Raw genomic sequence first — 63,284 nt, forward strand, 5'->3', positions numbered from 1 at the left:
TGAATGGTAAGGGACCCCCTAGATTGGCAATTACAGATGGCCGCTACAAAGACAGCACCTTCCAGCCAACAGGTAAGTTTTATTTTTATTAATATTACTAGTCATAAGGGGCCTAAAGGGGTAAAATGGGAACTGGGATTTTGGCAAATTACTTGTATCATTGGGAACATGTGATTTGGGTCACTGGGACTGGGAATGGGAATCACAGACAGAAAGACGTTAGAACTGGGAGTCACTGGGATTTTGAAAACTGGGAAAACAGTAGGCGGGAAAATGGGATTTGGGCTGGTAAAATGGGATTTATACCTTTTACCCCCCCCCCCCCCCAATGTCTACTAAATTAATCTCTATGAAGAAATTGTTACAATGTAGTTTGATTGGTAACCCTTAATCTAGACCCCTTCAAACGTGCTCTTTGTGTTTCTCAATCAATCTCTTCCCCATCCCAATCCCCCAAAAAGAATGTCTCCTTAAGGTAAAGAAGAATATACCCTTTATCATAAAAATCTTACCTTTGCTTCAATGAATGACTAATGACAAAGGACAGCAAGAGAAAAAACTCATATTAGCTTTCCAAATTTACTAACAGCACAAACGTTTATAAGCAGGATAATGTTTATTTATTATTTATTTCTAAGATTGTAAACATATACACTGTATAAGCCATTGCTTTATCACTTGTAAAAAGACCCTTGAGTCATGACCTGAGAGACTTAAAATTAATATTAAAAGTATTTTTAACATTTTTATCATTTCCTTTTAGTTTCTCTTAGTGGAAGAGAGCAGCTGCTGCGTAGCTTTGGAAAGACTCCTGAACCAGAATCTGTTGGGGCCAGCACCACTCCAGATGATAACAAACTAAACAAGGTCAGATTATCAAACTGTTTGCATGCAAGACATTCTCCAAGACATACCGTACATGTAACTGCAAATTCTGCTGTCGATAATAAAACAGTTTAAGCATTACTCCAGTGTCTGACCCAATCGTAGGGACAGGAGAAGCCAAATGGTCTATCCGTTCTGACACATACAGGTGTAGCCCCATTTGTTGTTAATGCTTGTCTTTCACAATTGGAGAGAGGCACTGTAGAGTAAAATTTACATATATGACCGGACCCTGGCAAGGGCTCCAATCACCCAGCCATGTTGATTCAGAATCCAATGAATTAACCATTAGAACATTGTTCCTTGCACATGCCTTCTTGTACATGTAGCCGTGTTTTGTTGATACACTCTTATGAACATGGGGCTAGCTAAACATCATATTTGGTGTCTTTGGTATGGTAAAATATATGTTTGTGTACTGTTTACAATATTTATGTAGGAAAGCTGAAAAGAAAGATTTCATTTCCCATTTTTAGCTACCTTTCATGAATCATTGGAAAATTGACTTTGTTTGGTGTCAGCTTCTAATTTTATTCTGATATTCTCGAGAATAGGCGACATGTAGTTTCTCCTTGAAACGTTTTCACACAGTCTTACAGATAGGTGGTGAGAAGAAATATAATCATCAACAAGGGATTATTGTCTTGATGTAAAATCTAATTCTTATAAGCAATATTAAGGGAATGTTCTGCAGTCAATAAGGAGAATTACCATTTTGATCAACATGTTGAGTTAAGTGTTTTTGTTTGTTTTCCTGCAGGCTGACTCTTGCAATCCTAGTGAGAGTAAGAAGAAACGTAATCGCAAGAGAAAGGCATCAAACACTCCTGAGCCTCCCCCTGACAGTCCATCCAGTGCCGACTCACCCAGCCCTGCTAGTTTTGTTAGTCGAACTGCTGGCTTACTCTTCTTCAGTGCTCGTGGACTCTTCAGCGGTCTTCATAATTCTTGGAAACCAAAGAAGCCCTCGACAGTGCATAGTGACCCTGGTCTCTCTAGAAGATCTGAAGAGAACCACATCACCGATGCTCCAACAAGACTAAAGCAGCCAGTTATGACTAGAGCTAAGAGCCTTGATTCAGTTCCAGAGGAAACGACTTCACAGAGACTTGCTCCTCCACCACCCCCACCCCCTCTCCCACCGGAGTTTGGGGTCGTGTTCAAGCGCCCACCGGATTGCTATTATTCTAAAAAGGGCAGTGTTCGGACCATTACACCGGGCCCCATGAAATATGGAAAATATGGGGTCTTAGATACTCAGCTGGCATAACTTGGGCCCCTCGGAGACCACATCCATTCCCCACCCCGTTCCACTGAAAGTTTCAGTGGGAGAGGCGAGGAATGCGGTTGGTTTTCGAGGGAGATTTATTGGAGAGAAATTCATCAAACATACGAATGACCTGAAGAGTGTGTTTTGTGCTTTTGTGTATTTTTTAAAGGAATAGAAAACATTTTCCTTTGGGGGTGTTAATTGTTTCTGGGGGTATTGAGAAATATTTTGAGTTCTCCCAAACTTTCAACATTGATTATAAAACCTTTAAGAGCCACAGAAAAATGTTTTCTTTTTCCTTAAAAAAAATAGTCAATAGAAACTCTTCTTTGTTTCTATTTAAACTACGAGTTTCGGGGAATAGCTATCGCATACAGAAAAGGGTCGAGTAGTTTAATTATTTAAGTAGAGATTTAAGTTGTTGAGCTAAACAAATTACGTTGCGTTATTTATTATTATTTTTTTTTTTTTGGCATTCAGTAGACGATTCACAGCACACCCAGGCTAATTTCTACCTATGATTTTTAGAAATACGGCTTTATAAGCCAATCAGAGCTCGCATCTTTGAGGGTGCTTTTTAAATACCTTAAACTCTGAAGTGCAAGTCGTTGAACATTGTGTTATTTAAACACGAATCAACAGAGTGAAGGGGGGTGAATGATAGATTCATGAGTTTGAAATTGTTTTGGACCAAAACTCGCCAATATGCATGTATCGAGAGTCTAGGATTGTTCGAATAGGATAGGCACTCGACTACAAGAACTCATAATTTTGTTGTACAGCATAGATTTTAACCTGGTTATAGAATGTTTACAGTAAACAAACATCAGCTACCTTGACAGTTGATGAGAGAAGGCTGGGACTGTACTAAAAATGTTTATGCAAAGGGGGGGGGGGGAGTGAGAAATAAATTGCAACGATCAGTTGCAATTTCAAAAGGAATTTGTACAGTTTTATATCAAAGATTTATTCCACACTGGTCAGCGCATTGTATTTGTCTACATAGTTATACTAAAGATTGCCTTTAGTTTAATATACCAAATTAAATGTAACCAGCATTGGTTATAAAAGATTCCATGTATATTACAAATAGATATGTTAAAAATTCTTGTAAGGAAAGTAATTTATGTGAATATCGGTTTCTGTATCAAAACATATTTGTATAGTTTTGCACAAATAATAAGGAAATTCTATTGTTGGTATAGTGTAGTATAAAAAAATATATTTTGTCATATAATAAGTTGGTATACATAGTGATACTAAATTATAAAGAATTAAAACAAAGGTATACAAATATAAAGTTTATGGTTTTCTTTTGAAACTTATCAAAATTCTCGAATTCGGGCGTCATCTTAATTTCTTTCCGTCACTTGTTTCGTTGCTTCTTGTCGGGCCCAGGTTGGGGAAGTACTTCATATAACATGACACAGTGATCCTCGTCCCTTCCAGGGGTTAAACTACATGGTTTGGTATCGCTTATAGGGTATTGAACAGGAAAAAAGTATGGAAGGAACTTGAAAACGAGTTCAAGCCACGCTCACATTACGAGATTTTCTTACCTTTTTAAAGGTTCAGTTTCACAAAACACCGACCGTCGACCCCGTCAGGTCATTTTTAAATGGGAGTTCCTCGCGAAGGGGGCGGGGGTGGGGATATACAGCCCTACAGCTACGAGAGAAGATTTGACGGTAAGTTATCAGAGAAATTCTAAGAAAGTATATCGCAGACTGCACCTCATCGAAGTGGCTTTGAATGTTTGGGAACTATCGCTGACAAAGATAAATAATCAACGAAGTGCGAAAGCCCGCGTACACCGTGGTGGGGAGGGGGTATTTTTCGCACGGGCCATCTGGTCTTGCATACGTAAGCTCGCGTGCCGAGTTCTTTAATACGTCACAACATTGCCAAAAAAGTCGTGCATCCTCAAGCTGTTTTAACAATGTTATGACGAAAATAGTCTTTCAATAAGAAGACATACACAAAAGTGACGACAATTCGTGGATGTTTTCCTTTCTTTACAAAACAAACCATAATTAAAGTCAAGGCCGAGCACATTCGCTTTACAGCTCTCAGCCCATCCAGTTTGTAATAAAATTTTGTAATACATTTTGTAATAATTTTGTAATAAAATTAATAAAATTTAGCTAATGGACTCGTGAGACATATATCAATAATTTTAAAAAATAAAATACATTTTACTCAACCTGTGTATATTTTCGAAAACGCATGGAAGGTTTTTATTTATCCGGTTGCGTGTGCCCTGTGCGTCACTCTACTTTATTTTAATTATTTTAATTTTATACCCTTACAGCGCTATTGTCGAAATTTCTTCATAGCATCCGTATTGGGAAACATAACCAAGTCGCAGTTCATTCTGTATTCTTTTTTCTTGCGATCTTTACGATAGCTGCGTTATATTTTTCCATGCTATCGTTAAGAAAACTTTGATCGCGGGAATCGTAGCAAATTGTAACGATTATTTTTCAACTGATAAGGCAGCCAAATTTTAAACTGACCACAACAAATCCATCCAGAATCTTCTGCCAATCTTAAATCAAGTGGCATCAGAAAAATTATCGACTGGAAAAGCTCGTTTCTGTTCTGTTTTGTTGGTGGCGATTTGATAAAGTTCCATACGTATTTAAAAAACTTCACCGCCAATCAAAAAAATAGGTCCGCATTTCGTGCGTACTTAAGGCTATTTCCACAGACATCCTTACATAATCATTGAGTGGTATAACTGGATTAAGATCCGGTTCAATATTCGTGAACTTCGATATGAATTTCGAGAGACGCTTTAGTCCATTATTACAGAATCGTGGATTTTAAAAAATAACCATGATCCCTGCTTCCACAGACTGAGAGATTTAAAAAATTAAAAAGCCTCAAACAATCACGTCTTGTTTTCTTGACCCCGATCTTCCCATGCCTGTTGTCTTATCGGCTTATGTCTAAGATAACGACAATATTTGAGCTGTTCCATTAAGTTTACTGACGAATCAACAACTGGCGCTGTTCTGGAACGGCCGTACTTGTTGTGAAAGTTATCGGTGCAGCCATCTCTTATCGGTGGAAGGATCATGGATTGTATAGTCCGCTTCTCGGGTCGTAAATGCCGAAGCTTTCTTGAAAGTTCGTCGGGCGAGGTAGGCGCGCTTTTGACCGCTCGCAAACCACCCTCTTCATTGTCCCAAAAAGGCTCGCTTTGTCTCCGTTTCCACAGCATTTCAAAGTACTCCTGCGAGTTTAAAGGTGGCTTTTTAAGAAATTCTTTGACTTTTCGTGTCAGTTGTTTATCCTGGTTGTGATACAGCGAAGGGATGTAGCGTCGTTTTAAGTTTGGTAACGACGAACTGTTGACATGACGCGTCGACTCCGCGCTTCTCGCCGACGAATGAGCTGAGGAAAGACCGTCGTCTCCGTGTCGAACACTGTAGGTTTGACTGGATTTTCTTCTGTTCTGTAACCCTGTATAATCCATGATAACTCCAAACAAAAACGCAGAACTAGTTCTTGGTTTTTAAGTCCTTAAACGACAATCATGCCGACAAAAAAGTGAACGTACAACGTACTTTTCATAAAACAAGTCAAATAAGTAAAGCTACCAGCTGAAAATTTCAGACTCCGCCGTATCGAATAAACTTTATAATCGTCTTGTAAACCACTAAACAACCAAAACTCATGAATAAATAAGGCAATTGCTAACTTTGGTTGCTAACAGTTTTAGCCGTAGGGAACTTCTTAGACAGGTGAATTACCGACCAATGGTCTCAGCAGGGAGTCGTTCAGTATTATTTGCCACAAACTATCAAATTCTACACCGAAATAAAAGTACAAAAAGATCTATCGAGCTTCCCACTGTTAAGTCATAAGTCTGAAGTTTTCAACTTAGTGAATGTTTCTGTTTAGTAATCGCGCTGTTTTGAGTAACCTGCCCACACATCGCCGGATAATTAGAAAGACTTAACCAACGAGGACGAGTGTTTATATTCAACAACTTCCAAAACAGTCATTTCAGATGCAAGAATATTGAGATGCAAGCTAACTGTGCCGAGGTCGCATGTGAAAGAGAAAAAAACAGCAACGACTATTGCTGATGATGAAGATTTCGATTTTATAGCCCCTCGTTTTCAGTGACAATTGCAACTGTTTTAATTCTGTTTATTTAACAACCATGCGTACGTCCGATCCACTATTCCATTTCCCCTAAAGGTTAACGGGTTTACAAATAAAAATTAAGTCTCTATGGCGCTAATGCAAGTGTATTGTGCTATAAAAAATTCAGTCTAAACTTCCGTGGCAATATATTCAAATTATTCTTTAAAACGAGCGTTAACGTAACGATGTCGTAAACACCCTTTCATGTACGCGGACACTTTCGATTTCAAATGTATTTAATAGTTCAGATTTCCGCAAAAGTCGGGAGATTGTAAAGGGAGTCTGTTTATTTATGATCCTTCAAAGTAAAAGTATTACGCTTTTTAAAAATAGTCGCCAAAATTAGGGAGTGTAATTGTTTCGATATCTTTTACTACACTTTTCTTTTTTAAGTGCTTGTCACAGTAGTCACAATACACCCACAAGTACCCACCGGCAAAATAAAAGTACCTTTCGCGATATAAATACAGTATGCAGATTGCTTCAATTTATCAACAAGCCAACAATGTCAGTGATCAGGGAAACGCTTCAGAAAAATATTTTATAATCATTCAATGGTATCGATGATGTAACGACTAAACAGATTTTTAGAGCCTGGGTAATAAACAAGAATGAGCGATAAGAGGATCGGGATTAGAATCAGACGTGTGTTTTATGTGAATCTCATCATCGACTATGATGAGTGCGGCGTTAAACGAGCTTAGAGCACGCGAAAGCTAACATCATCTGTCTGTCACTAAGTTACATTAGAGCTCGACCGCGGTCAAACGACAGAAATTTGAAAAACAAAAAAAAAAATGCTTCAAAGATAAGGTTTAACTTTCCAATGTTCGATACTTTACCAGTGTTCTGATGACTTACTTAATATTTTAGAGCTTTATTAAAAAAAGTTCTACATGTTTGAAAACAGAGAAATGTGAACTTGTTGGCGCCATTTGTCAAAGCATTTGGTTCGGATGAGGAGTTTTTTTTAAAAGAGTAGAAGTACTCGTTTATCTGAGGGAATGGGAATATATTTACACTCTGCAACTATCCTTGCTCATACTTTCCACTTCACTATGAACGAAATTATCCGAAATACAAAGAAAAACTGCCTAAGAAGTTTGACCGCGATGAACATTTGAGCACACGGAAGTCGATGGGAGCGCAGGATAGTCAGGTTCTTACGACTTATAAAGAGTAAGTCAGTACATATATACATGTATGTCGGTACTAAACAACTAATTAAAGTTTTATATTTTGGCAGTTGGCACTGAAGTCAATTAACGTTTTCTTTCCAAGTAGGAAAGTGGTCTCCTGCAGTTTTAAACGATAGTTGAGTTTAGTTTTGACAAATTAAAAAAATTAGTATCTAAATTTTCTTGTAATTTCCCGTTACAAGGAATAATGTGTATGTTAATTTAAACATAAAAGGAAATTAAATGAAAGAGTAGCTCAAGTTTGTTCGGAGCTGTCTGTACTATTGATGGCGGTCCCTGTGTTTACATATCTTCGTAATCTACTGAAGGTTGTGTCTAAATTTTGTTCCACCCGGCGCAAATTATTCTCTAACATTTCCTGCTGTTTCCGCGCGAACCCCTGAAAATTTACTTCTTCCTCCGTTTCTCTTGAATGAAATACTTCATAAAGCGAGGACCAGCTAGAAGCTCGTAGTAAAGAAGAACGCTCTCCAAATACCTGAGGCGAGCTTCTGTCAAAAATTTCCTTTCTGATTTTGTGACTTGTGTTTGCTCGCTTGCTGTCAAGTTCTTCATATGGGCTATTCAAGTCACTGAGGCTTGTGCTCCGACGCGGTTGAAAATCGTTAACAGTCAAGTGTTCTTCATTGTTTGAACGCATATCGAGGACGCTCGAATGTCGAATGCTTGGTGAAATACCATTTCTCCTCCGTTCGTCGGCTTTTTTCTTTATTTCGGTCGTTTTCCGATGATATTCCGAAGAAGCTGACGCGGAACACGCGGTATATCTTTCGGGTTCCGCATTATCGATAACAATAGAGATATTCATCCCGTCCGTTTTCGTTCCTTCCTCATAATTTTCCGTTGTGTTTTCAGTAAATTGTCGTTCTCTCCTTGGTGAAACAAGAGTCTTATTTCTCACTGCAAATCCCGGGGATTCACGACGTTCAAGTTTATTAACTTTGGCATAGTTATTGTCAATGGTTGCTAAGTTGCTTGTTAACCTCTCGGGACCCACTTTCTCGCACGCGACTGCATTCTCATCCTTTAGTGTTATGCGATAATCGCTCAAATTCGGTCGCTTTTCTTGGGCAAATAAAAAATGTTTATCTCTGCTACTCAATGCTTCTTTATCGTCTGTGATCGCAAATGCTGCAGAGGAATATTTTAACCGTTGCAATTGCAGAATCTTTTTCTTTTGAGCTCGAAGATTTGCTTCCCGCTCAATAGGCAATTCTGTTGTCATCGTGGCCAAGTTTGCTTCGTTGTTGAGCGTGAACAGCGCGAAGCCCGTCAGGACTGGGTAAACATGAAAGTTCTATAACTTCTCACAGCTTAATTGTTAATTTTTTTCCATCTGACAGGTCTGTGGCTCACTTGTCAAGTCTTCTATGGAAATAAGTGACGGCATAACGCCTCCATCTACCTCATACCTGCGTCAGTGCAAATATGTCATGCTGATATACAGAACTTATTTCATAGCCCACAACCTCTAGATTGTTCTATTCTTGAAAAATGATGGACGTCAAAACCAGATAAGTAATTATAAAGAAAATGTATTTCTTTTATCATGCAGTAATAACATATTCAGACTGATATTACACCTGAACCAGTTTATACGGCAGTAAAACACGGAATTCCAGTTTGTTAGTAGCAGAAGAATTATTGACATATACAAATGCATAAGTTAGAGCCCTACAATGAAACAAGGATCTTCAGTGTTGAGGCGAATTGTGAAAATTATTAACAGTGTTCTGTTAAATTTTTAATATGTTTCGGTGAAATATAGTTTGTAACACATTTTAAATTTGAATTTTAAAATAGAGATAAGCCGCTGCTTCTACGTTGTCATGGAAACGCCGTAAGTATTACGCCAAAACAATTCTAGTAAAAACGTAGCTAAATACATATTTACAGTTTCTTGATTTGAAAACGGTATTTCGTTGTTTGGTCGATAGTCTGCCGAGAAATTTATCAAATTCAGCAAGACATATATTTTTTTGACATTTCATTTTTTATTGTTTCAATTAATATTTTTCGCTTTTGTGACACAATTAGAAGGCAATGTAAACTTTAATAACATAACTGAAAGATATGTTTTCACTTTTCAGTCACTATATTTGAATGACGTTCAAAACGAATTCAACGTAAGCTTTTATCTTTAATGAGAACTGATAAATGTATACATACTGTCTCATTAAAGTATCGAAAGAAAACGCAACTATCAAATCCATCGGCGTAGTGCTTCAAAGACTACTAAAAGTCATTTTGTTGTAGAGTGTTTTCATGGCAGCCATGTTGGAGGAGTCATTCACTAAAAGATATTTCACTAAAATGATTTCTTTTTTTCATTTTATTGTTTTACTTCTCCAATATGGAGGCCCCATTAGGGATACGGGATATTTGGGGAAAAATTATAGGGATACAGGATATTTCAGGGGAAAATAATAGGGATACGGATACTCGGACCCCCCCCCCCCCCAATGAGGCCTCAATATGGCCGCATGGCCATGAATACACTCTAAAAAATGCCCTTCTTTTATTTTCTGTGAGCAACATAATTCACGTTATCGAGTTGTCTGAGTATAGTTAAATTATTTCGTGACCGTAAAATTACGAACTTACCTACTTTTCAGAAGTTTGTTTTCTTTGTTTACGCCACTATGATCGAACTATGACATTTCCGCAAAATGTAAAACATTTCGGACTTGACGGCGTCTACCACTATTTTCCCGCCAAAATGCACTGGTTTGTGTCGCGCGTGTCGTCCAAATTCGCACCATTTGTGTGTGCAGCGCTTACCGGCTCGAATGAAACAGAATAATGTTGTTTATAGGGACCTTCATATCGGAGAACGAGTACGAGATTTTTAGTACGAGAAAGACTTTTCAAACCTAGTGCTCATGCTTTCGATTTCGTTACATTTCACACCAGGCCTTGCACCAATAGTCTCCTACTCGTAGACAACTAACAAAAATTCTCTTCGAGATTTGTTCCGCTTAAAACAAGAACGTCAGATAGCTGAAACAAAGATCTTAAATTGGGTAAGTTTTGTAGCATTTATTAGTTAAGGTAATAACTGAGATTAAAGGAAGACAGAAATCGATGATTAAGGTGTTCGTAGCACCTTTGTCTTGGTGGTGTTGATGCAAAGAGCAGTGTACCTTGAGACCTGATGGAGGCGACTGCACTTCTCTTGGAGATCTTTTTGCCGGCTTGAGACAAGAGCTATGTCGTCAGCATAGTCAAGATCATCAAGGACTGCAGTAAACTTCCATCTCGGACCTCTTCTTGCGTTGTTGGTGTTCTTCATTATCCAGTCAATGATGATGTTGAAAAAAACAGACATTACACAGCCCTGCTTGACACCTGCCTCTACAGGAAACCAGTCTGATGTCTGTCCGCGTTCAACTACACAGCAGGTGCTTCCATCATAAAGCTCACATATGATGTTAACGAAGTTGTCAGGAATGCCATAATGCTTAAGGATGTTCAAAAGCCTGTGCCTTCTTGCGCTATCGAAGGCCTTCTTGAAGTCGATGAAACCGATGTACAAGGGTGTCTGCCATTCAGCGCTCTGTTCTAGGGTGTTGCTAAGGATAAAGATTTGTTCGGTTGTTCCTCTGCCTCTTCGGTAGGCAGCCTGTTCTTGCCGTAATCTCTTCTCCACACCTTCCTGCAACCTAGCCAGGGGCATTCGGCAGAAGACCTTGTAAGGTACTGATAGTAAGGATATCCCACGGTAATTATCGCAGACAGATGGATCAGCTTTCTTGGGCACTTTGGCAAGAAGAGATCTTTTCCAGTAAGATGGAGTCTGGTTGCAGATGTTCAGAAGCTGGTACATGGCGACTGCCGGGCTGGCTTTCACCATTTCTGCGCTGATGTTGTCCACGCCAGGCGCTTTATCATTCTTTAGTCGGGATATGTCTCGTCTCATTTCTTCAATTGTGAAGGGGCTCGTATCCATCTCTATAGGTTCTTCGCAGATGTCGAGCTGGCAACCTTCAGGAACTCCAGTTTCTTCGCACGCCACACTCAAGACTTCATAGAAATGTTCTTTCCATCTTTCAAGCACTTCTTCCTCTGTGGAGATGACTGTACTATCTTTAGCCCGTACCCCAGTGCTTGGCTTCCTAAGGCACCCGCTTAGAAGTTTGGTCTTCATGTGGAGCTCTTTCAGGTTATTCTGGTGCGCTGCCCTTTCCGCTTCTTCTGCGATTCTTTCCAGGGTCCTCCGTTTGTCTGCTCTTGCTTTTTTCTTCACCTCTTTCCTCTGGTAATTTTGCTGATTTTTCTCCTTCATTCGTTTCGAGCGGCAGCCTAAGAGGCTGTGTTTCAGAACACGTCTTTCTTCGATGCAGTTCCAGGTAGCAGCGGTAAGCCAATCCTTCCTCGTCCCTGCTCTTTGCCCAAGAGTTTGGATTGCCGTGCTGCGGTAGATGTCTCGGTACTCTGTCCATACATCGTCTAAGCTCAGGTCTTCACTGGCCAAAGCCTCAAAACGGTTCTTCAGAGCTATGCTAAAGTTCCGCTTTTGTAAGGGGTCTTTTAACTTTTCAGTGTCATAGATGGTCCTTGACATCTGTTTTTTCCTATTTCTTGCAGTTTTAAGCGTACCTTGCATCGGACGAGGCGATGGTCACTCGCTTCATCTGCTCCTCTTTGTACTTTGACGTCGAGCAAGGAACTCCTGAATCTTCTCCTGATTGCTATGTGGCCAATCTGATTCTGGCCGTGACCATTTGGGGATGTCCATGTGTACTTGTGGATGTCTTTGTGCTGAAAACAGGTGCCACCTATGACAAGACTATTTTCGGTGCAGAGAGATGCAAATCTTAGGCCATTATCATTCATGATGCCAAGTCCTTCATTACCCAGGGTGCCTTCCCAGCCAGTGTTGTCAGATCCTACCTTGGCGTTTGCGTCTCCGAGAAGAATCAGTAGGTCATGGAGTGGTGTAGCATCGATCTCTCTCTGCAGCTTCTCGTAGAAAGCGTCCTGTCCTCATCACTAGCCTCATTGGTAGGGCTGTAGATCTGGATAACTGTCATCTTGACATACTTGGAGTAGAACCTCGCGCTGATAATCCTGTCTGAGATGGGGTTTCATTTCATCATGCATTTCCTTGTCTCGTCTTTCATTGCTAGGGCGACACCACTGTGGTGTCCTTCCTCACGTCCAGAGTAGATGATTGTCTCACCAGTCGTTGTCCTCACTTCTCCAAAACCTATCCATCTTACCTCACTGAGGCCGAGAATTTTTAGTTTGTACCTTCTCATTTCCTTCATTACCGTCGCTGGCGATATGTGACCGCCGATGGATTCAAGCCAGATCCTGACAAGATAAAGGCAATTATTGACATGCCGGAACCTCAAAGCAAACAAGATTTACAACGCGTACTTGTTATGGTCAACTATCTATCGCAATATATTCCAAACATGTCGGAGATCATGTCCCCTCTTCGTGCACTGCTGAAAAAGAAGACGCAATGGGTGTGGTGCGACGAACACAGATCCGCGATAGATAAGCTGATACACGCGCTCACGAACAGCCCTGTTCTACAATATTTCAACCCCGACAAGCTTTCACTATCCAACCGATGCCTCACAAAGTGGAATTGACAGTTGTCTCCTCCAAGAAGGACACCCCGTCATTTACGCATCGAGATCGCTAACAACCGCTGAACAGAACTACGCTCAAATAGAGAAAGAACTGTTGGCGATCGTATTCGCGTACGAACAGAGGGAAATGACATTGTTTTTCAAAGTGAACTCAAACTACTTGAGGCGATAATGACCAAGCCACTACCTCAGGCACCTCCACGAATTCAGCGATTGTTAATCAGGCTGCAATTCGCAAAGATCCAATCTGACAGTACGTTTTGTACCCAGAAAGCTAATGTTTATTGCATGGACACACTGTCAAGAGCATATTTGAATGAAACTGATGACCTTTTTTTTTTGTCTAGCTCGTGACACAATTATCATATCTCAGCTCAGCCTGATCTCAGCTGATATCTCTCCCAAGTCTTTTGCTTTTATTTTCAAAAAGGGAGATGTGTAATAATAATACTAATACCGATAATAATACCGATATCCGATATATATTTGAAGCTATTTGATTGACATGTAATTTCATACTCTACGATAATTGAATATAATAACCGAGTTCCTGTATGACTACGCCCAGATTAATAAATACCTTGAGTTACCTTCTTCAGTTGTTTCCACAAACCAGTTTATTACACGCCACATTCGCAATGAAGGGCTTTCTAACAGCGATCGCCGCGGCCCTGTTCATTCCGACGGTGTTTGCCCGGGTGTTGGGTAAGTTGAAAAGTTATTTTCGAAGTGCATGCTCTGATGCCTATTATATACCACTCTTGGATAAATGGCGTTTAACATGCAGTTCGCTGGAACTTTGGCTCCCTCTCGGCGATACACTCGCTTTTGGCGTGGGAATTTCACGATGGAAGATTTGCACGAAGGTTTCGAATGCGTAGCGTAAAAAGGAATCTAGTGCGTTTGGCTAATTGAAAAGACGGTTGGTTTGATTCTGTGGGGCGCAACTTTATTATGTCTAACTGCGGCTGTATTTACACCTCGCTTAGATAATTGCATTCGTCGTTCCTAACACGGGGGAATCTGGACTGAATCTGAGGACAGGAGTCTACTACACTGCAAAACAGTCGTTTTTCTCTGAAGTCTTTGAAAAAAGCGCTTATCGAAGGCGCGAAGCGCTGATCGTCTCATTGGCCCCAGACCTCTCGTTCAAAGACCAAGCGTTCGCAAAAGATACCACTGTTTTGCAGTCTAGGAGTCTACCGGACGTTGCTTCGGCAGTTCATGAAAATGAGGTTAACCTTTCATTGATGAACGATCTCCCGGTGGAATTTTTCCGCAGAATTGAATTTCGCAAATATGTGGCCATACAAAGTTGGCTGCGCTTCTCTAAAGTTGTTCAGTTTGCTAGCAGGGATTTGCGTAACGAGCAGCTTACACGATCGCACAGCTGTCTAGTTTCACCTTGTAACATTCAACTTCGTCCTTTTGTTTGTCTCTTGCAGCCTCCACGTGTTATAGCGGATACTGCCAGAATGGAGGGACGTGTTCGGATTTTCGGGGAAATGCACATTGCAGGTATTTGTATTAAATCAGTCAAGTTGTCTCGCTAGAAGACAGCGCTTTCCTTTTTAGCTGTGATTGTGTTCGGCACGTTAATTCTTGCCTGCATGGTTTCCGCGCTAGTTGACAGAGCGATGTTTGTTTGGGAAGACAGAAATGCATGTCTCGTAATCTCTTCAGTCGAAAGCTTATTTTCTTTTGACGGGTACTTTTTGCTTTTATTTGGCCTTAATTTTTTTGTCTAGCCGAAGCGTAAGCCTTGCGCGCTCAACTTCCAAAGAAGAGCACGGCATTTAGATTGGTAAATAATGGCACCCAAAAACCACAACTATGTGTGTATGCCACAGACTTAATTACAGTACTCGTCTTTATGAAGAAAGTTAGTTTTTCTACCATCAATTCCTTAAAAAAATCACAATTTTGAGAAAAAGCTTATTTTCTGTGGCGTGAAACTAACAGAAGTTGTAGATTTCCTCAGCGGAATCAAAATTATCGTTTCTCCCAACGGCAATGACACATGTTTGTGGGTATTCTTAAACAGTAGTCACTCGCAGCAAACAACATGAATTATTAAGAAAGCTTAGCAGATGTTTTTGTTCAACATAAAATATTGTCCTCAATAAACCCGCTTAAAGTGTACTAAACAAGATAGTTTATTGGAAATTGGTGTTGAAAAGTTTCATCGGATGTATGTGACAGACTGTGTTCGTTTTGGAAGGGGCACAAATTTATACAAATTTGCTCACTGCTCACAGCGTCGACACGTTTTCTAAACTGGTTTGGCCTAATTAGTAAGGCTTTTATGTCGATGAACTCTTCAGGCTTTAATTTAACAGCTACAAGCTAGTTGCAACCTGCAAAACAAAAAGCGATCCAAGAAGCACGTACGATCAACTAATTTCCGAATTCGTTGGACGAGATTTGTGTTGATGGAGATGACACAGTATTTGCGCATTGAGCAAGGTATTTTAAATGTGCGGAAATAGACAAATCCTAAAAAGATTTATAATTGTGGCATAAAATGGTCTCCGTGGGGATTAGGTCTGGAATAAAGTGCTAAAGATTAGTGAGCTCAAAATAGTTGGCTTTGCACGAATCCCTTCTTACGTTTCCACAGTCGTATATATATTAAAAAAACAGCAGTTCTTTGGACGACAAAAAAATTGTGGACACACGACCGACGAACGTATCAAGTTTGAAACACGAGGAAAACTTTTTGTAAAAGGATATTAGGAATTCGAAACTGAATAAAAAGTAAAGAAGAAATCCGAAACTGGTTTCCTCTTTTCCTTAACGCTATTTTGGCCATCATTCGTCACTCTTTAATTCGTCTCAGTTGTCAATTAATTCTTTTTTGCCAAAACGAAGTTCTGCCATTTTTTGGTTAATAATCTTTATTTACATTGCTTGTTTCATTCCAGGACTGTTTGATATGGTTAAAGAATGAAGAAAAGACAGTTCTCGAGAATGGCTTGTATGTTCTTTGTGGTTACGTCAGTATCCGACTATGCCGTCGGGGTCCGTCAGTTTTTTCATCGGAGTAACTGCTGACCGCCACGTTGTCAGAACTCTTCTTAAGTCGAAGAAGAAGAAGAAGGGCTGAGCCCGAACCATATGTAACATTGAACTTTTTTCGAAAGGCACTTAGTACCCATTTAGTAAGAACTTTTGTTTTTATTTTTTGTACTCTTACAAGTGCCACGCAGCACACGAATTTTTTTTTCTTTTATCACGTTGTCAGAAGGTATACGACATTGCAGGTTCGTTTTCCCAGGTTGGGGCCTTTACTCACGCATGATTGACCAAACAAAGAAAATGGCGTCTGTTGTAGCTATAGGGTAGGCCATTTCAAGGCAATGTTTTTTCTCCATTAACGATTAAAAGACATCTTTTGAAGTCTAAAATCGAAGGAAATGAATCTGAAGAATCCTCATCGGCAAAAAAAGTGGACATTGAGGTCTTAAAGTCTTTGTTTCCGAGTCGTTAGTCAAGGAGGGAATTCACAAGACACACAGCACGAAATTTAACCCAAACTATGAACTTGATATGGAGTTTTTAGGACTTGCACGCAAAGCTTAATGCAGTAATTGCACTAGACACTAGAAAAAAGAAAATGTTAAAAAACGGGGGTTGTGGAGTCGAACCCGGACTTACACGCATCACGGGCAACAATTCTAACTACTAGGCCACCAGTCGACTTGATTGTCAAGATTGTTTTCCCCATTAAAATACAAAGAGCTGTTTACAGTAAACAGGTTTACTAGAGTGGATTGTAGCTTAACCGAAATGAAGACCAACCAAACGTATTTTGTAACGTTTTTTGACATATTTTCAATCAGTGTTTTTGGCCCGCCAACTCGCTACATTGAACTTCAAAACTTTCTGACAACTAAGTTACACAGCTGCAGTGAACCTGCTTACTATCTTTTTTATATTTAACATGTAGGAATTTTACAAACAAAAAATTCTACCAAGTTTATAAAAATCGGATCTTTGCCAGTATGTCAGCTTCAAATCCATTTGTTGATTTTCATTTTCAGTTGTCCCTCAAATTTCACTGGGTCCACGTGTGAAACTAACGTCGACGAGTGTCAAGTGTTGTCAAATCCATGCAAAAATGGAGCAACTTGTACAGACTATTATGGTGGCTACTTTTGCCGCTGTATTGATGGTTGGGAAGGATTTGATTGCTCCATCAACAAGGATGATTGTGTTACTTCCGATGGGAGTCCCCCATGTTTAAGTGGTGGCACCTGTGTTGACATAGTGAGAAAATATGATTGCATCTGTCCTCCAGGAAAAACAGGTATGTAACAAGATCTAAATGTGGCTTGTATGCATGTGCTGACCTTCTCAATGCTCATCCAAGACAAGGGACTCTTCAGATACCTTTCTGCCTTGACATGTTCATTGAACATTCCACTTTAAGTCCCAATTTACGTAGTCGTGTGATTTGGGTTGTGAACGGTGAATGCGATGCTCAACTAATTTACCAAAGCAGAAAGGTCTCTGGTGAGTTCCTTGGCTGGGAAGAAACTGGTGTCAGACTAAGCACAGTAGATAATCTTTTCACTTTTAAGTACATATTGTCTTGCAACTTGTATTGGCAACCAAACTGTTCTAACAGGCACCCCTACGTGTGTAGGTAATTACAAAAGTGTGGTCACCAAAATCATAGTTAGCATTTCTAATATGGTGCACCAATATCACTATTGTACACTGCATGTCTATTGATTACCAAGTTTTGGAGCATAAACAACAAAGCGGTAATAAGGTGACAGCTACTTTTTCAACTTTAAGCTTTACAAGCTCTAAGTCTCATTTGTGTTACATTGTCAAACTGCATCATTCTTTTTTTCTTATGCAGGTCCTAAGTGCCAGTATATTGATGAATGTTACTTCAACCCTTGCCATGGATCTGCGATATGTTTGACAGATCGCTTTGGGCAATATAGCTGTCTCTGCCCAAGAGGATGGACGGGGAAAAATTGCAGTATTGACATTGATGACTGCATTGGCGACATCTATTCGCCATGTTACCATGGCGGCACGTGCGTCAACACACCTGGATCGTTTGTTTGTCAGTGTAGGCCTGGTTACACAGGTAATTATCATTTAAGGCTCTATATCGTTTACAGTCAACTCTCTCTTAACGGACACCTCCATAAGACGGACACTTGGTGATGGTCCCTGCCGTTTTTTAGTCATTTTACTGTAACCAAACTCCCTATAAGACGGACACCTCTCTAAGACGAACAACGGACACTTTAAAATCATTAACGGACACTTGAGAAGTGTTTTTTTATCATGGTTTATTAGTGAAAATACTTCCAAACTTCGCAAAGTTAGTCAGTGCCCTAAGGATACGTGTATACCAAGCTTACTAACCACAAACAGTGACGCTTTAACGGATTACTTCTTTGCTTACGTATATGGACAATAAAGAGGTCGTACTCTACTTATAGTATTACAGTTTGTAGGAGCTCTCAATTTTATATTATTTTTGCTTTAAAAAGCAAATACGGTCCCTTTATTATTTTAGTCTTGTTGCAGTTAGCAAAAGTTTGTTGTATTGTGCAAAGGTTTAGCTTTATTATCTCAGAATTACTGGTGTCATGTTACCTCGACTCTTTACAGAGCAGACACCTCTCTAAGACGGACAGCTGCGGCCAGTCCCCAAGGTGTCCGTCTTAGAGAGAGTTGACTGTATATGTGAAAGGGATAACCCAGACATTTTAAGCTCTTCAATCTTGACAATCAGATCAGAAAAATTCTAGCAGTTAATAACCATTTTTTTCTTGTCCATTGCTTTTCCAGGTGACAGATGCGTGTTCTCTATAAATGAGTGTCAGTCCAATCCATGCAAGAACAATGCTCAATGCTTGGATTATGTCAATGAGTTTAAATGCATTTGCAAAGCTGGCTGGACAGGCCAATTATGCGAGAAAGAAATTAATGAATGTGACAGCAAGCCTTGTCAACATGGCGGACAATGCAATAATGAACGGAACAATTACAGATGTACCTGTAAGGTTGGCTTCAGTGGGACCAACTGCGAGATTAATATTGACGACTGTGCAAACCCGAATCCATGTAAGAACGGAGCGACTTGCACTGATGGCATTGCCTCTTACACTTGCTCTTGTGCCAGCGGCTTCACTGGCAGAAATGGCGAGGTGAACATCGATGACTGTTAGTCGTAAAAGCTACAGACCTTTTACATGATTGTCATGTTTTTTATTAACCGGCTGGGGGTCTGGTGCCCCCCGGTTGATAATCTACCTTCGGTTTTTTTAGGTTTTTTTGTCGGTAGGGCATTGAAGGTCACGCATGTTGATTGGCTTAAAACAGGTCATCTTTCATCACCCACTTGAAATTGCCTCAGTGGAGGAAGGAGAATGGGACAGAGGAAATGTTTTAAATTACTTGCCACTTGAGGGATTTAAATTACGTGCGTTATACGCGTTTTCCGTGTGTTTAACTCAACAATCATCGCTTAGACCACAGAGCAAAATAGAATTGCTGCTCAGTTAGAAATGACCAGTACGACATATAATTGTTAGCTAAAATACTGGTTAAACATTAACCACCCGGTTTCGAGCTACTAAGTAGCTTTTTGTTTCCATTTTAATTATAATTCTGTCTGTCTCTTTCTTAGTTCAAGAGCTTAATTTAATTTTTTATTTATTTTTTTTTCGCCGGGTTCTCCGAAATTCATCTCATGAAATTTTAAACTATTATAACTAAATCGCTTTTAGGTATAGCAGCACATGCAGGAGACACTAGTTTCTGCCAACAGGAGAAAATGGGGTTATACATGTACAGTATTTCTCAATTTGAAAACAGATTTCCAGGGAAATCCATTTGAACTCTGTTCCTCAGATTTGTCGTATGATTACAAAACGTTCTTAAAATCAATCAGGATTTTAAGTGGCAGCCGGAGTGGCAGTTCACCTTATCTATAAGCTTTTCTTCAATAGTTTACTAATGGCTTGCTTTACACGCCAAACATTGAGATAACTTCCAAGGTAATTAGGTTCTTTTGATTCCACGCTACCCCCTTAAGTGATTTTTTCAAATAGAAAACATTGTCAGCACTGAAATAAGTGGAGGACATCTCCCCTTAATTTATAGAACATTTTTGTTTTAAAAAAATTGATCTATTAATTTCCTGTGAAATCACTGCTATCATAAAGGAATTCCAATATTCAACGTAAAAAAATATCGAGTTGATTTGATATTGAAGGCAATAACGTTGATCCATCACCATTCTCACTTTCTGACGTTTGTGAGGTACTACAGCTCGAAAAAAATCGAACTATCATATTAGCATTTTTGAGTTATTTTTTCAAAAATAGCCCTTTAGCCGGCGTGATGGGCCGTGTAGTCAGTCAGTCAGTCAGTCAGTCAGTGAAGTATGTTTGTTTGTCACACCAGTCAGGTTTCAGGTACTATCAAAACCAATCAAATTGTAGTTTATACAGGGGAAGCAACCTGACACAGTTGTAGTGAGCGATTTCGTTCGAAGATTTTAGATTTGTATGAGGTGGAATTGGTGAGTTGTGAATTAACCCTGGATTAAAAACGTGGTTTTTTCCTCATTAAAAACGTGTTTTTTCAACGCTCACCTGCTTACAACGCACACGCCGTCAGCAAAAGGCCCAACACAGAATTGTTTTTCGTGTAATTCGAGCTTTCGTTTTCGGCAGGCTAGCTTTCCTGACCGTAGTAAAAATTACTAAAGCATTTTCACAAAGCAGATTTATATAAATAAGTCTTTTGTGCGTCTTGCTCAATTCACTAATTCAGAAGTGGCGTTTGTGTTTAAAACATCTCGTTCAAACATTTAATGAACCGTTATAGGTATTAAAGTGTATATGACATGAAAAATATTTTCTGCTTATTTGAAAGGCCTTTCGAAATACAGAAGAATGGCGTTTTTCTTTTTGAAATATCTTTTTTCGTTTCAGAGATATTGACGTTTTTGTATTATGCAAATTAAAGTATCATGTTACAAAAGTGAGGAAAAACAATAGTATCATGTTACAGTGTTTGGCAAAAAGCCAAAAGAAAACTGTAACAAACAAAAGTATCACGTTACGGTTGTTAAAAAGCTAGCAACAAAATAAGCGCTTTAACAGAATAAGAACGTGCCATTTCGTGACATTTTGATAACTAAATTAGTTCTTGTTTTTCAACTAATGATGAAAATTTACGTATTGAATAAAACAATTCTGACGTATCAAAATGCAGGTAAAAATTCTTTTGTTTGCAAGCACATTTTGTGTAAAAAAGTGACTTCGTGGGCCGCCATACACAAATAGCTCAACCCATGACATAAACCATCCCAACAGGACAATCACCCAGTCTCACCCCAAGCCACCCCATTAATTGAGAAAATAACTCTTGCACGCTTAGCGTGCCTATGTTTGACTCATCAGCCACACTCCAGCATAGACTTGCCCTAAGTCGCTCGTTTCGTGTCGAAAGAGTTACTTGAGTAAGATCGCTTTGAAATCGCGCGCGTGTGACCTCGCGGAATTTATTTGTCCGTGCGTAATGCACGAAGCACACAGAATGACACACTAAATTGAGGAATGGCTCGGAACGTTCCACGATCCACCGCAATTGTGTTTTTCAAGGCAGCGCGCGCCCTTCGTTTCCGTATCCAGCGGTTTCCTGCGAATCTAACGTGCGACTTGGAGCAAGTCTTACTCCAGCACTACCGGCCCGGGTTTTCAGTTTTTTCAGTTTCCTTTTTATCATCGCGTGTTCTCAATTGCGGTAATCGAACATTACCCATTGTACTCTTATCTCCCAAACGCTCTCGTGCAGGTGGTCTAAAGGCCTTAAAAGGACCAAGGAGGCTCGGAGGAGCTAGTCTGTGTGGATCTGATGAAGATAACGGTATCTGAAGATGTCCTGATTTCGTCGGCTCTATCTTAGGAAGCTTTAACATCTCTGTATCTTTACATTCATCTTCTACTTTTGATAAAACTATTTCTGGCACTTCAAACCTATCCCTTTCTTCAAAACTACCAATGGTGTGGCGCCTTATCACCGGCGAAGGACTGCTGTGATATTTTTCCTCCACGAGTGGTGGTAAAACGGACAAGGCACAAAGCGATGATTTCCTCTCCTTTCGCCGTTGATTTTTCAACCTTGCATATGACTGAGGGATCGGCTTGCTCTCGGTCGCGCTGTTTGTTGTTTTATTCTGTTGTGATTTACCGTTCATATGCCCAGCAGGTGACGAAGAACGTGAACCCAAACTTTGCATGATATTACTTTCATCTTCGTCGCTCCCGTTGCTTTCGACAGCGCATCCCAGGCGCAGTTTCTGGCGCAGTGGCATAGCAGCATTGCTAGAGAACTCTCGGCAGCGTTCTTCCCAAGCTGTTAGTTTATGCAGCTGAAACAATTCTCGATCGTGAAGTTCCGCAAAGTTTTCAAAAGTTTCCAGCTTTTCCTCCTTGTTATTAAAGAGTCGTCTCGCGACGCCATTGTTTTCACACTGAGCACGAGGCACTTCTGATTCTACATGACCATTCCGTCGCTGATTCCCTCTAGATGTCTCCCCCTTTGCTTCATTTCCATTGTCATACGAGAGGTCATCGCACATTTTTAGAAAAATCGCATTTGTTAGAAACAAATATTGAACTGATATCACCAAACTATAACATTAGCTGATTATCAACTTGGAAGCTAAACTAATTCATTATCATCATCGCCTCGTCCGGTCTTTTAAGAGGTCTTTTGAGAATTCATACCACGGTCAAGATGACGTAGATTGTGGTTGAAGTAAATAAGATGCAGTATTTTCCAGCGATAATACTGGTGCATGCTATATCCGGCATTTAGAAGCGAACTCCAATCGTTCCTGAACGTGATAAGATTAGAAGTGCTTTGCTTTTCGTAATCAAGTGCATTGGTTTGCTTAAACTCCTATCAGCTTATTTTATTGTGTTTATTATCTTCTTGGTCTAAAAACTAGACGTATCATGCATAGACCACGCCAAAATAAACATAATGTTGATACCAAAACAACGAATTTGCTTATATACTACACTGCCGCAATAATAGTAATTTTTGTTGTAAACAATGTTTCGTTTAATGTCAATTATCATGCCGAAACCATTTTTGTTTTTCAATTATTTTGTCGGTTAAAACTCAAGGGGAAGTTATAAGAAAGGAAAATTCATATTCAATTCTTAATTATTTATTATGTCTGGTCGTGGGCATAATCGTGAAAATTCATCTTTTATGATTCACTGATTTTCTCCGACAACGTGGCCAAAAAAATGAACTGGTGTTGGGAATAATTTTTTTTTAAAGAACAATGCGTCGTTTTAATGCGTGGCTAGCTGTTCGACATCCTGTATCAGGATTGAAGACATTCCAAAATGAGACCTTGCTGCAACGATTTATCTCCCTTGCTGACAGGATGGTTTCTTTCTTATCGGTAAAGGGAATAGTTGCTGCTTACTTCTTAGCCGCTCATGAGTGCTTTTTTGCGCCGTTAAACGGTTAAAAATCAAAGTTCCAACCCAACCTTTCTTGGTCTTTTTTATAACAAGAACATGTGAACAGGGCATGACAAGGCCATTTTATCCCATAAGCCTCTTGATCAAGACCCAAATTCTTAATTCTCACAGGTATAGTAATACTTACAGAAAAAGCCGAAAAACAATAACGAGAATTTTGAAGTTCAACTTGCGATTGATGTTTTCGTAGATCACGGACTAGGCTGTTGCACAACTCAGCTCCACTTTAGGAGAAACTTTTCTTTATATTGTTTAACTTAATCAGTCAAATAATTTGTTTAGTTTACATTTTGTTTATTCAGCGTACAAGTTCCTTTCTTTTAAGAAGATTCCGCTCAAACGTTCGAGCAATAAGTGCAAAAATTAATTACCAAAAACCTACTCAATCCCAATAGCACGGTAACATTTTGTATACCGTTTGAAACATTTCACTGTAATTCATTTCTCTAATTGACCCGCGCTATTAAATTCTAAAGATTCTTGAGAAATTTAATGTAAACTGCAAGAAAAGCTAAAACGCGTGTTGTTTTGTTCTGAAACGTCTATTTTAACTGAAATATGGAGAACTTCAAATTCATTTCTCTCACGCGGGATCAGCTTGGAGGCTAAGAATTTCGATTGGTTCTTTTAAACTATATTAAAACTGTGCCAATGCTATGAGGTATGTTTGGTAACTTTATTTTTGCCTTTATTGCACTCGAATATTCAGCGGAACCCGTCTTAAACAATCAAATCTACATCATTATTGGACAGCAACCTGCACCGTTTGTTTTCAGTGTGAAGATTTGTCCAAGTTCATCACCTGTCCTCGCAAAACAGATAGTTTACTGAATGCTAGCAACAAATCGTAAAGTGATGAGCTGTTGTAACTGTATCAGTCTACACCATAAAAGGTCTCTAAGTCTTTGCCAGTCTCTGTAAATTCCTGCTTACAGCTGAGGATACCGAGGCTGTCGTTTTGCCTGTAAGAAATTTAAGTGGACACATCACGTTGTGGAGGCGAGCCGCGGCCCACACGCCGGAGATCCCGGTTCCGAGTTAGCGGCGGAATATTTCTTCTCCCCCTGAATGGGAGCAGTCTGCGGGTCCCCCAGCAAGTCGCCAGTACCCATTTATCACCTGGGTGGAGAGAGGGACGAGAGAGTGCTGCCAGAACACAACACAGGACCCCGGCCGGGCCGAGGACCGCGATCCCGAGCCGGCGCACAACCAAGGCCACCGCGCCCCCATAACAGCTGAGGATACCGAGGCTGTCGTTTTGTCTGTAAGATATTTAAAATGTGCACATCAATAATTGTTTGTATGTGGAGTTTAGTGGAAAATGAATGTTTTAGTAGAGTGATCCCTCTGCCTATGCGGTCATATTAGGTGTACAGTAAAACTGAACTGTAGGGAGTTTATATTGAGCATGTATAACTAAAACATATGCATGTAATAAGCCCCATGTGAGACAACGTGAATCGATTGACTTTAAATTCTTTTTGTTCGCTTAATTATGGGCGAACAAGTAAGTTAAGTATAAGAAACTTAGTGGTTCCAGTCGGTAACAACATGTGGCTTGAAAGTTCATTACTTCCTTCTCGATCCTTTATTCCTTCCTTTTGCGTTCTTTTGTCGATTGGTCGATCGTTCATTCGTTCGATCGTTGGTTGGTTCGTTTCAGTGTTTGTTTCCTTCGTTCGTTCGTTCATTCGTTCTTTCTTTCTTTCTTTTTCCTTTTTTATTTCTTTTTCATGTGACCTTGGTTCCTTACATGACACTTATATTGCCCACAAAAACTTAGCATACCAGGCATGTTGCCACCAACTGTATTGCCTCTGAAAGGCCAATCTATCAGTCATTGTATTCGTGCATAACCTTTTAGATCACAAGCAGGCGTGTGATAGCTATAGTAAAGCGTTTACCTTTAACATAATGTATTAGAAATGAAATATATCCATTGCAGCTCAAACTAAGAACTTTCCAATCTAAACTGTAGGTAAAACCCAACCAAACCATGTTTGCAATTATTTTTTATTTGACCTGAGTAATAACCATGAAGCATCTGATCAACAAAAAGTGAGTCGTCTGATTAGACAACCAATTCTCCCTGCTGGTAACATAGCAAATGTATGTAGCCTGGTGAGGAGAATTAATATGTTGACGTCGTGGTGTATATTAGATAGGAAAGAAAATTTGTTTTGCAGTATTAGCCTTCGAATTTAGTCACCTCCCACGATGCTCTCCACTGAGAGCAAATGCAAGATGAACACAAAATAGAAGGAGAAAAGAAACCTCGTATTTCTCACAAGAAAATTACCAAAAAAAAAATACTTAACTGGTAAAACAAAATTTTCATTACTAAGCATTTATCCGCAAGAATCGCCACAAACCGAACCGAGTATTTACTGATTATGATCGCTGGTGGTCCGAATTTAATTTACGACCGATTAAAAATTGAGCTTGCAGTCAATATAAGATCAAAACAATACCCTGTGGTGCTAGAGAAATATCGTACAGATAGATACGGATCCATCACAAAATGAGAAACAATATTGCCAAAGAAAACTCATTTAGAGTATCTAACAAGCGCTTAATATCTCTCTTAAACTCTTTCTTTTCACAAACAATAGTAAAAGCCATGTAACTTTTTATGACCATATTATAAAAGCCCCACAAAGTTTGCAATCATTTCGTAAAGTACGATTTTGTTTGTATGCTTTTGATGAACCTTAAATTTCAAATCTTTTCATATTTTGATGTACAATATTGAATGTGACAATCAGACACAATTTTTTAAGACCTTGGTTAGTTACCTTTGTAGTCAATACTTTTTGTCCGATTCTAGTTTTCTTTTTTAAAAGGCCTTTAAAAAGCTTTTAAAGCCTTTTAAATGCGTCCCTGCATGTTGTCCGTCTTGAATATCCACTGTTCATTACATTATATCTTTTTTCTGTATCCTTATTGTTATATTAAAATCTTTTAACATATGACCGTCAACTTTAATTCTTCTTTAGTTTTCCTTATAATGTTAATAAATAATGCTTGTTGTTTATGGAGACCAACGTATAAATCTTCTCGACAATTTAAAGAACTTAATCAGCTACGCTACGTTGTTTTTCCATTCCATTCACATGTGTTTAGCTTTATTCGCAACAAAGGGCTTGCTGAATCGTTATAAACATATAGCTGCAATGAAACCAATTGATATTGTAATTCGCTGTTAATAAAGACGAGGTTTCCTCGAATTTTCTTTCTCTTTTTCTATCCTTAAGTTGAATCTATATAAATTATAACGTACAAAAGTGTACTGTGCTAAGGCATTACCCTCAAACAGAAAGAACATTTCAGTACTTAAGCAAAATTTGGCGTGTATTAAAGCAGATGGAAAATTTTCCTTTGTTGTAAAAGACGTGGGGATTTAGATTAATTTGATTTTAAAGACATCTTAATCTTGACTGATCGAAAACGTTTTAGAAGGCTTTTTTGATACTCGTTGTTTGTAATTTTCTTTTTAGCTACATTGAAGTTAGGACACTCCCGACTGACTTTTACTGGATCTTGCTTTCTCTGAAAAAGAATGATTCTATTTGACGATGTTTGGTTGCTCTAATTGAATATTTTCGCGTACACCGGCTAAAAATTAAAATCGACTCACTCTTTTTTCTTTCAAATACAACAGCTGCCTTCACTAATTACTGAGGCGTAGAACGCGGTGAGAGTTATTAAACTCATTTCTGTTAAAAGTCTTCGACTAGCATCAGTCAAATCAAACTGCCAAACTAAAACAGTTTGCGTATGACTTGAATTTTCCAGTTACAGAGATTAAAAATTATTGCTTCGTTCAAGAAACATTACAAACAATGACTATGCTAATATGTAAACTATCATCTAAAACATCAGAATTGTTGAAGAGTTTCTTAAGAGGCAATTTACAATTTCTCTCTTACTATTCGACTCGAGCGCGTGCAAACTTAAGAGTGTGCACATTCAATGAGTAATTGTTCATCGTACTGGTAAATCAACATGTTTTCACCAAGCAAAGAGGAAAGTCACTTAATATCTGTCAGTAGAGAACGATACAGAATTGAAACCATTTAAAGAAAACAATGTTTCTTATTTGCGTCAAAAGAAGCGCAAGAAAAATAAACAGTTTAGAAAATTGTTAGCGCGTTACCTCTTCTCAGTATTTTGAAAACAGTGATCCTTTAACTGGGTATTTAAAGCTAATTTCCACGGCTAGAGATCAACTCCTTTTGTGTACGGAGTATGTTGTTTGCAAACGTCCATTAAACAAGTACATTGTACTTACAATCGGTCTCCAAGCCGTGCTCGCGGGCGCCGTACCTAGCACGTGGCCTTTCCACCTGGTTAACAATGGTAATTGTGTTCGCCACGCGCAACATGTATCGTCGAAACAAAACCATCTAATAACGATTAATTACTTTTTCTTAATTATTCACACTTAGTTCCTTGATGCTGAGGTCGAAATCCGCGGCAAATAAAACACTTTAGTCGCCCTACCACCTGCCATACTCCACGCGTGGGCGAGCTCTCATTGGCCTCCGACGGTCACGTGACAACACAATAAGTCAATTTTACTCAAAGTTTTGAATTCTGGGTTTTTGAATGTTCGCTCCTTGTCAGAACGCATTTGGCCATTGACTATGTGGAGTCGGCAAGCCAGATTTCGTCGCGAACGATCTGCTCTTGCCGGTTGGAAATCCCCCTTGATGGGGCTTCGGCGTGTATTATGTGGAATATACTGAATATATTGTGTTTTTTGACGATTCACTTTAACGCCAAGACAGGTAAATTTGGACAGGGGATTTCTGGTGGATTTTTTTGTGCGTGAGTGTACACCCCAGTGTTGTTCATATCATAACCAGTGACCGGTATTATTTGGTGTTTTTCCAGCCGTCGGACAGTACTACAAGCGTCTCAAGTCACGGGAGGGCCAAGTCAACAACTGTCGACCGCGCCTCGCACCGAGTGTTTTTAAACGGCACTGTACCAGTTTAACGCAATGTGAAAACGACAAAGCGTGCAGGAAACCAAAGGAAATCTGCGCGTGCCACGAGCACTGCGGAAAAGTGTGCATAGACCCAAGTAAGTCAAAATATTGAGTTTGGTATACCTGTGACGAAATTCACTTGATCGCTCGACTGATCGCCGCGACTCGCCTACGTCTTTTTCGCATCCAGGTTTTGCATGCAGTCGGGGAGAAATCTTGTACATACGGTGTAGAATAAACTCATTTTTGACGAGCAAGCTTCTTCGCCTTATCAGCGCGATAATTTGAAGTTGTTAATATTTTACCAGTGTATACGTCGAATAAAACCTTCTCTTGCTCAATGATGGGACGATCGCTCATCAAGGCGATTAAATCTAGGCAATGATTTCCTTTCCAAAACGCGAAATTAATGAACGTTGAAGTTCATTCATTTCTCTTTCTGGATCGTTTACTTTTACAGCACTGAAGGTTTTATTCGGTAAATAGCTCAAGTGGAAAGACATCCTATGGATTTGTCTTTGCATTTACGGTTTAACCTCATTAGTCTAATTTCAAGGGATGGCCCACCGATTGTTACACAATGCCTTACACATACTATAGCTGACCGGTTTATTCTCTCTCACTAGCTATACGCACAGACAAACGTGATTTTTTTCGTCGAGATCATTATCACCAGAGAGCTAGTTTTGCATTATCTGTTGTGATTTCAATGAATGAATGAATGAGTGAATCAATGAAACTTAGCTTGAGTCTTATTTTAATTTTGTTCGCCGTTTAAAATACACCTGTTTATATTCCTCAATGACGGCTTTTCGATTTCACTTTACACCAATTGCCTCGAGCCATTTACGATTAATTTTCCACTCGCTATCTGCCAATATTCTAAAGCCGACGATTGAAAATTACTATAAACATGGTTCACGACCCGAGAGCTAAGCGAGGCCTCATTTGTCAGAATCGCTCAAACTTTCCATCTTTTTCCGTTGTCAAAAAGGTGAAATCTCTACGGCAAAGGTGCAAGATTTTAAGGCAACACTGACTCTTGATCTTTCAGTCAAAGAACACAAGAAAATGATCACAAAAGCTGCTTGATTGATAATTATTCATTAGTTGGGAGCCGGTTCCCGCGAATTCTCTTGTTATCACCAGCTGTTGTCAAACCAATGTTTTCCCTGCAAGACCGAGGGATATTTAAATTTTGTCTGTGTATAGAGTGGCGCCCCCTCAGCTCACACATTGCGGGCGTGCGTAGGTCGTTTAAAAAACAGCCTTTGTATCGTTTTGACATAAAACCAGCTTAATTTTGACATTTGGCACGTGTACGCACGCTTCTATTTGAATAATACGCATATTTCTTTTTTGATAACTCTCAACTATATTCAATTTTGTCCCTTAATGCTAATTCGCCAGCTCCCTTAAAACTTGTTTAAAAGTGTAAATTTCTTAAGTGAAGTTTACTCGATTGCGGTACCGGACGTTTTAAACGAAATTCTTTTGAAAGCGTTCAGTCTACTCTTGCTGAGATTTTGCCTAGCTTGTGCCCGCCCGCGGCCGGTTTGTTTGGTAATTTTGACGTTAACGCTAAATACCATTTTATTGTCATACATTTGTCATATAACTCATATACTCTCTTTCAAGACAAAAAAATTGCAGCCCATTGGAGCATGTGTTACTTTGGAAAGTTGAAAGCAAGACTCTTTTCTTTGCCAATTTGTTCTATGGAAACCATTGTGGATGCTATGAAAAGAATAAGACCCGTTTTATGCGAACTAATTTACCGGAACAAAAGCGGTCCGTTCCGTGATTTGCGCGCGGCATTAGATTTAAACTCTGTCAGCCGCTTTAATAACTGGATCCTTTTTAAGCAAACACAGTACACAAGACTTTTCTGTTGTGCCATTGATGAAGTTCAATATTTTCATCTTGGCAAATTTGAGCGGACACATGTAAATAAGCAGAGCTTATTTTTTTCCTTTGCTTTTCATTCGTTACTATAAGGAATATTCTTTTGTTGCAACTTCAAAAATCTTGATAGGTTTTGAGACTTAACTCGGCAGCGTCGCACGTGAAATTTGCGAAATTGTCCAAAAGCCTTCACTTCAAACAATGTTCAAAAAAATCTCTGTCTGTTGTACATGTTTTGCAAAAAAAAAAAAATTCGCCAACCGAAGGCTTATATTTTTCATTTAATTCCCAGAGCTATCATTTGAAAGAGAGAGAAAAAAAGCATTGTTCCTACATATTCAAGGATCAAAAATGTTTACCTACGGGTGCGATATGTTTGCATAAAAATGAAAACAATCACAGTATTTAATGAGAAATGCTTTTCAGAGAATTGAAAGCCGTTATTAAAAAGGACTAAGCATTGTTCTAATTATAGATGAATTGTCATGGTACTGAGTTAAGCCTGCTCCTTTAAAATAAGACTGCTTAGAGCGCTTGAGATTGCGCAGAAAGAAGCCACCGTAGCGCTGGGCTCGCTTGTGATTAAATAAGTACTTCTTAGTTTTGTTGGAAGAAAACACAATTCTAGATCGATAGACTGTTCGAGAGCGCAGTAAGAGATCATGATGAATTATAATTTGATGTAAAAAGAATAAGCCTTATGGCATCTATTGTTAACCGACTTGTCAAAGCGCGTTTTGAGGTGTGCCTGATTTCCATGAAAATCGCTCGAGCACAAAGAGATCACAGCTTAAGTAACATTTCTTTGTCAATTATTCCTTTAATGTGCACCTTGTCATCGTTCAAGCAGCTTTTAAGCGTTTTGTGTCGAAAAGACCTGAATCCCTTGCTGTTGTATCTGTAACACACGGTGTTTAGGCATTAAAGTCATTAAAATCCTGACCCAGTCGCGACGACCTTAATTCGACAGAGCCGAACTAGCGGACTAAGGACATTAACATAATAGGATATTAATTTCCTCGCACGAGATTTTGTCTGTTTAGATCAACAAATAGATTGAGTTTAGTTGCGACAAAAGTAAATAAAGAGAATAGATGGATCAAATAAAGAAAATATTTATTCACTCGTGGAATTTTAAAGAATATGAATATTTGTTTTCTTTGCTTCAAAAGATTAAGCTTTAGGATAATAACGCACTAGTTCTGGTAGCTTATACCTAAATTTTTCCCATGGAAAACTTTTCCTGAGGAAATCTTTCCCGTGGAAAGCCATCTTGCTCTGGGAAATATCACTGTTTTTAGACATTTAACCTTGCACGAGTTTGCGTCTATGCGATTAGAGAGGAATATAGGTCACCTTACTTCCGATCTTGGTTCACAACACCCTTAATTATAGAACTGAACTGAAAAGAAATGTTAGATCGATGTATCACCTCTTACCACACAGAAAAATGCTTTTACAAAGCATTGCAGCAGTTCCGTTATTTATTTTTTCTGCTTACAAGTAAAATCCGGCTCTTAAGAAATTTATCGCAGCTTATTTCACTTTCGAACCGTTTTGAAGCACTGACCCTGTTTTCAGTTTCACTTCCTGCCGTCTTGTTACTGCAGACAAAAGAATTTTTTTCTTCCAATTATCCACATGTTACTTTCCACGTGGCGTAAAACAACAACAATATTTTCAGTCGGTTCGATTCTTGAAATTTGTCTGAGGTTTTGCCTGAGGTTTAGGTACATCGTATCTCTTCAATTTCTATTGGTTTAGAAACTTATTTCAAATTACACGTTTAATCTTAAGGTCACTACAGTGTGATTATTATAGCAAACTAAACGACTGCAATGTTTTCAGTCGGTTCAATTCTTGAAATTTGTCTGAGTTTAGCCATTACATTAAGGTGCATGGTATCTCTTCAATTTCTATTGTTTAGTTCATACGCCTAGGTCACACAGGTGATTATTATAGCACTACGACACGATGTTCGCGGTCATGAAATTTGTCTGAGTTTAGCCATACAAAGTGCATCTATCTCTCTATTTCTATTGGTTCAGAAGCTATTTCAAACTTAAATGTTTTATCTCTAGGTCACTGCTGGGTGATTATAATAGCAAACTAAACGAGTAAATTGTCAGGTTTGGGCAAATGTGTACATATAAAGCCCAAACAAGGATAGGATTGTTGGTCTATTTTGTCTCAACGAAGCTGATATGCTATGCAGTCTTATGAAGATGATAACCCTCAAGTAAGGTATACCTCTTATCTGGAGACAGAATGCCTAGCCGGAATGATACAATCTCATATTCATTTTCGAGGTCCAAGGTCTTTAATCCGTGCTGACAAAAGATCGACAAACTGTCAGGGTGGCTTCTTGATTCTTAGACGCTAAAGCCAAAACAAAAAACCTTCTTAGTTTAAATACAATGATTTTAGAAAGTTGGATTGTCTTATTTTCGGGGTAGCTTTCTAAAAGTTTGTGCTTAAAACTGAGGCTACTAAAGACCCCACCCCACCCGCGCAAAGCTGGAAAATTAAATTGTCAAAGATCATAATATAAATTGAAGGACATAAAGCCGTCTACATTTCTTTCTAACGATTTCTCTTGATTGATTTCTACTGTGCCTACTTGGTTGGTGTTAACGAATTAGTGTGTGATTATTTTTCAGTCTGTTCTGTAGTAAGATAGCAGCAGATTGAAGGTCGCATTTCTAATATGCGCAGTTACAAATTATGCATCAGAAAGCTCAGGAAAGGAACATTTCCTTATCTGTCGAACTTTTTCCCGTTCAACAATCTCGTTCAATTACTTTAATTACTCATTGGGAACTCCCCTTTTGCGATAAAGAAATTTGTGGCCAATGTTTGGATAGTAACATTGCAGCAGGTCAATGCAGGCCTCTCAGATTAGTCTGGCCAGGTGCTTTTTTCAAAGACAGTACACTTGATACCGGAAGTGCAATAATAAGATTTCCGTTTCCTTCGGCCTGAGCTAGCTGAGCAGAGTATCAGACTGCAAAGTAGCTTCAAGACTAGCTAAGACTGTCCATGTTCGCGAAAAAGAATCAAAAGAATGAAGCGAACAAATGATATTAAACAAATAAGAAATAGGATTATGGTCTAATTACGATGTCTAAAACTCCTGTGAACATTTTGCAAGCCAAATGAATTAGCTTTAACTTCAAAGAACACGAACGTCGTAAAATCTTGCAACTTAATTTTAGAGCGCCCTCTAAGGCGAGAAAGCTGAGCGCTGCGACCTTTAGCACCAATAAACATTAAACACCGCGATGCCATGAAGATTACAGGTGACTTATGCTCGCCATGCTCGTGTCGGTGAAATATTTTTGTTTAAAGAGTTTCCAAAAATAAAATTTCTGGAAAACGTTACAGCAACCTCGTTCCCAGGGCTTTTCCCTTGGTAATTATCAAGGGAAAAGCCCTGGGAACAAGGTTGGAATAACAGGGGATGGACAGTCAGAACAGAGGGAGGATAGGAGAAACTAAAACGTCGAAAAATAGCAGAAAAATGCGCGCATGAGGTAGTTAAAGGCGAAAAACGATCCCAAAAAAGTTCCTTCTCCGAGATGATATTGAAGATAAAAAAAATTCTGCAATCTGAAAATGCCCCAGCCTTTCAACGTCGGTCTCGTTACTCTCCAGGCGGTCCAGGGTCGGCCAGGGGAGTATAAAAGTGGTATATCAATTTACTTGAAAAACATGTACCCATTTACCCAAAATTTCCCCTTTAAATCATGCAAAATACCCAAATTTGGAAAAAAAAAACACAGTATACTTTATACCTATACAAGGTCCAATTTTAGCGTAAAATACTGATACTACCTGAAGAACATGGCCGACCTCGACTCTCCCCTTTCTCAGCCGTACCCACTAAATTGTTAACCCCTATATAAAACACAAATTTTCCAAACTGATTGTCAGGAATTCCTTTTGATGTTTGCTTTAAAGCTGTTGCATGGTATTATAAGACCGTGTTCACACTTAGTGCCCGAGCACTGGTACCTGGGCACAGGTAAAAAAACAGTGTCGTGTTCACACAAATCCAAACCTTGTACTCGGGCACGGGCACCGTGACCGAATCATGGGGTGACACTTGAAAAAAAATAGTACGGGTTGTATGTTCACATTAGTGCCCAGCGAGAATCGTAATCGGGCACCGTGCGCAGGCACCAAGTGCGGAACACAGCCTAAGATGAAATTCGACTAATTTCTGAATGTGCCATTTGTAGGAGTCAAGAATGGTCCCTCAAAATGTCGCAGTGCTCACAATGCTCGCAAAATTTTAGTGGGTGCTCATTTGCTCGTGCTCGCACAATTTTACAAGTGCTCGCATGCTCGGTTTTTAGTGGAGGTAGGTTTTTTAAAAGTGCTCGGTGCTCGCAAGGCTAATTTTTGTCAATGCTCGTGCTCGCAAAGAAAAACGCTGTGCTCGCATGCTCGCAAATACTCGCAAAGACCATTTGATACCCCTATTTGAATGATGCTGGAGAAGGCGTTTCAGTGTTCTTGATCTGTGAAGGTTTTGCTAAGTTCAAGTACCGTCCGTAAACTCTATGATCAAAGAGAAAGAGCACTCGGACAGATCGCAGCCACAGTTCTTATGCTGAAAACTTATCCAGGCTGAGAATAGTGGAATCGAGTTTTTTGATCATCTCATCTAGCTTTGATTTTTTTATAGATTTTCTTTTCCTTTAAAGTAAACGACATTCGATGATGTCTTACATCATTCACTTGTATGAATATCATGGAATAACCAGAAAACTACAGTTCCGTTGCATAATGCACAGTCCGATCTCAATCTGTGAACGAACATGAATTCACGCTGAGAACTAGAAATCTAACCTAATCAAAAGAACTACATTTCAGTTTTTTTGGAAGTAAATTGTGTTAGAGTTGTAACTAAGCAGTCAAGGATTTTTTCCCCACCTGCTTCTTATCAGACCTGCGATCCGAAACAACAAGTGTTGCTGTTGTTGTTATCATCATCATCATCATCATCATCATCATCATCATCATCATCATCATCATCATCATCATCATTATTATCATTATTATTATTATTGGCAAAACTTTAACACGAAGATTCTCGGAGCTTCATTTGTCCAATCAGAAGTAGAACAATCATTCCGATTGTCGTGACGTCGGATTCGCCTTGTTGCTTAGCAACACCACTCCCGAAAACCGCGGGCGCAATCAACCTCGGAGACGCCGGATTCCGACAGAAACTACCGACAACAGCTGAGTCATATTTAACACATAGACTTCAGGATTTCCTTGACTCTGTTTTGAGACTGATATTGCAAGTATTGACGAAAATAGAAAATGTATAGGATTCACGTGACACTGCATTTTCAAATAAGGGAGTCTGAGAAGATAAAATTTTTTAAACCTGACGACTTTTTCTATTGTCTCTTGTTGTTGTTAGTTTGTCAAATTGACTATAAAATGATTAACAGTTTTAAAAAGTGAAAACTTTGTAGCGTGCGTTTTAATATCAAAAGCGCAATAATGTTCCGCTTTTGCAATCGAGAACAAGCGCTTTAAGGACCACTTTCAGAAGAGAGTACTAATTTGCAATAAAAAAAATTAGCTTAATGACTTCAACGGAAACAATTTAAGGCCGTTCTAGTAAGTTCGGCTTACCGTATATTGACAGTGTGGCGCACAAAGTGTACCAAAAAAGAATAAAGGAAAGCGAATGAAGTTAAAGATCGTTTGTATTCCAACAATAAACCCACTCATTGCTCACCAGAATATGACGCGAGCAATCACTGTCATTCATCACTCCAGCCCGCTCTCACAATCGATTGGTTCTTGCACTGAAGTGGCTTCCGTGACTAGAAGAGGCTTCCCGCAATGTGGTTTTTGCACTCTGTTTAATATATTGGAATCGTAAACTTTGAATTTGTTTTTATCGTAACCAAGCACGGAATGTAATGTTATATGTTTTAAGATCTTACATATTCTAAGAAACTCTTGAAGATGTTAAGAGGACCGTCAAGAGACCGTTTCTAACACAAAATTTATTGTAAACTCAAACAAATAACCAATAAATCGCGAGAATTATCCTAATTAGAAGTTTAGTCATGCTCAATTGTTTATATGAAAAGATCAAAGGGGTAAGGGGGCAGACGAAGCAATCAAAATAATGTTTCTTAATTACAGACTTCAACAAACTCTTCGTGACATTTACTAAGGCTGCACTCAAAATCCATTTACAAGAAGGCGACAGATCGGGGCGTTTTCAACTTAAAGACTGCAAATGTACAATCGTCATTTACTAGGAATAAGTACGTGATCAATCATACACTGACAAACGAGAATAAATCTTATATCTGCTTATATACACGGTACCCCGTACCGGCGAAAAGGCAATCTGATCTATTAGCTCTTCAATAGAACAATAGCTGACGGGGCGATTATGAATGAAACGCATCAGAGCGCAGAAAGATTGGTAATAAAAAAATGTAAACAAAAAATATTTTTACTGTTTGAGTAAATCAATGAAGAACAGAGGAGAGAGTATTGAAGTTTCAGTCGCTGAAACGTATAGGGAATGTTTCGTGGATATGAAACAAAAGCTTGCGTCATCCACTCAAGTTACCCCCGTCCACTGCCGGTATTACCGTTAACAAACAATATTACGACCACAAAAGCATGCGATCAACGGGCACGCAACCCAAGTGCGGTCCTGCTGAGCTTATACAAACAAAGGCTTGCTACCTTGCGAGATCAAAGAAACGACCGATCTTAGCTATTGTCAAAACTTGAACATGGTCGAAGCTAAAAATAAACAAAAACCCATTTCACTGCGGCTACCGATGCAAATCCAACAAAAATCGGTTGGGAAAACGGATTGGAACCCTTAAAACCGTTTGTAACGCTTGGACGCATTTTTTATTGAAGAGGTTGTTGAAACAATTGTTTGTTGGAAAGGTATTTTGCTCTTTTATTTCGCCACCTGCCGTAAGTCAAGGGAAACGAATCGCTTAATATTTTAAATTTCAAACAAGTTGAACACGCCTTGTCCACAATGTATTCAACCGTTAATTGACTTTGCGAGGGAAAAGACCCGCGCACAAACCATTAAACTGAGTTATGACTGTGCAAATCGTGGGAGCGGCCACACGCAGGAAAAACAAGTACTGTTTTGAATTTGTAAGGGAAACAATCATCCAATACTGATACCTGTTGTACAAACGCCTCCACTTTAACTGAATTGCTAAGTTGGCGCAGTTCACCAACAAAAACGTTTCTTTTATGAAGCGCTACAATATCCCTACCGAGTTAATAGCACTTTCTGCGGCACAAGAAAAAGCGGGTTTTTCAAACGCGGTATATAAATTGCATGTATATTCTAAAAATGTCTCGCTAGTCGTTAGTTATAAAACCGCGCACATCATAGATTAGAAGGCTTAGCATGTACCCGTATTATTGGTTTACTATTAAATCCGAGGTTTTTGCATGCATGCGTCGCCAGTCTCACTTTAAAAACTGAAGATAATCTTCGCTTCGGTTTGTTAGTGTTAGGCAAAAAAATTAACTCTTCCTTACGCTAAAACGTACCTTTCCTCAGTTTGACTTCTTTCGATGCTCACACATTGAACAAGATCTCTTTGGAATTGAATTGGCTTGGCTTGAAATGTCATCCATTCTGATAGAAGTTACAAATGGCTTCTTTGCTGTTATGAGTGGATTTACCCTTGTTATATCCGTAAAAAAAATCAATTTACGCTTTCAAAATGCTTCCTTTAGGAGGCGTGTGTACTTCTTAGAAATGAAATCGAATTTGTACGTTCTTTTAACCGGTATGTCGACAGCGAGACGCAGGTTTTAGTCTGTACGCGCGAACCTTATGGACAGGTTTATTGTTTAACTTTTTTTTCACCTGATGGTCATTTGTACACCTTAGCCTTTGCCATTTAGCTGGCTATGGATACAACGTGTTTATCATTTTGCATTGTTCGGTTAATTCCGCCCGCCTTCATTAGCTGCAGAAGAAACACTTGTACTCCCTGGAGATAACGAAACCCTTGTTTATCGAAAGAAGATGGTCCCCTCCTATTGGCTGAGATCGAGTGTTCTTTGAATTGATCATGTGTTCCATTGTTTAGTGCACGATGCCGCTTGTCGAAACACCTTTTTGTGTGTCTTTAAAGCAACTTTTAGGCTTTTCTTCTTTTAGAAACAACTCAAAAAAGGCTGTACCAGCCGTTACAACGATACAGATTGAGAAGAATAGATTTCGGAAACAGTCCACTCCTTAGCTTTGTCGTTAATTTCCGTTCCCTCGGGCGAAACTATCATAAACTTTGAATTAGAATGCATGATCGTGGACAATGATAAAACCAGCCTTGAGGAGGTGTAAAGAAAACCGAGTTTCCAAATGTAAAATGGAATCACATTACGTCAATAATCTGAAACAATGAACAAGTGTATTAGGGACTGAAGAAAACTAGTCCTTAGAACAACGTGCAACAAAAGACTTATTAGTCTTGATAATTAACTACGCTCAATTTCATTTTTAGCCACGAAGAGTGTAAAATGAAATAACTTTTTTCTCAAGACTTGAAGTTCTAACGGTATTTTTGCAGCCCGGGGCTGTGTTGAGCATTCAACGCTAAGTCGACCCCAAAAGTGTCCTTCAGTGTTGTTTTTACGGGTGGATCTGAAGAGATATGAGAAAAGCACATGGTTTTTTCAGTCAGGAATCCTAAACGCGCCTTGCTTGACAATTATGACACCCGTAACACCCTCTTGTAGGTGACATACTTTCGACACGTGGCAAAAAAGTCATATGATTGAATCACGTGATTAAATTACTTTGTAAAGTAAACTGCTTTTATTTTGCAAAATTGACATTTCTATCAAGGCAAGAAATGTAGGACAAAGACAAATTCAAATTCGCGGTCACGCTGTACCGCAAATATTGCCTTTAAAAGAGTTGTGATTATCGCTCTAACGTTAAATAATGTAAAAATGTTTCAAGGATAACGCGTTGAAAAAATATATAGATGTATAATTAATGCTATGAATAGTGTTGATCCACAATAAATAAAAAAACATGTATACATCTCTTGAAAGAAAATATGATAGTGGGCTTCGTTTCAATCAAATGGTCTAAAAAGACGTTTGAAAGAGCTAAAGTATTGAACCAATGAGCTTGTAACTTTTAGTCGTGTTTTGTGCATGTGTACTACGTACGCCCGTCTCAAGCCTGTCAATACACCACATCTTGTCATTTAACAGGGGTATTCAATTTGTCCAAAATACAATGGATTTCAAGCGGGTGCGGTTTTGTCCAAAGTTTATTGTTCGACTTCATAGCATAATTCAATTTTATTAGCCTTGTGAAAATCTTTGTGTCAATATTGTTTAGGACATTGAAATATCGGTCGACTCGCTGTTTGCTTTGTGTAGTTTCATCTAGTTTTGCCCGGTACATTTCTTTATTGCAGTAGGGATTATCTCTGTTGATGTTTTTCCTCTTTTACCCAATCTTTTCATTTTAGTGCTAAACTGCACGTGTTGGGGTGAAATATTACATTTATCACTTTGTAGGGCAAAGGAGTTAATTGTGCATTTATCTCGCAGTTCACCGCACATTTAAAATAAATCCAAGAAATTTAAAACCGGAAAAAGGTGCACCGAAATTTTGAAATTTACACTGTAAAGTATATTTATACCTCTCAACTTTGGGCATGTTTAGTTTTGGCGATACTGTTTCGTCTGCGTTACACCGTGCTAACTAGGAATAACAGACTGTTAATTGTGTTTAAGAAATTTAGTACGATGTTGTTCTTAGTAGACGGAAGTGAGACTTCCTAAATCCCAGTTTCTCAGTTTAAAATGATCAATTTTCATATCCACAAGAAAACTTTAAAAGCCGTTCTAAAGAAATTGTACAGTTTCTTTTAAGAAGAATACAGAGAAAAGCTTTTTTACGTCAGTTTTTTGGTGGTGACGACATTGTAAAATTCACTACAATGGGTTTCTTTCCGTTAAGGCGTTCGTATCTTATCTATCTGGAAGCCGTGGGAAAATTTCATTTTGGATGTAACTTCAGTTACTATGGAAACCCTGTCAAAGACCCTTGACAAAAAAAGAAAACAAAGGCGAAGGCTATTAGGCCGACTCAAAAACAAACGTGCAATGAAGAGAAACCTCATCCAAATAAAAGAGATTCTCTTTTAACTGGGGCTTTGTAAAACTCGAACAGTACTGAAAAGTCGACTTTTAAAGTTAGTACATATACAGAGAGCAGCGCGTATTTTGATATTGCGTTGACACGAATATGTTGTTTATTACCCTAAATGTAATCTTCACCAAGCCACGCTACTCATAAATAGACCAACTGGAAGCGAAAATGTGTCAGTTTCTTGCGTCGACACTTACATGCATCGAAATGACGAAATTCTTTCGACTGGGAATTTTTTCCCACGTCAAATAATCCCTTGTAATGTGAAAGAGGATGGAAGTGCAGGTACACTTGGCTGCACAAATGACACTAGTTGATGTGATAATTAGGCAGTAGGGACAATTAAGCGACCCTGTGACGACACCCGAAAGCACGGCACTAAAGCGGAATCAAAGGAAGCGCCGTGCCATTGGTCAATCATCGAGCGCGCGTTCTGATTGGCCACTCGGACCACAAAGGAAAGAGCGCGACGCGGTTGTCAACTGTAGTAAAATTGGTCGGCGCTCATTGCATATGCAAATGAGATCAGTGGGAGCCCGCGAGGGAGTTCAGTGTAGTGAAACTCTATCGCTCAGTACTGCGAGTTCGTGGGAATACTGTGCTTTTCACGGTTCGATGTCCGACTCACCCGATGAAGCGCAAAAGTTGATCGAAGTAATCAGGAATTCAACGCCATGTTCGCAATGAAGGGCTTTCTAATAGCGATCGCCGCGGCCCTGTTCATTCCGATGGTGTTTGGTAAGTTGAAAAGTTATTTTCGAAGTGCGTGCTCTGATGCCATATTATTAACCGTCGGATGCCACTCTGGATAAATGGCGTTTAACATGCAGTTCGCTGGAACTTTGGCTCTCTCTCGGCGATACACTCGCTTCTTGGCGTGGGAATTTCACGATGGAAGATTTGCACGGAGGTTTCGAATGCGTAGCGTAAAGAAGAATCTAGTGCGTTTGGCTAATTGAAAAGACGGTTGGTTTCCTTCTGTGGGGCGCAACTTCATTATGTCTAACTGCGGCTATATTTACACCTCGGCTAGATAATTGCGTTCGTCGTTCCTAACACGGGGGAATCTGGCAAAGATTAAGCTGTATCTTAAACGTTACAAAAGGGTAGATTCCAAGGAGAATATTTAAGATTAGTTTGACAGGAGTCTACCGGACGTTGCTTTGGCAGTTCATGAAAATTAGGTTAACCTTTCATTGATGAACGATCTCCCTGTGGAATTTGTCCGCAGAATTGAATTTCGCAAATATGTGGCCATATACTAAGTTGGCTGCGCTTCTCTAAAGCTGTTCAGTTTGCTAGCAGGGAAGTCAGTAAGAAGCAGCTAACACGATCGCACAGCTGTCTCGTTTCACCTTGTAACATTCAAGCGTATTGTTCTAAGGTTCCACCTGGCTTTGACGGCTTTTCGGCTCAACTCCGTCCTTTTGTTTGTCTCTTGCAGCCTCCACGTGTTATAGCGGATACTGCAAGAACGGAGGGACTTGTTCGGATTTTCAGGGAAAGGCTAATTGCAGGTATGTGTATTAAATCAGTCAAGTTGTCTCGCTAGAAGACAGCGCTTTCCTTTTTAGCCGTGATTGTGTTCGGCACGTGAATTCTTGCCTGCATGGTTTCCGCGCTAGTTGACAGAGCGATGTTTGTTTAGCAAGACAGAAATGCATGTCTCGTAATCTCTTCGAAAGCTTATTTTCTAGTAGGTTATCTTTTCACGGGTACTTTTTGCTTTTATTTGGTCTTAATTTTTATGTCTAGCCGAAGCGTAAGCCTTGCGCGCTCAACTTCCAAAGAACAGCACGGCATTTAGATTGGTAAATAATGGCACCCAAAAACCACAACTCTGTGTGTATGCCACAGACTTAATTACAGTACTCGTCTTTATGAAGAAAGTTAGCTTTTCTACCATCAATTCCTTAAAAAAAATCAGAAGTTTGAGAAATAGCTTATTTTCTGTGGCGTGAAACTAACAGAAGTTGTAGATTTCCCCAGCGGAATCAAAATATTCGTTTCTCGCAACGGCAATGACACATGTTTGTGGGTATTCTTAAACAGTCAATCGCAGCAAACAACATGAATTATTAAGAAAGCTTAGCAGATGTTTTTATTCAACATAGAATTGTCCTCAATAAACCCGTTTTAAGTGTACTAAATAAGATAGTTTATTGGAAATTGGTGTTGAAAAGTTTCATCGGATGTATGTGACAGACTGTGTTCGTTTTGGAAGGGGCGCAAATACAAACTGTGATTTACTCGCAGCGTCGACACGTTTTCCAAAGCTTGGCCTAATTAGTAAGGCTTTTATGTTGATGAACTCTCAAGACTTCAATTTAACAGCTACAAGCTAGTTACAACGTGCAAAACAAAAAGCGATCCAAGAAGCACGTCAACTGATTACCGAATTCGTTGAACGAGATTTGTGTTGATCGAGATATGACACAGTATTTGCGCATTGAGCAAGGTTATTATTGTGCAAAAATGGACCAATCCTAAAAAGATTTATAATTGCGGCATAAAATGGTCTCCGTAGGGATTAGGTCTGGAATAAAGTGCTAAAGATTAGTGAGCTCAAAATAGTTGGCTTTGCACGAATCCCTTCTTACGTTTCCACACTCATATAAATATTAAAAAAAACAGCAGTTCTCTGGTCGCTAAAAGAATGGTGGACACACGACGAACGTATCAAGTTTGAAACACGAGGAAAACTTTTTGTAAAAAGATATTAGAAATTCGAAACTGAAAAAAAAAGTAAAGAAGAAATCCGAAACTGGTTTCCTCTTTGCCTTAACGCCATTTTGGCCATCATTCGTCACTCTTTAATTCGTCTCAGTTGTTAATTAATTCTTATTTGCCAAAACGACAGTTCTGCCTAAGTTTTATTGGCGTTTTTGAATAATCTTTATTTACATAGCTTGTTTCATCCCAGGAATGTTTGATATGGTCTACGAATGAAAAAAAGACAGTTCTAGAGAATGCTTGTATGTTTTTTTAGCCATTGCGAGCCGAAACGCGTTCCAAGTATACGAAGGTTTGCGACTTTGTGGAAGCAGTCTTTGTATTTTCTTTTTTCATTACGATCGTTATGGAATATTAACAAAAACATAATTCAAACAAGATCTTGCCGTATTCTGTTAACTCACAAAGCTGTAATTTCTAAAGCTCCAATATTTCGTTTTAAAAAAGATGAAATCGCGGACTTAGGTTTAATTCTTTTCAATGCAACATAAATGAAAGAAGCATCACTTTTAATAGGTTAAGTGACAAACTTTTCGTCCTGTAAAAAGAGAAAGACTGTGTAATATAATGAAAGGAATACTACGTAATTGTGTTAGCTTGGAGTTTAATTATGTGTTGTTATCAAATTAGACGTTTTTATACAAAAATGGTCAATTATGACATCAAGGAATCACCCAATTGGAATAAGTTGTTCGAGATATTTGTTGTTAATTTAACATAAAAAAACGTTACGGTCAGTAGATTAATCATCAGTGATATTTGCCTCTGTGGCTAAAATCGAATTGGAAATGATGGCAAGGAGTTTGAATGTGGCTTTCATTGTTATTCCACAATTGTTTCATTAGCGCGGAACATGTGGAGATTAAAGATATACTTGCAGCTGTACGCAAGCTAGGGAACATGCCTTTTTTTCTTGTAAGAATAGCAGATCTGTGGGATACTAGTAATGGCATAATGTTAGGCCTTTTTTCCTGTTTTTAAGTAAAGATTATTATAGGGATTGAAGTCTGTATTTACAGACAGCAGTTATGTTAATGTAGCAACATTTCTGAATAAACAATTCATAGGTTGTGTTTTATTAATTAATTAATTCATGACCACAAATAGCTTCTTGGTGTGGCCTTTTTAAGGTAGTATTTAGGATTACGTAAGTTGATAAGCATTGGGCGATAAATCAATATTTGCCAGGGGGCCCACAACGTTTACAGTTGATATTGTGACTAGCCTGGGCTAGCCCATCAGTTTGTGTTTTTTTTTTCTAAATATAAAATATCGAAGTAAGTCTTTCATATGCCATGTTGCTGTTTTCTATTTTTCAACATGAACCAAACCGATCAAAAAGAAAGGAATGTTGTCCAAAATGACAGATGTAATATTTTAGTTGTGACGTTAATTTTGACCAAAGCTTAACATTTTTGTGTGGAGCCATAACGATGGATTATTTTCTTGTAAAATGTTTTCCGAAAACAAAGACCATATCATATATTAATAAAGTAACCTATTAGTCAGCTTATTTATAGTGGTATTTTCAGAGTTTTCAGTTTCAGTTTTACGTTTCATTTTAGTTTGATTTATGTATTAATATATTCTAATAACCTTTTATTAGTTGTTGACAAAATTTAAATACTTTATTTTAAAGTTAAGAATTTTACATAAATTTGTTCTATTTAGAAAAAGTGGTTTTCAGTATTCGGCTTTAACTGGTACTAAAAAAATGAATTAAGAAGGAATGGTTAACTGAAATTGTGCTCAGAACACTTAATTAAAAGTTGACTGTATGACATAAATCTGAATGGGTGTGCTAAAAAAGCAAAACAAACATACATTTCAAGAGATTAATATTTTTCACAACAGGGAGTCCATTTCACGCAATGAATTCTAGCTAGGCAGTTTGGCAGGCTGTGATTTCTATTGTTCATGTTGCCTTTGTCCAATTTTTTTTGATGCCTCAGTGATTTGTTGTCTTTGTCAATAAGCGTGTGCTTTAGATGTGAAGTGCAATATTTTTTTTTTTTTTTAAAAATGTTTGCTGGAGGTACAAGGGAACATTGGAGGGAGGGCAATTTCTTGCATGTCAAAATGAGACGCAGAGCGGCAGAGGCGAAGAGGAGGCGCCGCCCCCCCAGCGGCCCGTGTGGACCGACAACGAAGAATGTGTCGGGCCCCAGTCCCTGCCGTTTTGAAATGGCTAATTGTTTGTTGGCTCAAAGCACCTTGATTTTTTTTTTCTTCCATGTAAACAACATTGTTTCAAAAATAAAACGTAATTGCTTGCTTTGACAAGTGATCCAGATCATCACTCCCTAAGGGAAGAAAAAGTATTGTGCAGTTATTATGAAAAGGATAACATGTACAACCACATCATTTTAGGCTGAGTTATTTTGGAACCTGTTCCATGCACCTGATAAAAACGAACAGATCGATCTCATCTCTGCCAGAACCGAACGACTGGCATTGAATGTGGGGTCAGGGCGGCCCAAGGGAAAGCTGGGCAGGGAACACCACCTACGCGTGGCGCCACTGGACATTGTTCAAACTTTGAAACACTGATGGCTGAATTGATCTATGCAAACATGGCTGCAGTGAACCTGCTTACTAGGTTTTTTTTACATTTAACATGTAGAAATTTTACAAAAAAATTCTACCAAGTTTAGAAGAATCTGATCTTTGCCGATATGTCAGCCTCATATCCATTTGTTGATTTTCATTTACAGTTGTCCATCAAATTTCACTGGGCCCACATGTGAAACAAATGTCGATGAGTGCCTAGTGTTGTCAAATCCATGCAAAAATGGAGCAACTTGTACAGACCTTTTTGGTGGCTACCTTTGCCGCTGTATTTATGGTTGGGAAGGATTTGATTGCTCCATCAACAAGGATGATTGCATTACCTCCGATGGGAGTCCCCCATGTTTAAGTGGTGGCACCTGTGTGGACCAAGTGGGAAAATTTGATTGCATCTGTCCTCCAGGAAAAACAGGTATGTAACAAGATCTAAATGTGGCTTGTATGTGCATGTTCTGATCGTGACCTTCTAAATTCTAATCCCAGCCAACAGACCCCTTGATACCTTTCTGCTTTGGCAAGTTCATTGAACATTGCACTATGAACGGTGAATGCAATGCTCAACGACCTTTAACGGTGATTGCCAATGCAACAGAAAGGTCTCTGTGGAGTCCCTTGGCTGAGATAAAACTTGTGTCAGACTGAGCAAAAAAACAGTACATAATTTTCTAACAACGTATTGTCTTGCAACTTGGATTAGCTACCAAACTGTTCTAACAGTAACTGGTCGTTTTGCCTACGAGTGAATTTGCTTACATCTTAGGTCGATTTGCATACGTCTAAAGTTGTTTCACTAAGGACCTGTAGTCGCTGTTTAAAGTGCGACCTAGAATATTTCTCGTTGTTTAATCTTGAGCAAAGGGTGACTACAGCTCGTTAGCGAAACGACTTTAGACGTAGGTGAATTGACCTAAAAAGAACTAGCGAACTGGTCGTTAGCAATTCACTTGTAGGCGAAACGACCGCATGAAGGTAATAAAAGTTTAAATTGGTCACCAAAATAAAAGCATTTCTAATGTGGTGCACCAATATAACTAAATGTACTCTGCATGACTATTGATAACCAAGTTTTGGAGCAAAACCTGTTAATAAGGTGACAGCTACTTTTTCAACTTTAAGCTTAACAAGCTCTTATCATTTACATTTTATTGTGAAACTGCACCATTCATATATGTTTTTATTATGCAGGTCCTGTGTGCCAGCATATTGATGAATGTTACTTCAACCCTTGCCATGGATCTGCAACATGTTTGACAGATCCCTTTGGACAATATAGCTGTCTATGCCCAAGAGGATGGACAGGGAAAAATTGCAGTATTGACATTGATGACTGCATTGGCAACAACCGTTCACCATGTTACCATGGCGGCACGTGCGTCAACACACCTGGATCGTTTGTTTGTCAGTGTACGCCTGGTTACACAGGTAATTTAAATTATCATTTAAGGTCCTATATCATTGTGTGAAAGGGCTAATCAAGACATTTCCAGCTCTTCGACAGGGTTGCCACAGGTCAGGAAATGGTCAGGGAAAAATAAAATTCTTCAAGGTCAGGGAAAAGTCAGGGAATTTTATTTTGAGTCAGGGAAAATTAAAATATTGAAGGAAAGTTGGGGAAAATTGAAATTAAATCACCACTGATGGAAAACAATTGAAGACTGAAAGAAATATTTCAGGACAATGGGATCTCAGCCATGTTTTTCCTCTCTTTGGAAATGGAGGGTGTAAGCTGCAATTATATGTGACATTTGGCATTTTTTTGGTCACCAAATTTTGATTTTTATCAGGGAAATGACAGGGAATTTTGAAACCTGATGTCTGTGGCAACCATGTTAATCAACATTGACAACCAGATCGGCAAATTTTCTAGCAGTCGGTAACCATTTTTTTCTTGTCCATTGCTATTGCAGGTGCCAGGTGTGAGGTGTCTATAAATGAGTGTCAGTCCAATCCATGCAAAAACAGTGCTCAGTGCTTGGATTATGTCAACGAGTTTAAATGCATCTGCAATCCTGGGTGGACAGGCCAATTATGTGAAAAAGAGATCAATGAATGTGACAGCAAGCCTTGTCAACATGGCGGACAATGCCATAATGAACTGAACAATTACAGATGTACCTGTAAGGTTGGCTTCAATGGGACCAACTGCGAGATTAATATTGACGACTGTGCAAACCCAAATCCATGTAAGAATGGAGCGACCTGTACTGATGGCATTGCCACTTACACTTGTTCTTGCGCCAGCGGCTTCACTGGCAAAAACTGCGAGGTTAACATTGATGACTGTCAGTCGTTGCCTTGTCAACACTATGGAACATGTGTGGATGGAGTCAATAGCTACTCGTGCGTCTGTGCACCTGGGTATACTGGGAAGAATTGTGACGTGGATTATGATGAATGTTCTAGCAATCCATGCATGCATGGCGGAACATGTAATAATATGCAAAATGGGTTCCAATGCAGTTGTCCTAAAGGAACAAGTGGTAAGTTTGGCTTTATTGACGGCAATCCTGAGTAAGTAGAAAGGGTTAAGGCCTGTCTATACATTACAATTTGTTGGCCTGATTTGTTTCAAGCAAATTTACACACTGCGACTCATTGGCCCTATTTTCTTTCCCTTACTTGAATTGTGAGGATGAAAATCAGCCCAATTTCTACATTCTGTGGAAACCGGGCCAAGTTTTATCTGTGCATTCATTTTCCCATCAAATCTGGGCCAAATTGGGCTGACAAATAGTACCATGCAAACTGGCCCTTAGTGGTTTGAAGTCTTGCTAAGAAAAGTAAATTGTTGATATAGCAGTATCTGAGCATAATGCCTTCCCTCTGACGAATAGCTAATCCCTAAAGTGACAGCTGAAAACCTTGTAATGACCTTACATGTATCTCATTACTTTATCTTTATAAAAACTTTTTTCCAACTTAAAGTGGTGATGTTCTTGTATATTAAAGTTGAATTTCTAAAGTAATAATTTTTCTCAGCACAGTAGTGCCGGATCCGTTTTGGACAGTGTGAATGTTTTCATTTCTTTATGCTAAGTCTAATTTTTGTTCGGTTTTAAGGTACAAGATGTGAACACAATATTGATGACTGCTTGGGCGTCACATGCCGCAATGGTGGCACATGTATTGATGGACTTGACGCATATTACTGTAAGTGCCATCCGGGTTTTCATGGACGCAACTGTGATAGTAACATTGACGAGTGTGCATCTGGACCATGCCGAAATGGGGGAACTTGTACAGATGGTGTTGCCCAGTATCATTGTCAATGTCAGCCTGGTTATACAGGTTTGTCTTTTTTACAATCTACAGTTATGTATTTCTTAGTTAATTTTTTTACCTGTTTTTTCGTGAAGAGATCGTCATCATCATTTTTTTCCTCTTCCATTACTGGAAAATAGGGGCTATAGGTTAAAATATATGACTTTCTAGTTATAGAAGAATGCTACTTATAGTATTGGATGACCAGTTTTCTGGAGACAGGTTGCAGCTCCCTTTAATTGTTGTTATCTGTTTTAAACTGACAGGCCGAAGCTGTGAAACCATAATTGACAGTTGCCTTGGAAACCAGTGCAAAAATGGTGCAACTTGCTCCCCACAACAATATGGCTACTCGTGTAAATGCATGCCTGGGTACGGTGGACAGTTTTGCGAGATGAACATTGATGAATGTGCTCTAAACCCCTGCAAACATGGTCAGTGCAGAGATGGGATCAACTCGTACATTTGTGACTGCTATGCTGGCTATACGGGTACTAACTGCGAGGTTGATATTGATGATTGTTTATCCAGGTGAGCTTTACTTTCTTTCTTATGTAAGAAATATTGGGTGCCCAGTCGCCTAAAGGCAAAAGTAAGTTGCCTGTGGCACCTGGGCACTGCTAGAGCACAGCCCTGTACGATTTTAACGAGTCACGTCTGGGGTTGCCAGGTGTGTGTGTGTGTGTGTGGGGGGGGGTTTGAGGAGGCTGGGGTGGGTGGGCACACCCCAGTGCAGATGCTGAAACTTTTCATTATCACTCCCAAAAGTGCCCAAGTTTAAAAGTGGTAAAAAAAATCCACATAAATGTTAATGGTAGGGGGAACTATTGAACGATAAATAAAAGCTAAAAGGGGGGCGTGAAAATTACTATGCTAAGAAAATTACAATTTAACAGTAAAATTAAAAAAATACTAACAGACTGTGCATGAACTAAATGATACTAAAAACTAATATATATAAAATCACTGTGTCGTGGCGGGTTGTTGAAGCCGACAGCAGATTGTTAAAAAGAAACTGTTTAGCATGAATGTACCGTTAATTTTCAATTGAATGGTTCATTGCACACATTGGCTACACCAACAAACCCCCACACCATTTTAATTGATTTTACTGAGTTAATATGCTTTCTTTTCTATATTGCAGCCCTTGTTTACAAGGATCAACATGTATCGATGCTAAGAATGACTTCTTTTGCAAGTGTGCACCTGGCTTTTCTGGACGAAGATGTGAAAAGCACATAGATGAGTGTAAATCGTCACCCTGTAAAAATGGAGCCACTTGTGTTGACGAAATTGCTTCATATCGCTGTTACTGTAAACCTGGTTACACAGGAACGAATTGTGAAAGTGTGATTGATTGGTGTCAGAACCCGATATGTAAAAATGGCGGGACATGTAGGCAAGATGGAACTGATTTTAAGTGTGACTGTCTTTCTGGATACAAAGGTGTTATCTGTGATGTCGAGAACATTACCTGTGCTGCAGCACAGGCGAGAACTTCAAGAAGCGATGTATGTTTCAATGGCGGAACGTGTGTCGATGATCACCAGAATATACAGTCGTGTTTGTGCCCTCCTGGATTTAATGGAAGTTATTGTGAAGTCAATGTCGATGATTGTGCCAGTGGGCCTTGCAAAAATGGTGGAAATTGCATCGACGGAGTGTCAAACTACACTTGCAACTGTTTGAGAGGCTTTGTTGGTGACAACTGTGAAATAAATGTAGATGACTGTGCTTCAAACCCATGTCATAACGGTGGATCTTGTACAGATCTAGTTGATGATTTTTACTGTTCTTGTCCTGTGGGATATGTTGGTAATACATGCAAAAAGAATCCTAATGATTGCTTCGTTAATGCCTGCTTTAATGGAGGGACATGCGTCGACGGCCTGCAAAGTTTCTCCTGCCAGTGCAATGCAGGATATACGGGAGTGCGCTGCGAAGTGGACATTGATGAATGTGCGTCTAACCCTTGTTCGCCTCTTGGTACAGACAAGTGTTATTCCTTGCCTAATAATGATTATCGCTGCATGTGCAGGTCTGGATTTCTAGGCAAGAACTGCGACTTCAATATAAATGAATGTTTGTCCAATCCTTGCCAGAATGGAGCGGAATGCAAAGATGGTGCTGGAAAATATACATGCCTCTGCCAGAAGGGATTTTCAGGACCAAACTGCGAGCGTGCTGTCTCCTCGTGTTCAGATTATCCTTGCCTTAATAGTGGCACATGCGTGACACATGTAAATGGTAGTTACTCATGCTCTTGTATGCCTGGAGTAAATGGTCAAATTTGCGAGTGGAACCAGGACGACTGCCTTTCAACACCGTGCCAGAATGGAGCAACATGTGAGGATGGGTTTGGTTCTTATACATGTAAGTGCCCTGTTGGGTACACTGGACAAAACTGCGAACAGGAGGTGGACGAGTGCAAGAGCAACCCGTGCATGCATGGCGGCACATGTGAAGACATGTTGGGTCACTACAGATGTAAATGTCCAGGTAAAAATATGGACTTTATTTTACTGCATGTATTTGAATAGCCCTTAATGGCATCTTATTTTTGCATGTTAAGCTCAATTCTTCCCCCACTCGAAAAATGACTGAGTTCCAACCCTGTAATTATATGTAATAAATGGCCTAGCTCTGCAAGATTCCATTTGTTTTTGCTCAGTTTCAAATAAGAGCCAACGCAAGACACTGTTTTGACTCTAGAGCTATGTTTTTGGGTCATTCACATTGACTCTTTTGAGTAGGGGAGTAATTAAGCTCAAACAAATATACACTCTCTCAGGCTATGCTTTGTGCTGACTGGTCATCGTACTAGCCAGGGTCTAGAAGTTGAGAGTCAGCCTTGACAGGCCATTTTTGTTAGACAAAACTTGTTTGCAGTCACTGAGTGGAGAAGGCAGGACTAAATGCAATTTACGTTCATTTTGTATTGTTAAGAAGATTGATTTAGCTTAGGTTTGAGAGAGTGATTGTTTGCATCAATTGCCCTAGGGCAGTTAAGTACACAGTATGTTAATTAACACTTGTGTAGGAGTTAATCAACAAAAACCTGAGTGAAACATCAGGCTTGAATAGAACTGAGCTATTGTTTTTCTGGGATCAAAAGTTAACTAGTGGCATCCGATTTGTAAAAGAAGTTTTGACTGTGTTTGGTCATGCCCAAGTTTGTATTCATTTTGATTGTTTGATGCTATTTTAAAAACATAGTGTAATTGATGAAGAAATTGTATTTGCTTTCAGAGAATTTCAATGGTACCAATTGTGAACACGAAGCAAGCTGCCCTTATAAGGATTGTGCAAAAGCGTTTGGTGATGGCGAATGCACTGTAAGTTGATCTGGATTATTTGTTTTGTTTGCTCATTTGTTAGATGACAAAAAGACAATTATTTTTATGTGAAGTTGCATAAAATAAATTGTTAGTGTGCCACTGCCAGTTTTGTGATCAAAAGGGTACTGAAAAATGGAAAAAAGCCTCAGTGTTCATTTGCAGCACCTCTGTCTGCACTGTTGTATATGGTGTGGCAAAAAAATTGAATTAGCATGTAAGACTACAGTGTATAGGGCTGAATTTCTTGAAGACTATGTCCACAGACAATCTGGTGGACAGTGGGGACAGACATCGGAAAGATGAAGACAAAGGTGGAGTGAGCCGTGACGGGCGGCAAGGTGGCATGCGATGACCAACTGTTATTTGGTGTAGGATCTCATCCAGGTTTCTTTGTGCTACAGAAGGTGGCTACATGAGCCACTTTTCTTAATGTATCATGACAAAAGAAAAAAAAATTGAGAAAAAAATTTACAAGAATTACACATCAATAATGAGACCATACATGCACAAGTTAGCTTTCAAAAACCGACAAAGCACTGTAATATTATAAATAATTATTGCGTTGTGACGCTGACACCTTTTGGTTTTATATTTAGGAAAAATGTAACACGCATTCCTGTAATTGGGACAATACTGCTTGTTCCCTTGGGATTGAACCATGGAAAAACTGTTCCGTATTGACAGAATCTGGAAAATTCTGTTATGAAGTGTTTCAAGATGGTAAATGTGACAAACATTGCAACAAAGTGGATTGTCTCTTTGATGGTTTTGACTGCAGCCCGCCTAAGGAAGAGTGCAGGTATAAACAAATAATTACTTTTTAACTCTTTTTGTCCATAAATATTGCTCTTGAATGTATTTGTCTAGCGAAGAAGAACATTTATACCCAAGTCAGATTAAAAGTTATGGGAGGCGCGGTGGCCTAATGGTTAGTGCGCCGGACTCTGGATCGAGCGGTCGGGTTTGAGGCCTGGCTGGTTTGACGTAAGCCGGGGGTAACCTATGATGGACTAGCATCTTATATAGGGGGTAGTAGAAATATCCTAGCAACTTAAAGCAACAGAAACCGGGATAAGCTCGGCAAGTATGGGCCACTTTGGCTCGAGGCTTCCCCTTTTTTCCCAGATAAAAAGTTACCAGTTCCTTATTTCCATTTAGAAATAGCTATGCCACTATTGACTATAATATTTTTTTCCTCTGAATTTTAGCAATAATGATTACTGTGCAGAGCGCTTTGAAAATGCAGTGTGCGATACATTGTGCAACAATGAGGCTTGTTTGAAGGATGGTTTGGACTGCGAAACAGGAAAACCTAAACTGGTAAGTGAAGATTCGTTGTTGACTGTTCATGCTTGCACAACATTACCATCAGCATTAAACTGTGGTAGTTATAAACTAATCTGTCTTTCTTGAATGTTTTAGGGAGAAGGAACGCTTATACTTGTGCTGTTGGTGACACCGGATGTTTTCAGGAATGGCTCGAGAATTTTCATGAGGGAACTCTCTGCAGTGTTGGAAACCATAGCGTTTATCAAGGAAAAGGATGAAAAGCAAATGATCTTTCCCGTTTCTATCCCGGCTACTGGAGCCCTGAAACAGCGCACACGACGACAAGCTATCGCCAAGCTGACTATTCACCTTGTTAGGCGAGCAGCAGAAGGCTCCAGTACTGGGTAAGTACTCGGCAAGTCATAGACTCCACCCATGAAGTGTAAGTGTAGTTATCCCTTTCACTGCTAGAGGCAAACTTATGCAGTTCTACCTTTTACTTCTGTGAACGAAACCATAGTGTGAGATCAGACATTCTAACAAAAGCTATTTAGCAGTAGTTTCATGTGGTTCTGTAAATGACCGTGCACAAGGTAGTTTTATCTTTATAAAACCGTGGTGTGTGACCATTCAAATGAAGTCCACTGAACAGTACTTTCAAGTAGTGCTCTTTATTATGTTGCACAAGGTGGTTCGAAATTTTTGTCTGTGGATAAAACCCTAGTATGTAACTTATCGAGTAGTGAATTGACTGTCCTCTTTGTTTGTTTTTGTTTAAAAGAACGGAAGTTCACGTGAATCTCGACCAGAGAGGATGCACAGGACACACGTGTATCGACACAGCGGCTGATGTAAGTCCACCTTTGGATATTCGTTTTTCCAACTAACGTGCAGGTATTAACTGAACCCTGTTGGTTGTGTTGTTTAGGGAGCGCGCTACCTCGGTGCATTGAAGTCCTCTAACAAGTTGGACCTGCCTTTCCCCGTGTACCAAGTGAAAGGTAATTCTTCACATAGTGCGCTCTCTTTTGAAATCAAGAAGTCTTTGTAAAGTCATTTATAGTAAAACGCATAAGTTGGTACAGCACTTACAACCGTTTGATGAATCGTCACTCAGCGTCTGTGAATCATGCATTACACGTTTCGTGACGACCCAACGAGACCAGAGAGTTACTTTAACTTGTTAACTAACTAGTAGCATTAATCTGATGATTTGTTTTTTATTATTATTATTCAGTTGGGGATACTCCTCCGCCCACCACCGAACCCACTAGCGAGGGCTTTCCTGCCCTCTCGCCACTTTACATTGCTATGCTGTGTGTGGGCATTCCATTGTTTATTGTTGGTGTGTTGGCTGGTGCTAAGAGGGTGTACGCCAAGCTGTGGGTACCTGAAGGCTTTCCAAGGCATCGACCTCGACGACAACCTTCCACAAGGCGTGATCCTGTTGGACAGGAAGTATCTATGAGGTAAAGAAAAAATGTCTTGTTGTTTCTGAAGTTGTTAAAATCGTGACATCTTCAGCTATTAGGAAAGCGAGATTTAAGATGTTTCCTCCTAAAATTATCTCCAAACTACATTTGTACCTGCCGCGTCCACAGTGTGTAGTGTAAATTAAAGCTGCATTTACTGTTCGTTGTAGAAAATAAAAAGCACAGAGGAGACGAAAATCTTGATTTGGAATTGTTGGCAATCTCCATTGCGTTAGTATATAAACGCTGTAACGCTCGCGATAGAAGGAAGAGAAAATGTTGTATAAAACTGTTCCTGATTCTTTCTTTCCCCCTTTTTTAAGGTCAATGAGTAAAAGCTCGTCGGAAATTGACGAAGAAGGTGCTTGTGCGGATGGCGAAAGCAGTCGATCAGATCTGACACCTCCCAGAGAATCTAAACGGGTCAAGCTGGACAATGGAGAAGACCCGCGCAAATGGACCAGCCTCCACAAACAAGCGGCAGATGTGACTGTTCGAAACTGCGCTCTGGCTCTTACCCCTCCTCAAGAGGGCATTGGTGAGCGAGGTGCAGCGAGCATCGACGTGGATGCCAGAGGTCCCGGTGGAATGACTGCTTTGCACTTGGCTGCATGTCGTGGTGGGTATGGTGATGGCAGCAGCCTGGATGACGACAAGGACAGCGATGACAGTGGAGGGGCCATGGTCTCGGATCTGCTGTCTCTAGGGGCAAGCTTTGGAACGAAGACGGACCTGAACGAGACACCGCTTCACCTTGCCGCTCGGCATTCCAGAGCTGATGTGGCCAAACGTCTGTTGGACCACGGAGCTGACGCTAACTCACGGGATCGCCTCAACCGCACACCCCTGCACTTAGCCATTGGAGCTGATGCTCAGGGCGTATTTCAGGTAAATAAGAAGTGATATTTTAGATGGGCTAGGTAAATAATATAAATAGGTATATTCCTTGTTAATAAGAAGCGTTATTTTACACATGCAAGTAAATACGTACCTACTTGTAGTACTGTAGTTCAGTGTTGTTTACAACACAGCAAACGCTCTATTTTCGTGAGGTTTTTTCCTTCCGTCTCAAGACGATATCGTTTCTTTCTTTGTTTAGATCTTGCTACGAAATCGAGCCACCGACCTTGAAGCCAGAATGGATGATGGAACAACACCGCTTATCCTGGCTGCAAGGCATGATTTACCAGACCTTGTACGTCACCTTATCAAGGCAGGCGTGAAAGTCAATAGTGCGGATAATCAAGGTGTGTTTTGTATTTGTGACCTACCTTTCAGTTGACTCAGTCATCGCATCGATTTATTTGAGCGTTCGTAATCTAATACCATTTATTTGCGTGTTTTTAACAGGAAAAACAGCGCTGCATTGGGCTGCCTCCGTAAACAGCTTGGAAGTTACCAAAGAGTTGCTGCGGAATGGCGCCAAGAAAGACGCTCAAGATGAAAAGGTTAGTTGAAATGCAATACTTCGACCCAGCTACTGAAGGTGTTTTCTTGGATAAGTTTTATAGGATTTACCTTTTCTTATTCCGTTGTCTTATTTTATAGGGTCAAACACCTTTGTTCCTTGGTTGTCGTGAGGGAAGCATCCAGACTGTACGACATCTGTTAGTGAACTATGCTAACCGCAAACTCGCGGACAGCATGGATATGACACCGGAGGACATCGCAAAACAAAGGCATCATCACGACATTGTGGAATTGCTTACAGATTGGTCATTAGGCTGTAACTCGCCTAAGGCTGTGCCAGCACCCACTTCACCCCCTGAGGGGCAAAAATCACCACTCGCAAGCATGGCTTCTCCGCCGGCAACATCCCCACCTGCTGTTGAAATTCACAATGGCAGCGCTTCCGCTTTGGTACCTCATTTCCAGGCGGCACGTCCCAAAACTACTGTCAACAGAACACCAGGCTCACGACCCAGGCCGAGTGCTGCAGGAAGTAATAACAATAACAATAATGCTAAACGAAAGCGGAAGAAGGCACGCCCCGACGAGGAAGTGTTTCCCGCACTAAGCACTGTGCAAACGCTGTCACCACCTAATGTGGTGACTTCTTGTGCTACCGGGCAGCAGCAGGCGTTTTCGCCAAATTGTGTACCCATCACAAACGGACTTTCTCCACTCGGGAGCGCAGGCATTTCGCCGGCGGATTCCACCACTTTGTCGCCGCTTCAAGCTCCGAATTCACTGGACGCGCAGCCGCCATCACCTTTAGAACTATTATCGCCTGAGGACTTGGAAGGTTTGGATTTACCGCTAGACATAGATGATTTGCCGCTGGATATAGATGATTTTAATGATCCGACGGACATGTCCATGTGCGGATTTCCTCCCAGCACAACAATAGGGCAGATGGGCGTTGTGGACCATATCGTGCCCACTACTTCAGACTGTATGTACGTACCTAATGCGGCGCCGCCCATAAGGCGTATAGCAGACCCTATGGAGGGTCAGAGACTTTATTCAGTGCACAGCACACCGGACTTGCATTTTCCGCACAATGACTCTCCGACTCGGCCTATAGTGTTCAATGGAAGAACTTGTCACTCCGCACAGAAGGCGCCTGCGACAACGCCTTCGCAACTGGCCTCGTTTCAGGCCATTACGAACTCCAACATGTACGGCGGCGGCGTCGAACACTTGATGCCGCCGAGAAAAGACTACCAAAATGGCGATTATTCGATGCATCATCAGCAATTGCAGTTTCACAACAACCATCAGCTTGTGTACGCGGGCGGAGATAGGCTCCCTTCGCATCCACAAGCTCGCTCGTTGTTCAACGGCTACGAGTCGTCGCCTCAGAAGTTTGTATCATCGTTCCCAACACCTTCCCCTGATTCCCCGGGGCAGTGGTCATCGTCATCATCATCGTCTTCGTGCTAGTCAGTGAATTTGTGCACTTTTCGTGTTGTTGTTGTTGTTATCACCCGTCCAGTCTCCAGATGAGAGTCGTCACAATAGATATTACACACAGTTGTTTGTAAGTGGAGCCATAACCGCCAAGCGTATTTATTTATAAACTTTCCGTGACGAGTGGTCACAAACTCTATATAGTCTCCCTTTTGCGTTGTCACGCAATACTTCGAGAGAAACGTTGCGTGACAAGCAGACATCAGTCACAATTCACACAAACTAAATCAGTAGATAGAAAGATTTTTCCCTCTAGTTGGGTTGCAAAGTAATCCTTTGAAATAGCCATAGTTTCGTGGCCTTGTTAGCGTTGTGTGAATTTTGGTTGCTGTCTTTAAAGCACCGACTATTTTATCTCCGTTAAGGAATGCTGCTTTAAGTTTTTTTTTAGAAAAAGAAAATGGTTGACTCCACTAACTATTGTTGTTAACTTTTACCCAAAAGTAAAATTGTGTTACAATGAATAAGTACGTTTCGTGAAACTGTCGTGTTTATAGGTTATTGTATATTATTAACTAGTTATGTCGAGTTATTTATTAATGCAAACGTATTTTAACATTCTAGTTATAACTGTTCATGTATAGCCCGATTTTATTGCGGCGATGTCAGGGGTGGTAAAATCAACGGGAGCAACGAGTTTTACAGGATTTTTTCAAGTTTTTTTAGAGCCCAGTTGTGTCAAACAGGTTTAGTTTTGAAGGGAACTTAATTGAGTTTTACTACAACGGAATTATATCATGCAACCTTGACCAGTGCTTCAGGCGACGTAGCCTATTTTTAGGGGAATAAAAAAGCAGTGAGTTAATACTGCTCCAAAACTTTCAAGGCACACATACATAAGGTGAAAAGTGAACACTGCTCTTTTTAAAAAAAGAATTGCAATTGATTTATAGACGAATAATTGAATTTCATGTTGGAACTAAACACATAGAGCTATAGAAAAGTTTAATATATTTTTAAGATGTAATTAGGGAAACTAAACAGACTGTAAATACATTTTTGTACATTGAAAAGCATTTATGCCCCCACCGTTTCGCCACTCGTTTACGACAATATACTCGAGGTATTTTGAGTTCGTATCACCAGTATAAAGGTTTTCAAGTCGGTTTTAGCGATTGTTGTAGCCGATGCGAAGCTTGTACTATCCCGTATATTATTTTTATAACTTTTACCCGGAATTCATTAAGTAACTATGTTATAAACGATAACAGAGTATTTTGGGATGGAAAATAAAACCATGAATTGCAATAGAAAGCTTACGGGTGTGTGTTTTTGTTGTGTTTTACAAGAGGGGTGTATCTGTGTGGTTCCACGAGTAATTTCATTGTGGGGAAAGAAACAGAAATCTGAACAATTGTTTGCGCTTGTGGCACTGTATTTGGACGTTCGCCCAATTTGAGGAGCCCAGCAGACAATTAGAGGGTTATTATCGGTTTAAACAGCACGCCATAATTCTCAATGTAGCGTGGATATTTGTTCCCTTGATTTTACAAGAAGTTCGTTTAGAAAAGAGTCGAAAAGAATTGACCGCAGGGCTTGTTAAGTGCAACGTTTCTGACGCGGAAACGGGGTGTCGAAACAGCGATGAAAAATTACATCAAAAACCGCATTAATTCCGCTGTCATACCAGAATCTTGGTATGCATGTTTATGAAGGAACATGAAAACAAAAGAAAATGAATGAGTTTTGTAAATATTGACGGTTTGAGTGGCCTCGTGGTGTTAAAACCCGTGGGAAAAATGCATTTTGCACCTTCCCACACACTTCTTTTCTCGTGCTCTATTGTGCGAGACATCTGGTCCGTAGCCAATCAGCGTACGAATCAGCGCTTGAACCGTGCAGCACGTGCAACCCAACAGTGCTTGTTGTTCGAAATTTGTCGATTTCTTTGTCAAAACGCTGGTCGGACAGCAGGGTTTACTGCTGTGTGGTGAACCGCGTGGAACTAAGTCTTCTACGATTCGCTGTCGAAGGATTTTTTATTGCGCGATAAAAGCATAATTAACCTTGTGGAAAATTAATGATGTTTGCCGCATGGGAGACGTTTACTGGTGCGCAGCAAACCGGAACAGGGTTACTTAAAAATAGGCGTCTACAAATCCACACAAATAACCTCCAATTGAAGCGACGTTTTGTTTTCTTCTTAACGCACATTACCCTGGGGAAAGTAGCGAAATGCGCTTTCCCGCATTAAAATATCTAGTTTCAAGATTATAAATCAGAATTTTAGAAGTATTTTTCAGTGCACGTTTTCCTGTTGGACGTGCGCAAGTAAATATTGGTCCGTATTTCATGGGCGCGGCCCATGCAATACTGTCAGGTTATTGACTGACGACCCGCGACTCTATTAAAAGTAAGCTGACAGGGGTTTGTTAACTCTGTGTTGTTTATTTGTTATGACATTCTCAAGCATCTTTTACAAGTTTGTGGGTTATATATAACACGAAACATCACTAAAACATTATTTTCTTGCGTAAGTAAAACTTGATAAAAAAAACTTTACAGAGTTATTTTTCAGAGGGTTTATAGCTTGCCTAAATTCTACACAAATACGTTATGTGTTTTCCGTCTTGCTGAATTTTGATTGTTTTTTGTCAATTGTTCGTAGCAGACTAAATAAACGCTTGAACGATCTCAAACAAAAAAGTCACCGAAGCAAAACAAAACACTCAGAGTTGTTAAGGTACTTACAGTTGACGCAAACTTTCTCAGCAGATATATACAGATATAGTCACGTAACTGAAAAGTTTATTTTTTAAAATGTGATTGAGTATTGGACGTAACCAAATCTTTAATAAAATTGCTTATAGCGGTTTACCAATGATTTGAAACCACTTCTCAAACAATGTCTGAATAACCTCGGTCTCTTGAATCAGCCAATCGGAAGGCGAAGCATAACATGCGCGCTTGAAAGCGCGCGAAGGCCTTAGTCTTGCAGCTGATTGGCTAAAATATCTAGTTTACTACTGTCTGAAGACTAGTAGTACTTGTCGAAATATTGGCCTATTAACTGCCGTAGTGCCAACCAGGGAAACTAAAAAGCTAAAAAAAACTAAAGAAAAAAAGAAAAACTTAACTAAAAAAAAACCCATTGCCCCCGCCAGGAAAACTTGCCCCCGCAGACAAAAAATCCTAGGTAGGGCATTTCTACAAAAAGAGCCGGATCCGGTTACAAGAACTACAGCTTCGTTTTACTCTTAACCTGTGATCAGGCTTTCTTTTTTCGTTGATCCCTCCGCCGCGAGAAAAATAACGCCTGATCGCAGGTTATTTTACTCTGCGTTGTGTGGTTCCCTGCATTTAAAAGTTTCAGTAATAGTTTGATATGTTTACAGCTTCTATTTTCCAACGCAAAAGAACGCGAAAGAAACAGCGAAACATCTTGACCTCACGCTCGGTCAATAACCCGTACATCTCCCTATACCATAGAGTTTGGCTTACCACGAAAGGATGTAATGGCTGGGTGAACGTGGTATTTTGTCTTTTTTTGCAGTTAGTTCAATACCTGTAAACTTAGGACACAGCTTAGTAACGAATGTGTTGTTGTCTCGACTGATCGGGACAAAAAAACAATGCAATAACTTTACTGGTGTTTCCGCGCGGCATGGAACCATGACAAAACGAGGAAACAATTATGAAAACAGGTTTTCTCGTTTTGCCAGGCCCTTATGATTAATGTTTCCTTTTTTAGTGGCGAGGGCGTGACAGAAGGAAAACGGGAGAGTTAAGTCTTCCGCTTGGAAAACGCACAACAAAGCACATTTTTTAGATCATATACGATGATAGTTTTAACACATGACAAATTTCCTTTTTAATCCGAAGGCTTCGCTTTTCAGAAATTAATTTTACCAAATAACATGATTCATTCACCTCAGTACGGGACCAATGAAAATAGAGGCCAATAGAGCATTTATGGTGTTTCTGCAAAACAGGAATTTGGAATTTGGCAAAATTTTGGAGTTAGATACAGAGTGTTGAATATACGTTAAAAAATTTCCTCGCAATAGTATCAACGCTGATATTTGGTCATTTTCTTAAAAAGGAATGGCTGATTATACCATTGCTTGTCGTCTGTTCGTAAAGGTGGTCGGTGGCAAACGATGACACAATGTTGCAGAGACAAATGTTTCTCTGATTGTCCGAGCGTACAACATTGGTTGCGGACACAAAAGTTGTGTCCGAGACACAAAAAATGTTTCTGATTTCTTAAACATTTCGTGTCCAAAACAAATGTTTCCCCGTTTGTTAGCTCAAGAAAACACCATGAGCAGCAATATGTGATCGCAACAATGTGACCACCGGTTTGCTACCGCCTTAACTGCTCTACCGAAAACATTTGTCGTTCGTGCTTCGTTCAATTCTCTTCTTGTCGCGCGCCTGGCATGCAAAGAAACGCAAAATATCGAACTTAGACGATAAGGGGTAGGCCAGTTGCAACTTGTGGATGTATTGTTTATGACTTTGGGCAACAAAGTGCAAATCGTTGGTTCTCTATTTATACCAATATCCTCTGCACAAACGCTTTGTTATTAAGCACCCGCAAACTGTTCGCAGGTGCTCGCGAGCTCCTTTGAGATTTTTGTTTTAAAACCACCAGCAATGGTCAGCAAAGCAATAAAACAGCGTTCGGAAGGCTTTGCTTTGCGAGCAGCTGAGCTTTACTAACCACGCTTCGCAATAAATCACTGTCAAAGCGTTCCCTTTTTTCGACTCGAAAATATTTGTAAAACCGGCACCCGTCTTTCAAGACAAATGTAGGTTTGTTGTGATTTATTCATTGATCAAATCAGATACAAACTCAACAAACACCCAATCTGATTTCCTTTCGCTCGTGTCAGTGATAATTATACCTCTATTGTTAAAAGCTAAAACAGGAAAGTCGGTCACTTTCGGATAGGAGATACCTCTCTTTTGGGCTGTTGTCCAACTTTTCGCAAGTAATCTCTGATAAAATAAATAC

General features: G+C 39.6%; 5 protein-coding genes and 1 long non-coding RNA gene across 8 annotated transcripts in view; 3 read left to right on the forward strand and 3 right to left on the reverse strand.

The window, feature by feature from the left end:
* Window positions 1-3,511, forward strand: part of LOC144661770 (uncharacterized) — a 19,610-nt gene extending 16,099 nt beyond the window's left edge. The window contains exons 7-9 of the mRNA XM_078522601.1: window positions 1-72; window positions 764-867; window positions 1,646-3,511. The exon at window positions 1-72 is cut by the window's left edge and continues 232 nt beyond it. Coding sequence (XP_078378727.1) covers window positions 1-72; window positions 764-867; window positions 1,646-2,155 — 686 coding nt within the window. The 3' untranslated portion in view covers window positions 2,156-3,511. The remainder of the gene's footprint in view (window positions 73-763; window positions 868-1,645) is intronic.
* A 2,826-nt stretch (window positions 3,512-6,337) lies between these two features.
* Window positions 6,338-9,346, reverse strand: LOC144643254 (uncharacterized). Its single transcript, XM_078502458.1, has one exon. It carries the CDS (start codon window positions 8,735-8,737, stop codon window positions 7,748-7,750), a length of 990 nt encoding a protein of 329 aa, XP_078358584.1. The 5' UTR covers window positions 8,738-9,346; the 3' UTR covers window positions 6,338-7,747.
* A 2,008-nt stretch (window positions 9,347-11,354) lies between these two features.
* LOC144643135 (uncharacterized) lies at window positions 11,355-20,982 on the forward strand. The gene is made up of 5 exons (XM_078502302.1): window positions 11,355-13,820; window positions 14,561-14,633; window positions 17,159-17,424; window positions 17,986-18,222; window positions 18,936-20,982. Exons 1-5 carry the CDS (start codon window positions 13,670-13,672, stop codon window positions 19,313-19,315), a joined length of 1,107 nt encoding a protein of 368 aa, XP_078358428.1. The 5' UTR covers window positions 11,355-13,669; the 3' UTR covers window positions 19,316-20,982.
* A 677-nt stretch (window positions 20,983-21,659) lies between these two features.
* LOC144643378 (uncharacterized) lies at window positions 21,660-24,126 on the reverse strand. The gene has a single exon (XM_078502595.1). The coding sequence runs from the start codon at window positions 22,738-22,740 to the stop codon at window positions 21,841-21,843; it is 900 nt and encodes a 299-aa protein (XP_078358721.1). The 5' UTR covers window positions 22,741-24,126; the 3' UTR covers window positions 21,660-21,840.
* Window positions 24,127-24,169: 43 nt separating this feature from the next.
* Window positions 24,170-38,536, reverse strand: LOC144644301 (uncharacterized). The gene is made up of 3 exons (XR_013569086.1): window positions 38,139-38,536; window positions 32,811-32,939; window positions 24,170-24,624 (listed from the first exon to the last, which is right to left on the reverse strand). It is a non-coding gene; the product is annotated as an uncharacterized LOC144644301 (long non-coding RNA).
* On the forward strand, window positions 28,304-59,580 carry LOC144642058 (uncharacterized). Of its 3 annotated transcripts, none has more exons than XM_078501059.1 (20): window positions 28,304-28,452; window positions 28,559-28,750; window positions 42,215-42,287; window positions 46,218-46,483; window positions 47,257-47,493; window positions 47,979-48,551; window positions 49,132-49,359; window positions 49,599-49,863; window positions 50,477-51,831; window positions 52,582-52,667; window positions 53,267-53,469; window positions 53,879-53,990; window positions 54,093-54,343; window positions 54,721-54,790; window positions 54,868-54,940; window positions 55,177-55,408; window positions 55,735-56,299; window positions 56,511-56,658; window positions 56,762-56,859; window positions 56,960-59,580. In XM_078501059.1, the coding sequence occupies exons 1-20, from the start codon at window positions 28,395-28,397 to the stop codon at window positions 58,295-58,297; spliced, it is 6,423 nt and encodes a 2,140-aa protein (XP_078357185.1). In that variant the 5' UTR covers window positions 28,304-28,394; the 3' UTR covers window positions 58,298-59,580. The 3 variants fall into 3 exon arrangements, with proteins under 3 accessions (XP_078357185.1, XP_078357191.1, XP_078357197.1); XM_078501065.1 differs by having other exon boundaries at window positions 47,326-47,493; XM_078501071.1 differs by lacking the exons at window positions 28,304-28,452; window positions 28,559-28,750 and adding an exon at window positions 41,280-41,508.
* Window positions 59,581-63,284: the final 3,704 nt, after the last annotated feature.

The sequence above is a fragment of the Oculina patagonica genome, chromosome 1 (assembly GCF_052425735.1).
Source record: "Oculina patagonica isolate OP01 chromosome 1, crgOcupat, whole genome shotgun sequence".
Classification (NCBI taxonomy): Eukaryota; Metazoa; Cnidaria; class Anthozoa; order Scleractinia; family Oculinidae; genus Oculina; species Oculina patagonica.

Coding starts and splice junctions, on each gene's coding strand:
- LOC144643254 (XM_078502458.1), bottom strand. CDS start 8,737: ATGACAACAGAATTGCCTATTGAGCGGGAAGCAAATCTTCGAGCTCAA.
- LOC144643135 (XM_078502302.1), top strand. CDS start 13,670: ATGACTACGCCCAGATTAATAAATACCTTGAGTTACCTTCTTCAGTTG. Junction 17,425..17,985: donor CTGTCCTCCAGGAAAAACAG/GTATGTAACAAG, acceptor TTTCTTATGCAG/GTCCTAAGTGCCAGTATATT. Junction 18,223..18,935: donor GTGTAGGCCTGGTTACACAG/GTAATTATCATT, acceptor TTGCTTTTCCAG/GTGACAGATGCGTGTTCTCT.
- LOC144643378 (XM_078502595.1), bottom strand. CDS start 22,740: ATGTGCGATGACCTCTCGTATGACAATGGAAATGAAGCAAAGGGGGAG.
- LOC144642058 (XM_078501059.1), top strand. CDS start 28,395: ATGTGGAATATACTGAATATATTGTGTTTTTTGACGATTCACTTTAAC. Junction 42,288..46,217: donor CAGGGAAAGGCTAATTGCAG/GTATGTGTATTA, acceptor TTTCATTTACAG/TTGTCCATCAAATTTCACTG. Junction 49,864..50,476: donor ATTGATGATTGTTTATCCAG/GTGAGCTTTACT, acceptor TCTATATTGCAG/CCCTTGTTTACAAGGATCAA.